The sequence below is a fragment of the Gasterosteus aculeatus genome, chromosome 4 (genome assembly GCF_964276395.1).
Source record: "Gasterosteus aculeatus chromosome 4, fGasAcu3.hap1.1, whole genome shotgun sequence".
Taxonomy (NCBI): Eukaryota; Metazoa; Chordata; class Actinopteri; order Perciformes; family Gasterosteidae; genus Gasterosteus; species Gasterosteus aculeatus.
In genome coordinates, this window is record NC_135691.1 from 11,243,636 (window position 1) to 11,315,724 (window position 72,089).

Sequence of the window (72,089 nt, forward strand, 5' to 3'; positions counted from 1 at the left end):
TTGGACACAAATAAAACAATTCCAATAATCAAACTCGATTATCTTTTTAAAAGCTGCATACCATTTATTCACATCTTTTTGTTGATATTTTTGTTATTTTCATCTATTGGTAAATATCCCAGATGTACATAATTATATGGAGAATTATGTTCATGATTGTCGGCACCAAATAGAAAAAGGTTGGGTTAATTTATTTCTTTTTGTGTCTAGTTCCCAATTTACATATCTAGCCGACTTGTAGCAACAACAACAGCATTTGATTGGATTTATGTTGTGGCCACGTTGCCACTGAAATTCACTCCCTTTTGGTCTCCACCAACTCCAGGTGGAAAAAATCCATCTCTTGAGTTTCTAAATGCTTCACTGTGTCCAGCAGCTAACAAACTGTTCATGTTTGGTCCTGGTCAGTTTGTGGATTTGTCAGAGGTTTTTTGTTTTACAAAGAATGGTAAAACTGTTTCACCCAGATTCCTTTTGGATCCTCACACTTCTGCCCTTAGGAAGAGTATGTTATCTTCTTCCTACTGTAGCTTAAAAAGAAACATCGCCTCCCTTCTGGTATTAAAGCTTGAAATGATAAATCAATGGGCCAAGCTGATGGCAACAAAGCCCTAACATGCACACACGTTTTGGAAGGGATTTATATATTTCAATCGGATGACAGCCAAAAACGTCCGGGAATTAAAATGGAACGTGTGTGTTAGATGTTTTAGCTCTTGTCTGCTCCGTTCTTTTTGCAGTTTTGCATTTTTGAAAAAAAGCAAAAGCTGAACGCTGTCTATTGTTGCTTGAATTGGCACTAATCTCTATGTTTTATCGCTTCTTCAACATGTCAATGGACAGTGCACACTGAAGGAGCTTGATGGCGGACATGAGAGATGAAGAGGTTGCAGTGTTGGACGATGAGGCGCTTTCAGAGGCAAAGTCACTTTGAAGTGCAGGTTGAAAGACTGTAGTACTTATCGTTGAAGATACCCTGATGACTACAACTTCAAGCCTGCACAACCCCTTCCTGCTGCGAAGTGCATGCGGTCCACCGATGGGTGCACTCATTTTCCTGGAGGCCGAAGACAAATTCAAGCACAGGGACCCTTTAATTACACCTGCAGCATGAACTCCCGCCCCTCCGACTCAATGAGACCGGATCAGAGCAGAGAGTGCAATGAACTTCTGTCATTATTATTTCGTCATTCTCCCATAGCGCCGTACATTAGTTTAATGGCTGCAATTAATTCTACTACAGCCGCCACTGGAGCTCTTTGGGATGATGATATATGCAAGCTGGAGATCTTTGACATGGGAAGTTTTTAGCCGATGCTTTAATTTCTGTTTCTCTATGCCAAGTAGGCAGTCCTGCTTTTGTAAATTGTATTGTTTTGAAGATAAAAATGGTTTGAGTATAAATTCTTTTTTGAAACTGTTTATTTTCTGTGTTCCTTTCTTCTTGTGACCCACCTGCACACAGTAAAGCCAGTCCATTTCCTGTGTTTAGAGTGTGAGTAGTATCCCAGGTCATGGAGGTGTTAATGGCCTGGCTACTATGACAAAATCCATGAGAGAGTCCAATAAATTCACCGAAAACTCACCTTTACCGACTATACGAGGTAGTACTTTATTAGCACTTACGGTGGCGCTCACTTACAGCACTTTTGTCATTTGACTTTCCTGAAGAAATTGTACTTGCCTTGTCGTTCTGGCTTCGTCGCCTCTTGGTTGAATGCATCATTTGTAAGTCGCTTTGAAAAAAAGTAGAAAAATGTAAAGATGAAAAAGTAAAAGTGATGGAAGGAAAAATAAAAACGAAAGTGAGGAGAGAAAAATCTTCCTCAGCGAAGGAACAGGGGGAGGTGCAGGACCAATAGCACCTTCCATCAGGCAAACGCATTACATACGGTTTCCTTAGAAAAATGAAGCAGCTATGATTTGTTCGGATTTAAATGTTGCCTGTGAATGTCCGCTAGAAACGAAAGAAGATGAAATCTCACACACACTGAGGAGGCACATTCACTATATGAATCAGAGTGTGTGGGGATGAATACAATTACTCCTACAAAAGAGAAACAACACAAGACAATGTTCACATATGTTCATCTCTACGGTACTTTACCATCTGTGTTCATCAAGCAGCCAACATTCGGGGGCACATCTCTCTTTGAATCACTGCTTTCGTCACTGGTTGTATATCAAATGCGGGAACGAGGCAGGCAACCGAACAAGATAAATATATAGATTAAGTATCCTCGCTGTGCTGTAAGGTACGCACTTCAAATGAGTCACATCAAAGGTTTTTTCATCAGTTAGAGCACATTAGGGAAAGCGTACTGTTTTATGTCTTTAAGCAAAGAAGCGTAATTTTCAACCCAAACAAGAGATTCTAGTTCAATTTGCGTGTTGGTCTACTTTTATGTTCGTTTTTGTCACTGTCAGTATTGGAAACAGCTCCAAAGGAAAACATTAAAACAAGCAATGCGAAAATGCTGAATTACAATGACGGTCTCTGGCTCTCAATCCCGTTTGTTAAAAAACAGCACATTAACAAAATAACACATTATTTCAGTATCCAAAAAACAGTTAATGGTCCTAACTTCCAAAACAGCTGGTTGTGTTACTCAAAGGTTTTAAGGTGTTGAATGTTTTTTTTAATTTACAACTTTTACCACATGTTTTTTACTGTTTTAAACTGCCACCATTCCAGAAAAAAAACATATAATTTTCCTCCAAATGTAATTTTTGTAACCTTCCTTGATAGCCGATACTTTTAGAAATAGCTCTTAAAATATGTAGGAATCTGGGAAATTGGTGTTTCTTCTATCGCCTTGCTTCATCCAGCCAGTATGGAGGTTACACATCTGCGTATGTGCACATGCAGAGCCGGTAATCTGACACTGTCATCTTTAGGTGAGCGCTGCAGTTTCATGATTTCCTTTGACACCTCAAGTCACATACTTGTGTTTAACGGGGCGATATGCGAGAACAGCCTGGAGGGAGCCAGCACCCCCCACCCCCCCTCGATTCCAAACCAGCTGATTTCCACTAAGGACAAAGTGTCTCTGCGGCTTCTCGGGACTGACGCCGCTCTTGGCCCTTCCCACCTCCAACCCTTATCTTGTTAGAGACAATTGAAAAAAAAGCAATTACCTGCAGATTTCCGCGTTGGGCCTGACAAACAACGTAATGCAGCAGAGGACAGCACGCCACTGCTCTGCACCGCTCTCTGTCTCGCGTCCTAAGATGCTGCACCCTTCTTGAAACATTTATAAGCACGTTTCCTCCGACTATTGTGACTCGAAATAGCCTCGCCCGCACAGACGACCCTAAAAAGCCCAAGCAGCCGGCTCTCACCGTCCACTCTCCCTCCGCTTCAAAGGGCTCCAATAAGGCTCTCCCTTCACAATCACACCCCAGGAAATGTTTTGCTTGTGTCCAGTTGGTCTGTTGCTCTCATTAGGCAGATTTGGGCGGGTTGAAGGTCGACTCGGCTCGGCTTCTATTCCTGAACTAGTCTCCAACTCTGTTTACGGTCTGTGATTTGAATAAAAGGCTCAGCAGGAGAGGCTGGCAAATCAGAGGACAAACAACACTCATTTTGTCTTAGAAACAGATGCAATTAGCGCAGCATTTTTCTCATGAATGGTGAAGGATTGTGAGGGACCTGTGAAAATTTGGGTTTTCTTCAGATACAATTGTTGACCAAAATATAACACACAATGACGCTGTGAATGTGGGTCTCTCGATTCGCACTCAAGAGATTACCCGTCATCTGACAGCTCATTAAAAGCACTGTGCTTCATTTGTGCTGTAACGTTGATTAGAAGGATCATTTAACTGGGAAGTAAGATTAAACAAGGGAGTTTCAAGCCTTGTTGGACAGTAATCGATTTTTCAATCAGAAAGAGAATCACATAGGCGTACTCATGGGTCAATAACTCTGTTGTTTATATTGAAATGAAGTTGTATACATACACGACAACATGAAGTTACACAATGCCCAACATCATTAACACCTTTCCCCCCGGTAGTTCTTCAAGTTGAAAAAAATCATTCTGTGAGTGGGACTAGGCCCATACATTTAATTATTTTTTAAGTGTTTTGCAGTCCCGTCGAGATAAAGACACATCGCTCTCCCCAGCTGCACTTGTCTCAGAATATTTAATACTGTTCATGAATAGAATCATGTGTCAAGAGTCAAAAAAGAAATATGCAACCACATTCACTCTGGTTTCCCTCGACAGTATTCCAACAACAGCCTCATCACAAGAAACACTTGGATACAACTATTAAAAAAACGACTCCTTTCAAGCATGACAGCCTTCAAACAGCGTGATTATCTTTGGCAAGGCGCCATAGAGCCGTAGAACTGCTTTGAAGACGAGCCTCAGAGGATACAAATATAGTATATTTCTCAGTCCCCCCCAATGAATAAAGTAGGCTGATAAGGAGCTATCTTTTTTTCTAACTATGTTTTTCCAAAGAAGAGCAGGAACTTCTAATGCAAGTTTCATCATATGTACAACATTTCACATCCACTTTACATCCCATATGAAACGTGATGCAAGCAAAGTTTGCGGGGGTCATGATTTGTAGGACTTTTAAAACCGCTTCATGAAGCAGAAGAGCCTGAGACTTGGCTAAATACTACAGTAAGGTCTCTTATTACACCAAGGAGATGGGCTGCTGGGTGGAGATCAAGCTCTTCCCACAATATCTCTAGAGATGTGTTTTAAGTTTCTCATGTGAGCAGCCTTACAATATGTAAATGTAACAGTCAGTCCAATCTACTGAAGGTTATTTTTCTCATCACAGCAGTCGCATTGTATTCATGAGACTGGAAAAGGGATTTTGAAGCACAATGAAAGTAGAATTTGCTGGACTACACAACCCAGAAATAAGTCTCTGTTGCCAAATTGCATGTTTCAAATATTTACCAACGAAATACCGAGGTATGGGGAGGTGTAAAAATGAAACTCACAGATCTGTCCAATAGGTTTTCCATATGCAGTTCAGCTTAGACATTGTTGTGGTGTGAGATGGTGCGAGATTAGATTCTTACATAAATTTAGAGGGTTCACCGGCAATAATGCCTGTCGTGCAAAATAATTGATTTGAAAAACCTGCCGTTGTGCCACGTTTTTCTACAATGCTGCATTCTAATGATAAGATGATAAATCTAAATAATGTGATATATTGTATTTCATTTCATTTTTGATCCACTGTGAGACACACTCACAGAACATACCTGCTCACCTCCTCGTCCCCATGCTTATTATTTATGGATGGTGGAGATTAATCTCCTTTTTTTCTTTACACAAAACACACACTGCGATGCAGCCGCCAGCAGTGGAATGCAGCTTCATCATGACTTCAGGTTTTTCCTTCGAGTAGCTTTTCTTCTTGCTTTTTGCAGCAGTAGTGATTTATGCAATACAGACATTTTAAGATCAAACGTGCATGTTTGCAGGACTTATTATACAATTACACATATTAAAACAAGTGTGGCATAAATGCAACAGATAACATTACTGACTAGCAACATTGATGTACTAATATTTTTGTTTTTTTTGCTTAATTTAGAACTACATTCATAGAATTTTTAGATGTGCACACAACACTGTCTTTTTAAACATGAAAATAGTTCAAAGTAAATTATTTCGGGGAGGAGGGGGGTTGCAGTCAGTCAAGATTAAGTGCCAACAACACCCAGCATAAAACAACCAATTTGTCCCAGGACTCTTTTTTGTATTTATGTGCGTTCAGAAGTTCTGCAAATGATTTTCGTGAAGGATTTCCTGAAATCCCTGTTAAAAATGGTGTAAATGATGGGGTTTACAGAACTGTTGCAGTAGCCAATCCAAAAGAAAAGGTTAAAAAGTGCACCAGGTATGTAGCAGCTGTCTCTGCAAATAGCGTGCAGGCTGTAAGTAAAGAAGAAGGGAAACCAGCAAAGCACAAACACTCCCATCACTACCGCCAACACGAAGGTGAAACGCTTCTCCCGCATCTGGCTCACTTTGGTCTTATTGGCCGCTGCCAGTTGTTGCTGTCGCCCAGCTGGGTTCCTCTGCTCCGGGTAGAGTTGTAACGCCCGCGATGAAGCCCAGGAGAGACGGCAGTTCTGAGGCGGGCAGCAGTCTGACCCTTCGACCTTTCTCCGTTTGGTGAAGCAATGATTGCGCAGCTTGGTATCCGACGGACAGCAGCTCTCCTCCAGGTCAATGTCATCCAGCTCCCCCTGCCTCTGGTGGCGGCTCCCCGAGCTCTGGCTACTGGGGCTCTCCGTCTCAAACCGGTCCTTCCCCACGAAGCACGTCTCGGACTGAGACGGCTGCCTCTCCTGGCCGTTCTTGGCCACAAACACGGTGGAGGAGCGCTGCTTGGCCACCTTATAGATCTTACAGTACACCAGAATCATGATGAGACCCGGGACGAAGAAGGACACCATGCAGGAGGAGAGGATGTACCAGGTCTCGTCGTTCAGCAGGCACTCCCGTTCATCATGTTTGGTCATGAGAAGAGGAGGAAAGGAGATGACCGCAGATATCACCCACACTATGGCGATCATGGACTTGATGCGTTTAGGTGTCCGCTTCAGGTTGTAGCTGACCGCCTTTGTCACTGACCAGTAGCGGTCCAGGCTGATTGCGCACAGGTGCACGATGGATGAGGTGCAGAACAACACGTCCAGAGCCAGATAGAAGGCGCACCAAGTACTTCCAAAGTACCAGTAGCCCATGATCTCATTGGCGAGAGAGAATGGGATGACCAGTGTGGCGACTAGGATGTCCGCTGATGCAAGAGAAACCAGGAAAAGATTTTGGGGCGCACGCAGAGCCCGGCTGGTCAGCACCGCTACAATCACCAACACGTTGCCGACAATGGTCACCGAGATGATCACCGTAACCACCAGGATGATGAGCACAGTGGTTGCCACGGTGTGCGGCAAGCCAAGCGATGTGTCCGTGGCGTTGGCATCGTTGGAAACGTTTTCCACCAATACATTTAACTGGGTTGTATCCATTCTGGCTCCGATTTGCGCATTCGTGTCATGTTGGTCGCTTCGCACCCTTTTCCTTTCCAAAACCAGCCGAGACTGGCTGCGCTCCTTTAACGCATGGAGATGTGTTGTGCGTAACGCTCAGGATTGTAGCCCGCAGAACGCGGAGATTCTGCAATAAGACATCGCCTCAAACAGCAAACCCTAGAGATCCTCCGAAATATTCCGACGGGCACATGGTGTTCCGCAAACATCACAATACACGCTGCACGAGTAAAGTCGCTCCTCTTTTATCACATCGCGCTGCGCAATGGGTTTTTTTTCTGCGTGTTGGTGAACAGCATCTTTGGAGACAAACTGCCGATGGAATGAATGCCCACACTGGAGTGAAGTGACATCACTCCAACCTCCTCCAAACTTAATGGAGAGAGAGAGAGAGAGAGAGAGAGAGAGAGAGAGAGAGAGAGAGAGAGAGAGAGAGAGAGAGACAGAGAGAGAGATAATAGAAAAGAGAGAGAGAGGGAGAGATAGCAAGAGCATTGTTCCAAAGATTTAAGATTTCTTGGGAAAATGCAGGCATCAAGCTTGTTTGATTTCATAGACTCACACAGTTCTTTTCTTAATTTTTATATGAACTTTTCTCAGTGTTACACACAGAGCTCAAACTACCATCTACAACTGTAAAGTTCCATTGAAATTCTTTTAGATTATTATCTTTAGAATATTTTCATGGCATTGCTCAGGGATGTTTAGGATGAAATGGCCTTTAATAGTGCCTGATGAATATGGATATGGAGGTGAACTTTATCAGCCCTGCGTGGCTGCTAATTAGGAAGTCACAGTGTTTCATGCAGCATTGATTGCTTGTTCTGTGTTATTGGCCTGTCTCGCATCTCCTGGGATATTATCCATTACTCTTTTCCATCAGTCATTCTAGAATTGTTCTACTGCAGCACATGTTGACCGTACCTGTTGCTGAGAAACTTGGATCCATCCGAGTTATTTAACATCTATGTTGTGGTAGGCAGCTAGTCTACAGCCAGGGGATATTTACCAGTCAGGAGTGATACAAAAAGACACACAAACACACATGCTGACTCACGCATGGTCAGTCAGGGGTCACTGTGAAATAAAACTCTAAAATAAAAATAAATGCTGAGCTGCTGTCATTCTGCAGCTTTGCTTACCAGATTCACTTTCCTAATTTTGGATTAAAAAAAAAATCTATTTGTAAATTAAATAGCATCTGCTGGATGTCTGTCATCAAAGGATTGCTCCAGCTAAAGCGGCGGATGCCAAAATGAATGTTTGTGTGTGCTCTGTGTTCATTCAATTCAATTCATTTTATTTTGTACAGCCCAAAATTGCAAATTATAAATTTGCCTCAGAGGCAGAGTTGGGAAAAATGCATCAAAATGAATTTCGATACAAAATAATATGTATTTTAATAATACAAATACGCTGTGCACATACAATGAACAGCGTAAGAGATCTAAGCAAAAGTTCAATTCCTACAAAATGATTGAAATGATGAGAGTAGCACGCCAGGTGTACGACAGGACCACTGCAGGAACAACCGCCATCCACAGAAACCTGTGGGGAGGGAAAGCCTTCGGGAAAGAGGAAAAGATGTTGGTTCATGATCAGTAATAGAAATGTGATTAATATTTATAATGATAGCAGCGGCAGATGTCAGCAGGGCCATGACAGGAGGCAGGAACAGGGTCCATGGAAAGCTGTGAGGCGAGAAAGCAGAAAAACTCCAGGAGAGAAGCTAAATGTGCATCAATGAGATTTGAATTCTTATAAAGGGAGAGAGAGAGCTAGGAGCTCGGTGTGCCCTAAGAAAATTCCCCGGCAGTCCAGGCCTATAGCAGCATAACTAAGGGCTGGTCAAGACCTGAGCCAGCCATAACTATAGGCATTAGGCTTTATCTTAAATGAGCTGACTGTGTCGGCCGCCCGGACTGAAAGTGGAATCAGAAAACATCAGACAACATTTATTGCCATAATATGTCTGACATACAAGGAATTTGACTTGGCAGTGGGTGCATAACAGCAGACAGTACGACAATGGATGACGAGTCAGCAGTGTGTTAGTAGTATAAGGCCATGGGTTATTTTAAAAATAAATTAATAAAAGCTCAGTTAAAAAGTTACACATATTTAAAAATGAAAAATAAAGTGCACCAGCGAACAGAAAGTGACAAGTGAAAGTGACGTGTGCAGTATGAAAGAAAGTGAGCTAAAGTGAGTGTCCTCATAATAAAGAATTGCAGTAATCTAGTCTAGAAGTAACAATTTTTAACAATTTTTAACAATTTTTTAACTGCCTGGTGTTCAAAATATTAGACAGATGATAATCATCTTTGAGCGTTGTCCGGATTCCTTAATGGCCGCAGAGACAAAAAAACACAGAAAAAAATTTGGAGTAGGATGTGGACGAGCCTCACTGCCCTCTCTCCCTTACTCACTCCCCTGGCTGAACATGAAAGTGAAGATCATCTAAAGGGTGACTGTCAACATATATCAGTGGTATGTAGACGTTTCCTTAAGGGTCTACCTGCTGCATGCAAACCAAGAAAGTCATTCACCTCGGTAACCACTGTCCCCAAAGACGAACGTGCTCTTCACCGGCAGAAAAAGGCAGCAGGGGAGTCCAAAAATAACATGCAATTGTCTTCATTTCAAATGAGCTTTCTTTTGCCATCCTGGATGGAAGATTAGATTTACTCTGTTTTTATTACTTTTTTTAATTGAACATTAGTTGTAAAGGAAATGTTAGAAAATGCATGGATTTGTTCCGAAGCACACAGATTGGACAAATGCCAAAATGTATAGATAGGTCAGACATGTAAACTTACAAATCCTTTCGATTAATATAAGTATACCTCAATCAATGACTTGCTTTTGTAACGTTCACCATTAGATTACTGTGTCACAAACAGGGATCCTGCTACAGTTCTGAATGTTCCTGCTTGCAGGCGTTAACAAAATCCAGTCAACTTTTTATGTCTTGTTAGTTGGTTAGCTACTAACTAGGTGCACTTTTGATGAAGACAATTGTTCAGGAGAGAAAGAAGCAAACTGTCTCTCCAGCCCTGTTGTCATCTCTGATCCAAAAATGCAGAATTTTGTAAATACATAACGCATGTTACTGAATATCTCTGGAGCTGAAAGCCACTGTAATATCCTTTGTGTTACAAGTTATGTAGAACAGAGAGACCCACGCTCATTCCTATATGTTATACACATAATATGTATGTGTAGAGATGTGCTGCACATGCACAAGAAAGAAAGAAAGAGAGGGAGACGTGTACAATGGACAAATACATATATTCATTATCAAGTGCCTCATATCTTGACAAGCTGTCAAAACCAAAATGAATTCATCCCAGAAAAATTATTTCTGAGCTGAGGAAAAAGAAATATGAAAAAATGACTGCATGGCCTTCCGTGCTCATAATCCCAAACAGCTCAACAATACCCAACATCCTGCCACTTTGGATTCAGCTTCCTGTTGATGCAGTCGAGTCCTAATGAGGGTCCTGCGGTCCACGCCTCTGTGTTGCCAAAGGTTTGAGCCACAAATTAAGAAATGACACACATTAAATCTCCCATCAACACTTCAACCAGACAATTACAGTTTCCGGTTGAGAGTAGAAGGCGTCAACAGGCAGAACCAATCAGCTGTCTCGTATGATATCTTTGCCTGACGCAGATGCCAGACTCATTTACTGTCACAAGCTCTCGGCAGCCAAAGAGGTGTTTGCTCGGTGGTTCATTAAGATCCCCTGCAGCTTTGTCATCACGGCAGTTATTCATCCACACAGTTCGTTCGTACGGTGGCAATCGGATGGGAGCAGCACGCACAGTCGACAGAATGGCTTTAATCTTGTCAACTCGTCGATTATTAGACATGCACGGTAATACTTTGAGTCACGTCATTTAACCTTAATAACACTGAAAACGCCAAACATCTTTTTCTCCTTGTGCTTTTTAGCTAAACTAAAAACTGAATGTGACGTGCAAATACCCAAGCTATTAAGGTGCCGAACAAGAAGAGTGTGCACCTCTGATCAAGCCATGGAAGTTGTGAAAAATATCAACATCTGCTGACATCCGATGATGCTGAAAAGAGTCACTCTTTTGTAAAATGTCATGTTGTCACAGACCATACAAGAGTGTGCCGACAACAAGACGAGACGCCCAAGACGACAGGCGTGGTTTAGAAGAGACTGATGACTGCGTCTCTCGCCCTGCTTCACTACGCTCCCCGTACGCTTTTTCTTCCTCGGCTCTGTCCAGGCGGGTTGCGAGCAGAACCCACTGCTGTATTATGTAACATTCCAGGAATAAATGGCTCGAGACGGAGTGTGAAAACCTCATCTCAGTTTGCAGGTGGTTTGTTAAAGTAGACATTTTCATCAGGAAATCCAGCCAGGAGCCCATGTGATTACAACATCTTTGCTCTTGCTGTTGTTGTGTGTGTGTGGGAGATGTGTGTACATTGAAGTGCGAGGGGAGTCTCTTTGCATGTGTGTGTGTGTGTGTGTGTGTGTGTGTGTGTGTGTGTGTGCGAGAGAGTGTTTGTCACATCAACACTGAGATTCACAAGTTTTTCTTTCGGAGATTTCACATTTTTACACATTTCCCACTTTCTTCGAGTGCTGTTGTTGATGGCTCGGCAGGTCTGGATAAATACAAGAATTCTGACCTTCACTGTGTCCCAAACAAACAAGATTTCCCTCAGATGTTTCCACAGCTTTGGACGTGGCTCCGCTAGCATTCAAAACCAGGACCGGTTTAACAAAGCTATGAAGGCCACGCATGTCAACACATTCCTTACCAGAAGCTTCAGTTTTAATTTCAGATGAAGTTTGGGGTGGTTTGCTACCAGGGAAGACTCAAAGGGCAATAAACATATCTGCAATTTTTTGTAAAGATTGGCTCTTTTTAATAATCTCAGAATGCCTTGCTGCCATCTCTGTATATCACGGCCCTGAATATGTTTAAACTGGAACTGGTTTCATCAGCTGCTTTCTGAATTTGAATAATGTATAAAGGGCTTCATCTTGGATGAAGAGCTGTAATGGTTGTGAACACATACAGCAGAGGAAGGAGCTTTTAAACCTCACTCGCTAAGAGCCCGAGAAGAGGCTTCCTGGAAAAACACTCCAGTGAATGAAACCCTCTTTTTAATTTTAAGGGAAAGAACACATCTGTAGCTTGGTAAATGTGCCCTGCTGGAGGGGTTTTGTTAAACTCCTTTTTAACTGGTGCACAATTAAGAACAATGAATGAGGAATGAGGGCTAATCAAACCTTTAGTTGGCAGGATCCCAGTCTGACCTCTTGTGTGTAAACCTCTGCTCACCTCAATCTCCTCTCCTCATGGGTCGCCTTGCCCTGTTTGTTTTGTTATGCCATGTGCTCGTTGTTTGGATTGGCGGTCCTGCCTCCAGACTCCTCCCACGGCCACACCCCTGATTGGGGCACAGCTGTTACCGCCAGCAGTATATCAACCCCTGGTCCTGCAGACCTGGGTTCGTCAGTCTGTGTCATCTTCGGCTCTGGTGGGCTTCGCCACCATGCAGCAGGTCGCTTGTTGCCTGCTCGTGGACTATTTCGCTCTTCTCTCTCGGCGTCCAGCACCTGACCGATTGACCGGCCCTCATGTGTCCGACCTCAGGCTCCACATTCCCGCCCTCTCAGGGGTTGAAATAAACGCTGTATACCTGATTCTGTCTCCCGTGGTCAAGCTTGTGGGTCCTAACTTTGAACTCCCGTGAGATTAGTAGAATGATCAATTCTGTAAGGTATGAAAAAGCTCCTCCATCTATCCATCTTTTTTATTCAGGTGAATCAATGACTCTCAAAACATTGGGATTTGGTAATTGGGCCACACTACTAAACACGAGATATCAGATGACTCAGAGGGAACATGACTCATGAATGCTTTTCTAAAGTGATTTAATTCATTTGATATTTTAGAGTTTATTCTGTGAATGAGGGCTGAAGGAAGTGTATATATGGAAAAGTTAAATGTATGAACTAATAAATACAAATTGGTTAGGCCTGATAATATTGCACAGCTATGGCCATCGTGTTGCCAAAATCATACCTGTACTTTACTTTACCAAGAATTTGCTCACTAATTAAGTTTTGTTATTAGCATACAAATTTGGGGATCACTAAATTGTATGTATCACTGATAGCGAAAGAACCACAACTATAAAAATACTTCAAATGTAATTCCATTTACAAGTCAAAATTGCTTCCAAAACACTCAATACTGGCTTGGCGACTACATTTCATAAAAAACATTACAGAACAAAGGAACCACAAAAAGATGTGTTATTGGCCAAGTTAGCAACATTTTATGCGAAATGGGGACGGTGGTGAATATTGTATTGCACTCTTTACATCAGCATGTCAGTGTTGTCAATATGAACATGTTAGCATGTTGATGTTGGCATGTAGACTGTAAGCTCATTCTAGTTACAAAATGCTGACGTTTTTACAATTGTCACTGTGTGTGACGCAAAGACATTTTGGCAATTGTTGCAATGCAGGGGATTTAAAACTCTGTTCTCCATTGTCAGCTGTGAAAACAAAGTAATGTAGCCTACCTCAAGGTAATTCTGGTAAACTCTTAATCCCCATGATTTGCCCCTCCTCTGACCCTGGTTAGTGCACTTCGCAGCTCAGGAAGCAAACTATTCATATCCAAGGTGTCCCTGTGCTTTCGAACTCCAGCCTGAATGGTCATTAGAGCTTTTGTTTCAAATCTGACTTTGGCCTCGTTTCCTGTTATTTGTGTGTCCAATGCATTAAGAAAATGCTCCTATTTATTTACAAAAACATTTGTGTTGGCACTCATTGCTGCTCTATTAATTGCATGGTTGGGTTTTAATAAGAAACAGGATTATATATGTTAATATTAAAAGACCATAAGAAGCATCTGCTAACTCTCATTTATGATTTTGACAGAAGTCATAAACTTTAAACAGCATGAAATAAAGCCTAGAATAAAATAATCGATTTTGCTGTGACGGGCACTGTGGCCGAATAACCTCTCACATCTCAAAAATCACGCGCTATTAGTGATTCTTTAGGTGTTAACCAAATATCCAAATACTAAAATACCCTTTCAGACAGTGTCCAGTAGTTCCCAACAACAGGAGCCCAGTGAAGGATCATGTTGTGACATCCATCAGCCTCTGGGGTCACAGATTGCAGGGTGAGTCATCCGGCTTTGGTCCGCCATCAGCCTCCTCGGTCTCTGCACCCGGTGCGCTCTGCCACTCAAATGAGCCTCGTTATGGGTCCTCTGGAGCTCCACCGCCAGATGGAAAAAAAAAAAAACAGGTGCACAGAGCATGACATGGACGTGCACGGGGAAACAGAAAAGTGCCGAGGTGGGTGTTGGATCCAGACCTCCCTTCCTTTCATCCATTTGCCGCAACGGATCTGACACCTGTTGGTTCTGTCATCAGTGTCACTTTCACCCTTCTAGCAGCCCTTTGTGGGATGCTCCGTTGTTTTCCCCTTATCGTGCAGCTCTGTGGCAGCAGACCTCCAGCTCGAGTGCTCGTGCCCCTTTTCTCCACCGGAAAGCACAACCCACCAGCAAACCTGTCCAAAGTCTTCTGCGAGCCTGGCAAAACAAAGGGCCGCTGACAGGATAAAGCCTGGCTGTTTTCATGAATACAGAATTCTTATAGAGCAGTGATGTCAAGTGACACTGTGACTCTCAGTGAAAGGAAGATTATTATCCACTAGATGTGTAAAGTACTTTTATCAACCCATTGTACTCAACACATCCATTTAAAATATGTGACACTTATGAAGAAAAAAAAAAAGTGACTTTACTACTCTATTCATTTGACAAATAGTTACTTGGTATCAGTCCGTTTTCAGGTAATGTATTTCATAAATGTATAAAAGGTAATACAATATTTTAAATGAAAAGGCTCCCTATCACTTAACAAAAGTTGGTATTTCTTTCTTTCACCTTGTCTGTTGTTTGTTTGTAAAATATTAGGCCACTTGTTGTATTGTGAATTAACCAGGATCCAGACACGCAGTGTGAGAATGTCACTCTGTTCCGAGGGTTTACAATGTCAGGTATTTTGTCACAGGTTTTTTAAAAATGTCAGATTTGTCAGGAACCTCGTCTCTGGGCGTTGGTTTAATTAAATGTGTGATCCACTGTGCATTTCTGTAACGTTTTTGAGCTCAAATTCTTCATTTAGCTTCAATGGTGTTTCAATGGATTTGTTTCTTTTTCTCGTTTTGTGCAGTATTAGTTTGCTGTAAAGAATTCCAATGCTTTTCACGGATCTGCTCAAACATGTCTTTCGAACGCCAGCTGGCCTCATATCAGACATCATGGGTTCTCAGAGAAAATGACTGATGAGGGCGGACGTGCTTTAGCTCACCTTTTAATAGAGGAAACCACGTGTTCTGCTGTTGATAAAGTATTTTATACTAAATCCGTATCCATGTACGGGCAGTAGAGTGGTGGAGGATCATTTGCGATATAAAATATAATTTATCTCTCCTTCTAGCTCTAATTGAACTTGGACCACCTTTTGGAGATGAAATATATTTGATGTGGTGGCGGTATTGGTTTTCCCACAACTAATAAGCCAAACACAATAATATGAACTGGCTCGAAATGATTCGGCATCAACCCCTGTTGCGTTGGACATTATTATTCTGATAACAACTTACTCAGAAATGTATGGCGCAGTCTGTTTTCCAGCTGGTTGAGCTCCGGAATTGATAGCATTCTAACAGGACAAAAGCTAAGGATAATTTCCAAGGCACAAAGGAAACATTTACTCCCACAGCACATATACATGCATTATTTCTTAATGTCCATTACATAAAGACTTCCCATTCTCAAAAGGTGTCCGAAAATTGTGTATGCCGGATTATGATGACTCATCCTGCCTATATTCCTCACAAGGTTTAATGATTTGGCGCATCTGGGGTTAATAACACCAATTATATTAAATGCACTATTGAAAAATTACATTTTTATAAAAAAACAAGCATGAGTTATAGAAGGAATATTCTTTCGTGGAATATCTGCTGTCTACAACACATGCATTTCAAAACAATAACAAAATATATTAATTTTTCATAGAAGAGAAATTATATTGATATAACGAGGTTGTAACGGTTTTCACATTTTCTACAGCTTAAACAATGTTCTTATCCCCATAGAGTGTATTTTCAAATCAACTCAACACACAGTGCCCCTTCTGTGTTTATCTGTCTCAGCTTCCCATTAAAAGGAAGTGGCATCATGCATCACAAAACACCGTGTTCTTAATTATGACACTGTGTTTACATGAGTAACTGTCCAGTGGATCCAGCAAGTATCAGAAGGGCCTTCCTGCAGGATCAGACAGGTGCAGAAGGAAATATATGCTCCTGACGGTGTACTGTGTACAATGACGTTAAATCCGGTAGGAGCGTGAGACATTTCTAAAAGGAATACCGAGCTGCTTGTATTGCTACAATCCGGCCTGTGGAGTCTATGTGTATTTGGCCTATTTCAAAAATAATTTGCAAAGCACCAGTGCACTCCAGTGGCGATGAGTGAGACTTACACAATGTCACAAAACTGCCTCTACATTATGGAATGCCGTTTTAGTCAAAATTAAATAAATGAATAAATACATGAAATATGTATTTGAAATACATCATGAAATAAATAAATGAGGCAATAAATACATACATATTAAATACATTTAATTATTTTATGGTACTTTTATTTCATAATGCCACTTTTCATTTCATGGTACCTTTATTTCATAATGCCACTTTTCATTCACACGTGAGTGTTGACATAATGGAAGATATCGGTGGGCATTATGAAATAAGTCTCTGGAAATGAAAAACGGCATTATGAAATAAAATACTCTGGAAATGAAAAGTAGCATTATGAAATAAATGTACCATGAGATGAAAAGTGGCATTATGAAATAAAATTACCATGAAATAATTAAATGTATTTAATATTTATGTATTTATTGCCTCATTTATTTATTTCATGATGTATTTCAAATGCATATTTCATGTATTTATGTATTTATTCATTTATTTAATTTGGACTAAAACAGCATTCCATACTAGATAAGAACATCTCATTATCTGCGTGTTTATTATGGCGCATATGAAATGCATGTGAACAGTAGATGAACAAGCATTTGTTCAAGCAAGAACATGAAGAGGGAAGAGGTGTGTAACTAAAAGCCACCGTTGGGGTTTTTATTAGAGGAAATGCCGACGGGCTGAATCTTCACACCCCAGTAGGTGGTGGTGTTTGCGGCGAGCAGATCGCGATCCACCGTCCTGTGGAAGGAAAGACACAAGAAAACAAAACAAAACAGGAAGCGTCGACGTCGGGGTTGTCAGTTGTCACACGCACAGTGGATTCACCCGTGCCAACGCAATGACATTGGATTATGCTTCTCTTCCCGGATGGAGCCTAGTTTTAAACTAACTTAATACAATGTTCAAATCAAATAAGGACTGGCGAGGGACGGACTACCAAGGAGAATGCCGGAGGACCTAAGGTCACAGAATGAGGAGTTCACACTAATGTCCGCGCTTCCTGCTTCGCGACTGCGGCGGCTGCGGCCACCATGGGTGCGCTCGCGCTGGTCATCCCCGGCGTAAGCACCTGACGTTTCGGCCTCTTTCTAACGCCTTTTTTTTCCTGGAACGAGTGAGGCGAGATGGACGACGTGATCACTCTCAGCTCCGACAGCGACGAGGAGGACTCCGACGTGGAAATCGTCGGCTCCTTCAGTGACGTCGTGCCCAAAGCGGAGCCGCTGCCCCTCACGTCCGTCCGGGTCGAAGTCGAGAGCCTCGACGTGCGAACGGTACGAGACGTTAGCTAGCTGACGCTAACGCTAACGTAACGGCACGTTACGTTACTTCGACTCGGGCGTTACCGGAGAAGCGTCGAGTGGATTAAAGAAAGTTAACTAACGTTAACTTCAAATGTCCTCAAGGTGTCGCTGTAGTTTTAGTAAACGCCTCGCAATTTAAAATTTCCCAAATATCGATAGTTTATCTGGCATTAGGTTCCGCGGTTTGGTCGTATAAAGCTAACCTTAAAGCTAACGTAAAAGCTAACGTCAACAAGACATATTGCTTCGGCTCAGCGTGTATCCGGACTGTTAATGGTTGAACTAAACAACGAATGTCAGTTAACAACATCGATGTTTTAGCGCCATGTTCATTGTGTTTGTGAAATACTTTTAAACCAGGATTTAATGTGCGTTTGAGGCACTTGTGCCCACAATAACAGTTCAATAACAATTTCAACAATTCACAGGACTAGCTATTGAGTACTACGGAAAAGTAAAAGTATTTATTACTAACTAGAATATAGGAAAATCGTAGAGAATACAGAAATCATCAACACAAGCCGCAAGTCCAGACAGAAGTCAAATAGGAATGTGGAGAAATGTGTTCATACTGCCATGATATTCATCACTGTAGTTACATTTTTTATTTTCCCCTTTTTTAGCTCTACATTGACCTCACAGATCCTCGATGGACTCTTCCAGAGCTGAAACCCAAGAGACCATATTCCTCTGCTTTGAGGTCGGTAGACTCGATTAAGCATGACGTAGCAAGTGGGACGAATTGGGAGACAAAGCATTTTCTGCTTGATGACGCTCAAACGAAAGAAATAGGTACACGAGTTGAAACTCCTAGAAAACCAGATAATAACTTCAAGGTGTCCTCATCAAGAGACCCAGCTGTTTTTGCCCTTCAGAAGGACTGTGGTACCTTAATGTCAAAGAAGAGACCGTTGGACTCTCAAACACAACACCAAGAGCAGGCCGATAAAACACATCATCACACAGCATTTGTAAAATTAAGACGATTGCCCTTCCATGAAACTGAAATTGCCAAACTGCAAACATCAAAGAGTTGTGTGTATTTAAAGGAAGACGGTGCGCGAATGTCCCTGCACCTCCAGGAAATGGACAATAACAGCCAAGCACCAGAATGGGTTCGTGATTTGAGGACAACTCCTGCATCAAATGGTCCTCACCTGGATCCCTCACTGGATGAGTCTCTTCCAAAGGTGTTTGAATCTCTCATCTGTCAAAAAAAACAGGAGAACAGTGATACATCTATAAACACAGAGTTTACTAGAAAAATGTCGCCGCCTCGACAGACCCCAGGTGACTCTGCCTGCTCAGACAAAGGGGACTTTGTTGAAACCCCAAAAGAGCCGAGCGCTCGTGAAGACGAGAGAGATGTCTTTTGCTCCTCTTCCTCATCCCAAGATGAAGCCCGGAATTTTTTACAAAACAAAGACTTCTGCTCCAAACCGGAACAACGGAACTTCGACAAAGCGGGATCTAAACAAAGCAATGCCTCCGATCCCTTACGCTCCAACTCTCCTACTGCAGGATATTTTGACCGAGACTCTCCGTCCCACACAAATCCCATATCTCCTCACCGTAATAGCCAAGTCGAGCCAACAGCCACCTCCGAGGATAAGCTAGCCGATCGTCTGTCTGAATGCCAGTCAGAGAAGTTCTATCCTAACGAGGCTTCGAACAGCTCTGACTCCTTCCACTGGAGCGTCCCTAATGAACCTCTTTTGTCCGTGTCCGACGAGGACAGGGATAACGGCTCTGGGGCCGGGACGTACAGAGGGAATCTGGGCTTTGACAGTCCAGATCTTTGGCAAGAGGGTAGTGACGTAGAGCATGTGAACGGCGACGGCAGATCGGATATGGAATTTAGGGTGGCCAGTCGAAAGGACAAGCAATTTGTGTGCCCAGTTACACTCAGGAAAATAATGTCCGGCTCGCTTCAGGTCCTGGTAAGAGACGTTTTCTCCAAATCTTTTTTTTTACTTCCGTTGCTTTCTTTACACGAGATGATACGCTAGTCTCAATGTACATCCTCTCTGTTTCTGTTCTCAGCTTGATGAAGAAGAAAAAGGTTTCGCAGCTCCAGAGGTGCTCTGCCGCCAGAGCCTGAGCCTGGTGTACAGTACCATCGACGAGAACTACCCAGAGGGCACTTTGCAGCTGTTGTCTGACCTACTGCAGCCCGGTCACTATCCCCCCAGAGACATCACATGCCACCTGCTGCGTGGCATTCTGCTCGACCTGCACTGTCCCTACCACCTGTGCGTGCAGGCCTTTAATCTGCTGATGAAGACACAGAGGTGAACAAATCTAGAAACAGGAGTTCATTTGTAGCCTTCACAATTTAAATTATTGACTTGTCCTTTTGCGTCCCCCTGTCCATCTTCTATTCCCAATTTCCATATTTTGGATTTAGAGATTAAAACTGCTCCCTTGATTGCAGACACCACATAGCTGATAGAATGGCAGTTCCATGGGACTGGGAGTTGCTGACCTCAGTCATGGTTGATCAGGTACTATCTTAGCTAGCAAAATGTGTGGGTGTACAATAAAGCTGGGTGATTTATCTAAGTAGGAAGCCACCAGTGTTGTTGAAAAAGACCCTGTTGAAAAGGATTTAGGTTGTAATATTAAGAAACAGGCTTTTTAAGCATGTTTTGTGGTCTGTCAATATATTTTGAAATGACAAAGTCATTGTCAAACTATTGTTGTATAGTATTTAGATATTTCTTTCATCATGTCGTAGCAGGCAGACATATTTACAGCTGAATAGTTTTTTGGTGAATTAAGTGTACTAAGATGTCCCTTTCTGTGCCCCTCCTGATTCCTTCTTCACCCACAAAGAAAAATTCATGTGAGGTTGTGCGGATGCTCCTGGACTATGTTGTGCAGACTTTGGAGGACGACTTCCTGGCCAAACGCTCCATCAATGCACTCCACGACTCCATTGCCAAGGCGACATTGTCATGTGACGAGCAGTTCCCTCGTGTCAGGTGCACATGTTTGTTTTTGTTTTTTGCAATGAAATCATTTCCCTATCTGTCCAAACAGCTGCATTTGAAACATACTGATGTTCTCTGTTAAGGTTGCGTAGTATTGGATGATAGCCAATGAACTCACCACTTTGCTGTAAACAAAACTCATAGCTTTCAACATTCAACATTTAAGCCCACTTTGTTGTTCAGGCTACCACTTGACGTATACAACTGAATATTGCATATCAATCTATAATAGGGTGATCATAATGTTTATAGATTAAAAATACTTTACATTTTTAATTTATACTATTTTTGTTTATAGTAATAATGTGGAGGTTTACTTGTTTTTCCAGGGAGGTTATCAAGTGGCTCTTTTCTGCCATTATGAAATCAACAGTGCAGAAAGAGACGAGAGAAGCAGCCAGAGAGAGGGATGAACTAATCAGGTGAGTCGCCTGAATTTTGAATTTAGAAATATACAACGCAAGTGGTTTGACACATTTACACATTGTTACGGCTGCTTCAATGCCTGTCCTTCCACATTCAAGTTTTTGTCCCGTTGACCCGTGCAGAATGGTGTCCATCTTCCAGAGGATGCTGTCCTTGGCTCTTGAGGTGGACCGTTCTCCAGCTTTGAACTCTGCCAAGCTGTCCCTGGAGCTTTTTCATATGCTTATCAGTGATATTCCTCTGCGAGCACACAGGTGAGGAGGAGAGCGAGGAGTCAAGTGAGCGAGGTAACATAAGCAGGATGTGCATTATTACGAATTGGAAAGTTGGAGCGAGTGGTTGAAACCTTTTCTTTAATATCCAAACATCATGTTACCCTGTGATATTGTGCCGCTGGAATATTAATCGACTTTTGAAGTTGTCAATTTACAATTTTGTTATTAAAGCAATATATGTCATTATTTATTGAGAGGAATAATACTTGTAAGGTATTTAGGTTTTAAAAAATGTAACTTCACAACATGAATTACTAATGTAATTTACGCTCTAATTCCGAGTTCAACAAGCCGTAACGGACCAATTTGTCTCACGCGCAGGACGTTGTTGCTGGAGAGCCTGCAGAGCAAGGTGCTGAGATGTAAGCTGTTGGAGCATCTGTTAGATTACGCATGCCCGCTGAAAACCCCTCTGCCCATGTCGCTCAGTCTTCTGCTCCACTTTCTGAAGTACTGCACTCTGGCACCAGACCCCTTGGTGAATATCACTCTCGCACCATGCTTTTACCTCCGCCTCGTCAGTCGGCTGTGCACAGGTGTTATGTTATGTAGTTAGTATACAAATGTGATTTCCAATCAAACACTTGTGAGTGAACCTCGTAAAACCGCCGCTCACGGGAACTGATGCATGACTGTTCTTCCCAGGATGGTACTGAACGGTGGCAGAGGTGGGAAGAGTTGCTTAATCTTCTCTGGATGTTGCTGCTCAGCTACAACAAAGCGATGGAAGGTGAAATGTTTGCAACATTATTTGACGCGGTAGTCAGGACATGGTTCCCCATACATTCTGTAACTTAAGTAGTATTACTAGTATTCCTACACCACACAAGTAAATCTTACCATAGTAAATACCTACATCTTGACTGACTAGAATAGCTTTCCAGTGTCTTACTGACGTGAAGCAGACAAGGTATAAAACAACATTTTCTTACTATGGTTAAAAGGATTTAACAAGAGTTGGACTTTTCTGATCAGGCAGTCAAATTTATTTCCCTTTCCTTTCTATCTACTTTTATTTCCTAAATTCTGTATTTGTGTAGTTGATTGATTTCTGGTGATCATTGCGTATATATTCTATTAAATAAATAAATCGTATGCTATTATGCCTCATTTAAATACAACAACATTTACCTTTACTCACATTTTCACCTGTGCTCTTTCCTGTTGCATCACCTGCATTGAAACACTGCATAATGTTTAAATACATTTCCATACAGATTTATCCCTCACAGTGCCTTTTAAAACATGGGTTACATTAACTTTTACTAACTGATACCATATCATATTCCTGAAATATAAAACGTTTCAACATTAGCAAGAAGCCCACTGTGGTTTAACGTTTTTTCATTTGTTATACCCAGGCTATCTGTGCAACTCGGTCTCTGAACAAAGAGGAAGTCTTGGCAACTCGGTTTACAAACCAGATGATATGATATCCAAGCCGGCCATTCGGGACGCTGTGGAGGCCTTCCTGTCCAGATCCAAGGCGGACCTCGGCCAAGCCTTACCTCTTCATGTGGAAGAGTCCCTCTCTTATCTACAGGATCACCTGCTAGATGTCTGTCAAGGTTGAATTAAAAAAACAACAAAAAAACATTTTTTTTGTTGTTGTTTTTTTAAATTTAGGGCATTCTACTAAATGAATATTTAAATTGTTGTACGAGTTGACTTTTTAAAATCTGAATAAAGGCTGTGCCTTGTGTTTATGAATTAAAAATATATTGATATACAACATGTTTTAATGAACTATTGTTTACAATCTTCCTCGGATCGCCATATAAACCTTTGCGTCATTACTTTGACTACATATTGTTCCACCATAGCCTCCTAATTATGCATAATCTACAAATAAGACACAGAAAATTGAACTGTGATACTTGAATAGTCTGTACCTCGGTCCGTACACAGCATTTAAGGATTGTATGTAGCTCAACAGCTGGTTGGACCGTCTGCACGCTGACCAATAGGAGCGGCCGCTGTTTCCGACGGAGAGAGAAAAAAAGAATCCCAACAGTCGCCATGATACAGCAGCGGAAGCGAGTGAGAAGTAGCTAGAAAACAAAAGAGAACACGCAGTCGTCCTCGCGATTTGGTATGCTCTTGCAGGTACAAGCAAATAAATCATTCTGATTTGACCGGAATAGTAGTCAGACATGCCACGGCGTTCTTATCTAGATGTTTGAAGCAATGTGGTCATTTTTAGAAGCAGGACTTATCTGGATAGGTAGTCTCTCAGCTTCGAGTAATTGAGCTATGTTAGCTAAAAGCTAACATGCTACCTCAATCTATGCTAAATAGCTCACAATTTCCTGCAAGCCCACCATTGTGTAGCGTAGGGAGCTCGTTCACTTAGTTTACAACATCCTAGCCAATTCTGGCTTTTGTGCTGCTAGCTAGCGGCAGCTAACTTAACTAATGTTAGTGCGCTGTTTCGTGGCCTTGTGTAAATGCGTAAGTCAGTGCTTTGCCATTATGTAAACATCAATTGTGTAGTACATTTTAATATAGCTGTGTTTCTTTTTAGCTAACCTACTCGCAAACGATGCTAGGGACAATTAACTAATCGCACTAACGTTATATCACGTAACGTTACTTCGCTTGTTCGTTTGCGATCTTGCTAGCTAGTTAGCAAGCTAACTTTAGCTATTTAGCGTTTGTTATGTATAGTTTGATCGCTAACGCTACCTATTGGGGTTAAGCTAGGCTAATGAGTTAGGGACAACGAAATGAAAAAGTCGTCTAGTTTTAGCGAGAGTTGGCTATTTTTACTCGTTTTCTAAATGCAGTTTAATATCCGATATTCACCGAACGTTAATTGAAGCTTTAGTCTATTCTAGTTTGCCAAGTTAAACGTGAAATTTATTGTTACCTTTTTGATTTTAATTCTGCTTGTTATGTAACGTAACTTGACTCTAATGCAATCTCAGCCTCTGTAAAAAGCAGTTGAAAGTTAGTTGTATTATAAACAATTGCAAGTAATGTCTCGCCTTAATTAAGTTAATAACCTGCTCCCTGAACGGTGGGGGTTAAAGGTTAATGTCTTCTGTTTTGTATGTGTACATTTGTTAACATTATTTAATGTGGTTACCTGTGTAGCTAATATGTACACGAAGTTAAGTTCCCTCTAACCTCACAATATTCCAGCTTTAGTATGTAGAGAAAATGACTTGAATGCCTTTCAACTGAAGTCATGTGGGACATCTTTTGACTCACTCCATGACCTGATATTGAAAATCAAACTGTCTCTGCAGTGTTATAGGAATGCCCAAGGAAAAATATGACCCGCCGGATCCCAGGCGGATGTACACAATAATGTCAACCGAGGAGGCAGCCAACGGGAAGAAGTCGTACTGGGCTGAGCTGGAAATCAGTGGTGAGTTTGTAGTTCCGTAGGTAAAGTAGTGTCTTTATGTATCAACGCTTCCTGGTCACATGTAACAAGCCTGTGCACAGCAGACATTTCAACCGGCCATATTACGAATAGAACATGGTTCTCTTCTATTAAACTCCCAAATGTAAGAAACCCTGCATGCGCGGTACCAGGAAGTTCAAGTCTGACGAATACATGCCTCATTTGATTAATCAAGTCAAATGGTCTTGCACAAAAATTGCCGTAATACTCAATTGTCACTATTCATATGAACTATGCACATGACTTTTTTTACACTATGCATTTGTTTGTTTATTACAGGCTTTGGTCACTGGCATAACAACCGTGTTGAATGTAAAATAGTTCCACAGAGGCAGCATCTTAAAATTTCTTATTTCGCTTGACCAATAGTCCAAACTCAATAGTACTTGTTTGTTCTAGATATTCCTCTCCCAAATCAATTCAAATATTTGGCTTATATTCCAGTGGTTTGCTAGCTGATTTTCTGTTAAATAACGTAATGCTAGGTTTGAACTAGGTCAGTGTAAAATTGTTGTCTTAACAGGATTTTGTTTGTCCATGTTTTCTTGGTTTTCTGTGAACACAATGCTTTCTTACACTCATGCCTAAACATCATCTTAATCATTCACACTAATAGAAAACCATTTATTTTCTACATTTCCCCCCTCATTGAAAGGGGAGTAAATAATTGGTTAGCTGGATTTAATTCTCCCGTCCGTGTTTCTTTTGCCGCAGGCCGAGTAAGGAGTCTCAGCCAAGCCCTCTTCTCTCTCACCCATCTGACTGCCCTGCATATTGCTGACAACTCCCTGTCACGCATCCCACCAGACATTGCCAAACTAAACAACCTGGTGTACCTGGATCTCTCCTCCAATAAGATCAGGAGCCTGCCGGCAGAGCTCGGCAACATGGTATCACTCAGGTGAGTGAGTTTGGTTTGTATTTAATCCGTAATTCTGGCCCAATGGCAACGAGTAGCTGTGACGGGTTGATCTTGAAACCAACTTTGGCACTCACACGTTGGCACTGCCCTTTTTGGCAACATGTGTTATTTTGATCAATCGTAGAACCGTCAGATATCTGCTGAGTTTCTTTCACATTAAGTTCCACATTAACAATAAATCTGCAGTAGCAAAGGAAAAGATTTTGAATTGCATTGAGGTGGATTGTTTCTGATATTGGTTTCCCTACGTCCTCCACAGGGAACTGCTTTTAAATAACAACCAGTTGCGAGTTCTGCCATTTGAATTGGGGAAACTGTTTCAGTTACAAACACTGGGGTTGAAAGGTGAGTGGCTTATTAATGTATTTTGTAGCCAGTTTTGAAATTCCATTGTTCTCTCTGCAATGATTCAGCCCACCTTGCTTTTTCATCACCAGGAAACCCACTTGCACAAGAAATCATGAGCCTCTACCAGGAACCAGATGGCACGCGAAGACTCCTCAACTACTTGTTAGACAATCTGGCAGGGGCTATAAAGCGCAGTGAGTCCCCCCCCCCCCAAAGGCAATTGCACATTGCCAGTTTATATTCACCCTCAAAACTTTCCCCAGTAGATACAGGTGGTGAAATTATGAACCCAACAGCGTATGGGCCTTTAACTTAATCTTTTGACTGGTGTTCATGTTGTCACCATATTAAACCACTTCTCTCTCCGCTCAGCACCAACGGAGCAGCCCCCAGCCCGGTCATGGATCTCACTCCAGGAACCAGACCGAACAAGGCCCTCAGGTAAGGACGACACACCTGAGGTTATTGCTCGAATAGATAACGGAACCTTTTCATGTGCTTTTTTCTCTGTCAAATTGTGCCTCGATGGAGGATTTTGGAAGAAACGAATACATGCATGCAACCTCTTTTACATAGCCACACAAAGTCTATTTGGATGTCTTGTCAAAACTCTCCTTTTACTAAACCGATCCCTAAGTGTTACAAAATTGACCATGTTTGCCAAATGCTGCATATAACAAGCATTTTTTCTATGTATAGACAGAAAAAAGAACACTGCACTGATCTAGGCTTTATTATAGTCATTTCATTTTAAGACCAGTAGTTAAACAAGTGGCGATATCCCTAGCCCAACTAAAACAAATAATAATCTGAGGCAATAAATCATCAGCTTCTCCAGCAATTCTGAGTTCTGTCCTGTTTGTCCATTTCTCCCGATAGCGCTGTTCTCTGTGATGTGCTACAATGTGCTGTGTGATAAGTACGCCACGCGTCAGCTATACGGCTACTGCCCCTCTTGGGCTCTAAACTGGGAGTACAGGAAGAAATCCATCATGCAGGAGATAATGGGCTGCAATGCAGACATCATCAGTTTGCAGGTGAGATCTAGACGTCAGAGCTTCAGGTTTCCACCGCAGAATGCAAACAAGTCAATCCGATAAAAGCAACACCTGTAAAAATGTAATGATCGCCAATAAATGCTGTATTTGTTGCATCCTAAAATGTTTAATTAGATTCATTTTGGAAGGATCAGTTTCTTTATAAATGTTTTGCTGTCATTCTCTCCTATTGTCCGTTCTTACGCGTTTCTTTCTGTTGAATACAGGAAGTTGAGACCGAGCAGTACTACAATTTCTTCTTGCCTGAGCTGAAGGAGCAGGGATACGAAGGGTTCTTCAGTCCAAAGTCACGAGCCAGGACGATGTCCGAGTCGGACCGTAAACACGTGGATGGTTGTGCGATTTTCTACAAAACCGATAAGTACGTACTCCCAATATTGTTGCCGAATTAGTTCATAAAATAATTTGATTTGATATTTTTAAGTTAAATGTAGTTATTCGATCTGATTTGTGTATTTCTTTCTGTGAATATCTCTGAATCCAGTTAACACGTCAATATCTGGTACTGCATGAGGATAGAATTAGGCTGCTTCCTGATGTTGTTGTGCCATCATAGTTTTCTAAGCTTGTACTTTTTTTTTCGTCTTGTTTTTGTTGAGCGGTGTAGCAAACACCACTGCCGACCTACCGAACCGGTTTGACTATTCAAAGGTCTGTTTGTTGCAGTGCTCAGACGGCGCTTTCACTGCTGTAAAACCGCCTGCAGTAATAGATTTTAGAAGCTGCGCTTTGTTAGACGGAATATTAGGGGTTGGATTGATCTTCGACACGATTACTTTTATACAGTAGCACGCCGTTATGATTACTGAGTCTGTTCAATACCAATTTACAGAGTCCCATGCGTCACGCTTCTGTTGTCTGGTATGCTAGTGGAGCTTTAATGAGTCAGCCGTAGCTACTTACGCTATCTGCCACACTTCTCAACATTGGTTGTGCGCAGGGTTGCAAAATTCCGTGAATATTCAAAGTTGGAAACTTTCCGCGGGAATAAACTGGACATTATGGGGTAATTTAACTGTATTTACCTTGTCATAAGCAGACATGCATGCAAACATTTATAATACAACTTTTAAAAACTGACATTTTGTACTTTTCTGACATTTTGTGAGTAGAACTTTATTCTTTCATCGAACAGCAAAAACATGAACGTTGAATAAAAAAAACACCCCCACCCCCAATTTTTTTATTTTAGTGTATTTCCCTGATTCTGATAGGATTTCTGTTCCCTGCTGGCACTCAAAATGCAGCCCGTACCATATTTTGCCGGTCTATATAGGCCTACTGCTTATAATAATCAGCTACCTCTATTTTTGTGATGGTGACATGACGTCATACAAAATTGCCCCACCAGAAATTTCAGCCTAAATTCGCCACTGGTTTACGTGTCTGTTTCTGGCAGACAATGTTCCCAACCAGCTGCATTCAGGGTCCAGCTAAGCTAGGCGTGCATAGTCTTGTTCTCAACTACATTTAAGTTCTCTGTTATATGCTTTTGCAAAAAAACATAGGCGCATTCTTTTTTTCAAAATTCCCGAGCCAATATTCCAGTGGAAACTTTCCGGGAATTTACCGGAAACTTTCCGCCCCTTTGCTACTTGTGCGTCATACCACAAAGCACTTTTGTAAGATCTGTCAGTTTTGTCAATGAACCTGAGCTTTTAATTTTAATTTGCATTAAAGGGGCACAACATGGATTTAGCACTTTAAAGTTTTTGAGGTTTTGGCAAATCCTTGGGAAAGGTTTGTACACAGCCCAATACCTCCACTGTTAATGCACATGTTGAATCGTGGGTACTGTAGTTGCATGGAAGACATGTGTGGAATGCCATTGCTGCTTTCAGCTGTCCAGCTAGAGTCAGACTTAAAATATGATGCTAAATTGGTTGGTTACTATTGCCAAGTAGATGAGTCCAGTTTTAATCTGTATATGGGACAAGTGATCATTAAATTATGACCATTTTTAATTTATTAATGCAGACTTTTTTGAATATGGCTCTTTGTGTGGGTGAGCTAAAAAAACAATACAGCTTGACTGTATTCATGTGACTGTTATTGGCCTGCTATTAATAAAAGCATGGTTGTAATGTCAATTAATAGCCAATAGAATAGTGCTGATGAAGCTGAGTTACAATATAAATGTCCCTCCATAAGAAATGTATTTAACTGCATGTCTTTGCTCTTATAGCTTGTTAGAAGAATTCTCACTTGACATCGGTGTGAAGTCATCAAAACTGGATATTTCATGTTTGCAAACAGGACACCGAGTTGACACACATATTAGTCATGCGCCAAGCCTAATCAAATGTCTTCATCTTCAGAGCAGGAATATATAGCTGGAAGATAAACATGCTAAAACCCTGTGTTGTGATGGTAGTCGACCTCGGACGTAGATGATCATATTTGTCACCACAAGATTATAAACGTCGACGCACAAACTTCTTGATTATCAGACGACCCAGAACACAATGTGCCTCTGAGTGAAGGAGTCGTACTAAGGTGGAACGTTATCGCAGTTTTTCCAACATAGCTTTACTTGTCATTTGAATTTTGATAGTGTCACCAATTAATAAAATATGAGTCTGTAGCTATCTCAGTGTTTTGTGAGAATACTGTTCCCTATTACGTGAATAAATATACAAAAAACAATATCCTACATGTCTAAAAGGGTTCTTCTGCCCGAGCGGTTGAAGGGCACAGCTGCAGAGCGGGGCTGGTTGTCACTTTCATTATATTCATAGATCTCGCCACCAGAAGGTGCTTCGACTCAAATGTTCGTATGGAAATGTCCGTAATTAGACTCCAAGCTTGCTTACGTAGTTTTCTCTGGAGAAGTTTATGGGAAAGGACTTTTTGTGTTCATTATAGATCATTTTCTGCACCGTTGACTTTTACACAATGGGTTTATAACCGCAGCAACAACAAAATCCCCTTTTTAAAAGGGTGAAGAGAAAGCTGTGGATTTGTTGCTAATTACTTGTTTGTAGGCCCGGGCGGTATGGGCAAAAAAATCATATCACGGTAATTTCTGAGATTCTGACAGTATCAGTTATAGTTCCACATAAACACATTTATTGACCATGAAAAGGAACAGCTGTTCACCGGCTAGTTTGTTAGCAGGTTAGCTGGCTGCTAGTGTTGGCAGTACCAGCGGCTCAACAAACTTTGCTACGAATTGTTTTCTGATCTGACTTGCGTCGGATTTTGCCGAAAGCCCTCCAAAGCTCCTGTTTGGGCACCAGCTGTGTTGGGCTCACTTTGTTCATCCTGCATCGCTTTGTTCTGTGTTTTCATGCAGACTTTCTTCCTCTTGTGATAGCGGGCGAGCTTAGCCAGCATGCATTTCGGTGGGGCAATTCTTAATAATATACAGTGTTACAACCTATTGAGTCGTGTTTTACCCTGTTGCAGAGCGTTTATTGTGGGTTATCAATTGTTGTATAAACTTATAACCACGACACGATCTCTACACACGTAACAAGTATCTCCGACCGCTCGACGATGAGGCGTGAAAATAAATGATCATAAACAGTGCTTCTTTTTATATCCATTTATTTACCTCCAACGCCTTCCCCCCTCCTGTCCATCTCCAGGTTCAGCGCAGTGCAGAAGCACACGGTGGAGTTCAACCAGCTGGCCATGGCTAACTCCGAGGGCTCGGAGGCCATGCTGAACAGGGTGATGACCAAGGACAACATCGGCGTAGCTACGCTGCTCGAGGTCCGCAAAGAGATGATGGAGGCCTCCTGTGAGTAGACGTGCCGTCCTGAACTTTGGCTCACAAAGATTTGGCTCGTCTCGCCTGTTGTGAATGGACTTGCTGGTGTTGAACTGTTCATTTCCTTATCTGTATGACATCTCCCTGCTTGCTTCTCTCCCCTTAGGTGGAAAGTCCCTCCATGGCATGGAGAAGCAGCTGCTCCTGGTGGCCAACGCCCACATGCACTGGGACCCCGAGTACTCCGACGTCAAGCTGGTCCAGACCATGATGTTCCTGTCAGAAGTGAAGAACATAGTGGACAAGGCCACGCGCAGCCTCAAGTTGTCCTCCGTCTCCGGGGAGATCAACGCCATTCCGCTGGTCCTGTGCGCTGACCTCAACTCTTTGCCCGACTCTGGTGAGTGTGTGAGGCTGACGGAGCTGTAGGGTTGTCACGATACCAAAATTATGACTTTGATACTATACCTGCCAAAATATTACGGTACCCGATACTTACGATACCACAAATAGGATAATGGAATATATTTATCTATGATAGTAATAAATAGGGGTGTAACGATTCATTTTAACAACATTACATTACATTACATTTCATTTAGCAGACGCTTTTATCCAAAGCGACTTACATTACACTTTAAACCCATGGGTATTTCACATTTTGCCCGGGGAGCAATTAGGGGTTAGGTGTCTTGCTCAGGGACACTTCGACATGGAACATGGGGCAGCCTGGAATCCTTCCCAACACACCTTCTCTAACCCCTGCGCCACGACGACCCACGAACACGAACAATGATTCGAATCGCGATTCATGGTTGCCGATTCGATTCATGGACGATCTGGGTTAATTTAGAATGATTCGATTCAGTGACTTGAAATCGATTCCGTAACTTTACTGGACAGTGCCTGTTGTTTCTTGTAAGGAAATCAGGTTTGAATTAATTATGGATATTATAAAGAAGCAAACAACAATTAATGGCAAATGTATTATCCAAGTGCCATTTTCAATGTAAACATTACACAATGTTTGGATCAATTCACAGAACCCCGGAATTTCAACCACATTGTAGGGACGCATGTCTTTACAGATAAACTTGGCAATTGTTACTGTGATGTTGAGTTTGGTGCTGGCGAGACCTGAGGCGTCTGCAGAGCTGGAGTTACCTGCTGCTGCTGCAGCGGTGACGCTGCTGGAGGTCCTGACTGTCGGCGTTGTTTAATCCCACGGCGCTTTAGTAGATGGCTGGAAAGATTCGTCGTGTTTCCGTGGTTTTTTATTTGGCTTCTACATATTCTACAAACAGCGACTGACTTATTTAGAACAGCTCCGTGTTTGCAAAAGCCAAAATGTTTCCACACGCTGGATCGATAAGTTAGTTTGTAAAAGTCTCGCTCTTAGTCGTCTCCTCTACGCTGTGTTTGTTGTTGTTCCGAGTCAAGCGCAGCTGCCGCTGCGTACTGATGACGTCACAGACGGGCAGACTGAATCGAGTAACGTTTAACATGTCTAAAGTGCTAAAAAAACAAACACACATCCATACCGTTTTTGTGCTTAAATCCAATGTGCAGTTTCCAAGTATCGATACAATCGTTTATGTAACATTTCAATAGATTTGTAATTGATATATGTCGTCCGGAATGCCGATTTACGGAACACAGATCGATTCAGTTGGATCGCAGGAATATAAATCGATTAATCGATTCAGTGAATGAATCGTTACACCCCTAGTAATAAATAAAAACATCTGTAAGGTTCCTTTTTTTTACCTGATATCTGTTTGACGGTCTGTGGGATGAACAATTCTTTATTTACTTGCATAGTTTGATATTCTCACATTCATGTTTCCTTAACTAAAAATAAAAAGGATTAGGTGAAGATCCAGCCTCAGGCTCCACTAGCATGTAGCCTATTGCATCACGTGTGTATTATTTGGTACAATTTTGTGTGCATTCTGACCTCATGATCATATAGGCCCACATGAGTGAAATTGTAGGTTATTTTGAATGTATATATTTCTGCTGGACTATTCAGGAACTTATTTGGGGTCTTTGTCTTGTGTTGCTTGATGTTTGACTGTGTTAGAAAAGTTGTTGTCAAGCTAGCCAACAAAGCTACAGGGCTGCCAACTCTCACGGTTTCCCCGTGTGACACGCGCGTTTCCATGTTTTCACACACACTCACGCCACACATCCAATTTATTACGCAAAAAAAAAAGTGTGCTGGTTCATCTAAACGGCGCATCTATAACCCGATTCGCTGCACGTAGCGTAACTTACACCCCCTGTCAGCCGTAGCTTCACCCCCAACGTCTCACTCCAAGGTTTAGTGAAAAGTATCCCTATAACATTACAAAAAAGCCGACTCGAGAGCACTTAATACTAGCATCAATATGCAAGCGTTTTCTACCAAGCTTGCTAACATTGCTAACGAGATCTGCTAGCGAGTTGGAGGTCTGCTAGCGGCTAAACTTACTTTGTTTACGACAAACTAGCAAGTCAACAATTTTCCAAACACAGTCAAACATCAAGCAAGTGCAACACAAGACAAAGCAGACGTCCTCTTATACCCGGACATTTCCTCTTTTCGAGACCTAAAAAATGCGTCCGGGTAGAAGAGGACGTCTGGTCACCCGAGCTAAGACCCCCCCCCCCCCGCTGTCCCTTGCACTTGTTTGTTAACAAAGGTGTATTTATTTACCTAGAGGGAGAAGTATCATATTATCCGGATCTATATGTTTAAATAGAATAGAAAAAGAAAAAATATATATTTTGCATGAAATGCCCATCTGTGCAAAGTGCTGCGTTAAGTCTGCTCCTGCGTTCCTTCCGTCTGCTCAGGCGTGGTGGAGTACCTCAGTAGCGGTGGGGTGGACTGCACCCACAAGGACTTCAAGGAGCTCCGCTACAGCGACAGCCTGACCAAATTCAACTGCAACGGCAAGAGCAGCTCGTCCAACGGCCGGATCACCCACGGCTTCAAGCTGAAGACCGCCTACGAGGACGGCTTGATGCCTTACACCAACTACACCTTCGACTTCAAGGTGATTGTACCGGCACTGCTTCGTGAGCGGGATATATTCTCAATGTATTGCTTTAAGGTGACCCCCCCCCCCCCCCTTTTGTCCTCTCTCCACAGGGTGTCATCGACTACATTTTCTACTCCAAGCCTCAGCTGAACGTGCTGGGTATCCTGGGCCCCCTGGACCCCCACTGGCTCGTAGAGAACAATGTCAGCGGCTGCCCACACCCCCACATCCCCTCTGACCACTTCTCCCTCTTCGGTCAGATGGAGCTTCTCCTGCCCAATCTGCCCCCCCAGGTCAATGGGCTCCATCTGCCTGCACGCAGGTAGTGAGTCCCTGCCACGTCACCAAGAGGGGAGCCTCTCCCATTCAGACCCTCCTCCCTCCCACTACCAGCCCCTCCCTCCACCATACCGGGGGAGGGAGACAAATACACAACCTGTAAAATATTCGTACAGTGAGGTCTGGCCGACAGGGATTTCGTATAATGTTAAAGATAATCTATATTTTTCTTTCTCAGTTTTTCTTTTTTGTTCTTTTTTTAACTGCTTGATTCAGTCCTGTTTGTCTATCATGTTTTGTGTTCTGGACCCCCCCACTCCCTCTCCCCCCTCAAATCTACCCACCCACTTTGCTTCTGTCCTTCCAACCAGAAGGCATGGTAACTCATTTAGATTTGTCACGTTGGGCCGCCGTTTGGTTTTTATAGCGTGGGGAAGCGGCGCGGTGGCCGAGGGGACGCCGCTCGCCTGAAAGTCCCCCCCCCCCCCCCCCCCTGGCTGTCTGCCTGTCTGTCCTGTATAAATTTGAAACCAGCAACGACAGCAGCCTTGTCAGTCTCCGACCTCCGTCATTGACTCGTGCCCCCCCCCTTTCTCGGTCTCCTTAGGACTCGCTCGTTAACTGCGTCGAATGTTGTCTGGTCGGATCCGCCTCTTTTTTTAGCCCCCTCCCCTCACGGGCGGATGTAGCGAGGCGAGATATCCTGCGGTCATTCTGTGGTGCTGAGGCCTCTCGTGTGATCCCGGCCTCCCACGGTGCTACCAGTCCCCCCCCCCCCCCACTCCCTCCCCCTCCCGGTGCATTAGCTACCAAACCCACAGAACTCCCGAGAACTCCGTTTTCCCGGTTCTCCTCAGGGCTCTACGTGGTGTCGCTTTGTAACGGAAGGATATGGTGAGAAACTGAGGGCAGCTACCATCTTGTTTGCAGGTTGTTTTAACCCCCAGCTTGTGTTGTTGTGAGGCCGGGCTTGTGCCGAGGCTCCCGCGTACCCCCCCCCCCATCTTCGGTCAAGGGATTTAGGCTGATGGGCAAAGCGATAAAGGGGCTTTGAAAAATCTTTTCTTTGTCTCTGTTGCTTTTAGGCAGAGGGAGCATGTAATGGCTCGTACACAGGAGTAAAAACCAGCATTCCTCTCACTGTGTGGAGCTGCTCTCCAACTCCACACATGCAAGCTTACAAACACACAACTCCACGTACAATACAGGTAATTTGCAGGCAGATCTGTAGCACTGTCTCTGAGGCCAGTAGTGACTTTCCCCAGCCATAAATTCCATACACAAAAGCTGTGGTTTTTCCACAAGTGTTTGTACAGAATAGAAATCTAGACTCGGTCTTTACATGATTGTATATGAACCACAAAAGACTTTTCTGGCGTTTTTTTTTGTACTAAAAGTAAATTATGATCAGATTTGAAAAAAAAGGATTGTATTGTAAACTATGGCTAAATTTTTATCCAGTTAATGTTGAGATGAATTGATATTACCAGCTTGTACAAAAGACGTAAGAAGAGGTTGTTCAAGGCGTTCACTGTCACAACTCTGCACTCCCTAGCTATTAACCCTTTCTCTTTCTTTACTTCTTCTCCCCCCCGTCCCCTTAATGTTGATTTGATACGCCGGCCTATTGCTGCAATTGTAAACAGACCGCAGAGTAGTCCGCCTGTTGCTTCTCGCCCATTAACAAAGCCATTGATCCACAACGCTGCCATCAGTTCAGACAAGGACACACGCGGATGAGCCGCCGCCAGCAGTGACTCCACAGCTGTTCATCGTCTCTCACACACACACACACACACACACACACACTCTCGCTAGTGGCGTGTGACCGATACAACTATTATTAATCCCTCATGTACAAGAAAAACATCGTGCCTCACTGTAGCAGTTGTCGTTGTCTTGCACTATATACATTTGACGAACGCCTGAACAACCTTTTCTCCTTTTTATTTTTAAATACTGTTGAGACACTTGTGAAGATTTTATGTCCTTTTATTATTTTTTTGTTAATGTTGATTTCCTTTTTTATGAGCTGTGACAATGTTATGATGATGTGTATATTCTTCCTATTCATTGAGCTCTATTAATCAGGTATGCTTTCTCCACCGACTCCTTTGCCCCCCTCACGGAACACGAGTGCGATGTGTGATCTGTAAGTCCACTCAGTGATTGTCGGCCCCCTATTTGTACCTCGGCACAGCTCCACGCCCGGAACCACCATAAATATCCAGCCCGTCGCTACTTCCACGGCCATGAATTCTAAATCTCCTAAGCCCTCTAATGCCCGACCTCAGACCCCCCCCCCACCCCCCCCCCCCCTCTTATTACTCAAGCTGTGTCTTTTTAAAAACTGTTGCTCGACCGGTCTGTAGCTCTTACCTTCGTCACTGAAGCTGTGGTGCCGTCTGTGGCCCCTCTGCATCGGCGGAGGTGGGAGGGCCTGTTTGCTCTGCTTTTGGATGAACCAGGGACGAGGGGCAGCGAGCTCAGCTTTTCCTCTCTGAAAGCCGGAGAGGCGGCACGTTGCGACGAATCATATTTGTGACGTCTCGGCAAATGAAATTAATTTAACAGACCTGTTTTTTACACCAAAACTTTACAAAAAAGTGCACGGACGACGAGCGCCTAATAGATGCGGACGTAGCTCCCCTCACTCCTCGGTCCATCTTATTGGCAGATAAAGATCTAATTTACTTTAATGTGTATGTTGACATTACATTTTTTAAAGCAAGAGGGAAGCAAATTAATAGGAAGTATACGTTTAGTCCTCTGATCAAGGTTTCTTGTCCCATTTGCCCCCCCCCCCCCCCCACATGTCTGTCTTTTAACCTATTTTTGTTTTTTTTTCTCCCAATGGAAACAAATGTGTCCAGTTTGATCTTTTTCTTTCTTTCCTGAATGGCATTAGTATTGTATTAGATTTAAAGGTTAGCTTTTTTGTAAAGTGTGAATAAAAGATGTATCTCATGTTTCCTTTCTAAAAAGAAAATGAATTGTGTTATGATGTGTAAATCATGAATTCTTAGACGGTGTTATGTTTGCTACATTGTTTTTACTTGTACTCAATATATTTCCACCTCACACCAAATCCCCTGTTGAAATGCCGCTGGGACGTCGCGTGGACGAGTTGGTGAGGTGAAGCGCGGAGGGCTCGCCAGTGACGTTCAGCACACGGTGTTCAACTTGATTCCTATTCGATTTTTTTTCTTTGTTAAATTAGCTTCTCGGCTTTATTTTTGGGTGTTGCATGGCACTGGCTGGAGAGTACTGGTGCCTTTAGCTTAGGACAGTCTCACTAGTGGCCGCAGATCGGTACCAGAACCGCGGTTCAGGCTGGCGTGAAATGTGTTTTTAGGGCGGAGCCTAGCGGCGCGTCGATGGTCCCGTGACGACTTTTGAGTACTTCTAGTCCATTTCGCTCTGTTCTCGTGCATCACCGTGTTTAAACCTGTTACACTAGCTAGCTACTATTGCCTTTTGTGGCTGAAGTCCCTTTGGTTGTTGACTCCCCGGCTCCCCACCCTTTTTTTTCTTTTCTTTTTTAAAACCCGGACTATTGACTTTTGAGTGAAAATGCGGCGACTGGCTGAGCCGAGTCCCCCTGTAAGCTCGCTGGAGCTGTCACTTTGTTAGCTTTGTAATCGCCACTGTCTCATTGTGTTTAATAGGTTGTTGTTGTTTTAGGTGTAGAGTCATTTTCCCAGGCTGCATCTCTTTGTAATGGTGCACACCAAAGCGGCTTGTAGTCCTCCTGTAGAGCAACTTCTTTTTCCAACCACTCGCGTTTATTTTGTTTAATCCCAATCGTAGTCTTCATCAACTGCAGGGCTGTGAGGAGATCAAGAACTTTGGGCCTTTTTTCCCCCCCTTGAATCACATGAACAAACTTGCATCCGTATTCATACACGCCGGGATTTGGTTTCTCAAAAGACATCCGATTCTGATCTTTTTACAACTTTGCAATAATCCCCAGTAAACATTCAGACCCATGCAACGTGGGTTTTTAAAATATCTTACCTGGAAGCCGTAGCTATTTTGTCATTTCGACTGGCTGCTGCTGCTTTCAATCATCTCCCATCTGCTCTCCCGTTTCTTTTCCCCATGCATCATCCATCTTGTATATTTGCTCACCCTCCCTCCCTGCTGATCTAGTAGTTGTTCAATGATCAGAATTGTCTATTTGTAGTCAGCTGAGTACATTGATCTGTGTCACTGTGTTTATGCACTGGACCAACTATTGTTTACCATTCATGAAATACCAGCAAAAATAAAAAAGAGAATAATGTCTAAACACTTGCACAATGTTGTAGAATGTCCATTGATCCAGATGAAAAATCAAGGCAGCTGTTTTCAAATCAACACATCCCGTTTAAAAAAAAAAAGAAACTGAATGGTAAACAATGCTTTCTGTTGTACACTTAGCCGTCCTCTTGATTCTCTTCGGACTAGTTCTGTTTTTTTTTTTGTTTTGTTTTTTCGCCGTTTGACTACAACAGGTTCTGCTTGTTTCCTTTACACCGACCTATGTATTTTCCTACTTCTGGTTGAAAATAAATTCTATATTACCTGTTTCAGGCCGTGTCACCTCTTATTTTTTTGCAATGGATATTGAAAATAAAATCCGTTCTCCTTGAACTGCCTCCTTTTTGCTTTTTTGATTCTACCCAGTCTTTTTCAGACTTTGACACAAAGTGTTTTTTACTCTTCATTTTGTCCTATTCCCGTTTGCTGACCTCAGCTCAACACCTCTCACATGTTACACAAACTAAACCGATTTAAATAGTTTTAGCTGATCGTGTTCCAAACAGCTGGTGGCAGAACGCGCATGTTTTCTTTCCTCAGACCATCTTCTGCAGCGAGTTCGTTAAACGTGAGTATCGGTGGGTGATGGATTGTAATATAAAACCTGCACGCTCACTGTGACCTTTTGGCCTCACTAGTGGGCCGGAGACCGTCATGGTTGAAGCCTCTGCGTCAGCAGGCGGGGGCTGTTTCTCTAGCCGAGCCTCAGCTTTTTCTTTTCCTTCTGGGACGGCAAATGAAAAGCGAATTTCCCGTCACGGGATCAATCAAGTTTAACGTTAGATGCCTAAAAATGGGCCGGGGGCTGACTGTTGTATCATTTGTAGACACACGATGGAGCCACAGGATCAGGATGTGTTTCGTCTACAGGAGGACGTCAGCGCTCAGCTGGTGCCTCATGACTTCAGCTGCAGGGAATTTAGACAGATGTTGCACAATACGATGGAGATAACATTGCGAATCCGATTGATGAGCCAATCACAGCTGCGGTTGATAACGGGAGTTAGTGTATGTGCCGTGTCTTTAGTACACAACGTTGTCATGTGTTTATTAACCACATATGATTCACGATTATTATAATAATGAATTGAATCATTTAATAAAACATCAACCACGAAGAGCATTCTTTTTTTGCCAGGCTTTTTGTGTTTTGGCTCAATAATGCAGGAAGCCTTCAGTCAACGTGGGACTCGCTGAGGACTGTTGGGTTTGCTTGCTTCTAACTCTTGGCGTAAACGACCACTAGCAGTGTTCTTTTATTTTGATGATCCCGTTTCCTACTTTGATTTTATGTGACTTTTATTTTGACATCAAACTATCTGCAAACGTGATTAATCGCTCGTGCTCGCGTTTGTTCAATAGAAGACACGAGAAGCCACGTTACAAGACAATGCAGGTTTAGAGCCAGAGATTTAAAAATATCACTGTAACCTTAACTAAAGTGTTCTTTGGAGAGCTATATCATTCAGTGTTTTGATTAGCTTTGGCAGTAAACGTTTGAGAAAGACTTATTAAGTTGGGCTGCTACATTGTGCAGAACTCGGTGCACTTCAACACTTGTGGTGGTGCAGTTGTGTCCGTGACATTATGACCAGTTAACCGGCCCGAGCCTCCATCTCTCCTTGATTCAGAAGGAACCTGAGAGACCAAGTGGAGGCGAAGCTTTACCAGATGCCCACAGAAAAGCGCCAAAATCGTATGTCGACGCAGAACAACACAATTATTGATGGGTTCCCAATCCGATTTTCTGCTAGGCGCACATCTCCATCCAGGGAGTGAATAAGGCCTGCTGACGGAGCCAAAGCGCTTCCTGTTATTGCCCCTGAAATGGACTGTGACAGTAACTACAGTGCCCACCTGATCGTGCTCACGTGGAAACCAGGCACTTTCTAAACGCGCTGCCTGGAAGTTTGAAAAGAATCTCCAAGGTGCTCAAAGAGGCAAATGTTACCTCTTATGGGTGTGAACTATTTTCTGTTTTTTTTTTGTTGGAATTTTCTAGCAGAAACAGCTGTCAAAATGTGTGCTCTTGTGATGTTAGAGAGGGAGCTTTTGGTTCGCGTGGGGAGAAAAAGAGGAGGGAGAGAAGAGTCAGATTGCTCTTTCCTTCGCCTCAATGTTTGCAGGCGATCTGTCTCGTGTTGACGTGGCGGCGTGATCGCGACGCCTATAAAGTCCTCTGCAGATGTAGACTCCCTCCTTCTCTACTGTCTTGTTTTCTCCCTTATTTCTCCTCCCCCACTCAACCACCCCATTCTTTAAATCCTTTTCCTCTGAAATTCTAACCAGTGTGTCTAAGCGTGTGTGCGACCGACTTCTAGGCCAGTTGCCTGTGTGATGTTCAGCCAAGTTCTCCCAACATGCTCTCAGAGTACTTGCCTGGATTCCATAGTTGTGGATTTAAGTTGTTAAACTCGAGAAAGGCGCACATGAAATACAGCCGCGTGTGTCTGAGAGAGGTGGACAAGCCAGACACACACACACACACACACACACACACACAGCCAACGCAGCAGGCCCGACCTGCGCTCCAGACCTGAAACATCCCCTGAATCTTCTGTGGAAATCCAGCAGACCAGACAAAATGACGACTGCTTGGAAATAGCTTTTAGTGTGGAGGGAAAGACACCTGAGCATTTACTGGTCTGTAAAACAGCACATGTGTGTGTGTGTGTGTGTGTGTTTTATCACTCTTGTTAAACCAAGGGGTGTGGTTTTGTTCTTTTACAAAGGAAGGTGATGACCTCAGAGTTACGTTCAGTTTTGGAAAGAAGACCTGAACTGCAAAACATCGTGAGTTGGTTCAACTCCAAGATGAGACTTTCCCTGCTGTCTTAAGGTCCTGATTATGGGCGGATTCATTGGTTCAGTCGTCTCATGTGTTATTGGGCCGAAGAAAAAAAAAAAAGGAGGAGGAAGTTTACGGCTCTGCTGGAAACCTTCAGACTTTCTAGACCAGTGAGTTCAATACTAGAGCTCCATATACCATATCCTTTGACAATTACTCAACAAATGCAGTGTATACTGCAGGTATTCGGGCTAGTAGAAACATAGCACTCTAGTAAGGCAGTGAGATTCCCTAAACAACAGTAAGACAAAAACTATTGTAAAATAAGCACAGAAACAAGGCAAACGTTGTGCTTTGTGGAAGAATCCACAGGTCATCATTTAATAATCCACGTTAAGTACAACACTATAATTAATCTGGGGAACAATGAATAAAATCAACACCAATAACTTTAAAAGTGTCAAATAGATTCGTAAGATAAAATGAATCCAACACATTAGCAGACAGCTTGCACAGTGGCTAAAACTACGTTAATCAATAAGCACGTAAAGAGATAATGCTAACGGGGATTATTTGATTATTTGGGACTATATATATATATATCTATATATATAAATTGGTTAAAATGTCAATTAAGCAGACACTGGTGCTGTGTTTCAGTAATGGTTGCCACTAGCAACAGAATATTGAGATGAAAAAACTGTGTTTTTGGTTGGTTCTTCTCAATCTGTCATACGATTTTTTTTTTTTTTTTTTACAGTGTGTGTGTGTGTGTGTGTGTTTGTGTGTGTTTTATGACTTTGAGGAAGAGCAGGGTGGCCGTGTGGCCAGATGTGACGCATCAACTGAGGTCGCCTGTCGGGGGGCACTGAGGGTAAATTCACCTCAGAGCCCAAACGCAGCGTGAGCTCGTATCGTTGTTGAACCCTGTTGAGTTTTCAAGTGAGAAGACCTTAAACCAAAGGGACGATTCTAAGAGGCCTTTTTCTTTTCGTGCCCCTTTGTCTATTGCTATGTGAATTATAATATGTACTAATAATCCTCCGGTTAGAAGTTATTATTGGAAAATAAGAAGGCATCTCCTTTTATGCCACACAAACAAAACCAATGTGATCACAGCAAAACATTTAACACGGCAAAAGGGATCCAGATTAATTGGGATTTCTGAGATTTATTTGAGGGTATTTTAGGATCAAGCCCATATGAGCAGTGGAATGTAAAGCCACCCGGACTTATACACCCCTGCTTGTGTAGGGGAAATGATCCACTGCATACAAATAAACAAATAAACAAATATGCATTTTCTTTTTGTTTTTGTTTTTCTTCTCTAAACATGTTCGACAGACATGAGAAGAGGTACAACAGACGTAACTGAGATGAGGGATACATCAAACAGTGAGCACACCTGCTTGTAAATGCACACATAAGGAATCCCTTCAGCAGCAGCACTCTGCCACCACCAACATATATTATTCTCAAAGAGCAGAGAAAATAAGGCCATGTGCCTGTGAAGTCAAGCCAGGAATTCACAACACGTATTTTTGGGAAAAAAAGGAAAAATAATGCATGCCCCGATTTCCCCAAAACAATGTGCCGTTTTTCCTGAGTTTATTTGTGGTCAAAGTGGGGGAGGTCAAACAATTTGCTTTGCTTGTTGCTATTATTCTCGATTGTGATTTGTGGTTCATTAAAATTCTTTCATATCTTTGTTTTTGGCAAATGCTTAAAGTGATAATGAGAGTGCACTACTTGGAGAAAAATGATACAACGTGAGAACCAGCGTGTGTCTAATGATCCAAAGTTATCACACCGATGAAGCTGAGTGAGAGAAGGCCAGAATCCTCTCCACGGATCGCCTGAAATCGCAGGAGAGAAATGGACTGTCTCCGCTCCGCTCTGCCTTTTGTCAATAAGACTTGTGGCGCGCGGCATCTGGCAGCCGAACGCGGCGCGTTGCGGCGGGGTCGCGACCCTCCGTCTCCCTCCGCCGAGCTGCCTCCACATGACTCTCTCTCTCTCCCTCTCACAGCGCCGGCTGTGCTAATTGTTCTCCCAGCGTTTGTCTGTCAACTGAGGCCTGTCCACTCGCATCTGTGGGTCACAGAGACCAGAGCACGACAGCTCCTCTTTGCGTGTGTGTGTGTCTGTGTAGGTGTGCGTTTGTGTTTCCAAAGACTAATGAGTGCGAGAGGAGGAAAAAACACAAATGAGTGAAGAATAACAGTCGTGGTTTGTTGGCAGAAACAGCGCATCAAATCTAGAAGGTGTGCTTTCACCAGAATGCTAGAAAAGTGACGGGTGGCAGGTATTGAGGCAATTGTGTTGTAAAGGAAGAGTTTCACATTAAAAGAGATCAAAATCACGTGAAATAAGTCCAGACAAGCTGTGTTAGAATGCATAATAAGAGGGAGTAGCCAGCAGGCTTCCACAATGTGACAATGCTACAATGCTAATGCTATCAGGCTGCAATGGGTGGATCGCTGCTGACCTTTGACATCCACTCGGGGCAACGAGCTGAGACAAAGCGTGGAGGGTTTTACAACAATCGAGGACGTCTTCGAGGTGCAGACTGAGGTTGAGGCAGCTCAGTGCACCTGGTTTGGGATTCCTGCTGCATCGGGGCTCTTGCTGCTACGGAGTGGGAGGTGTTTTATGCAGCGCGGAGTCTGTTTCGAGGACGTTTTAGACTGTTGATTCCATAACACCGTAATTCTTTCTGGTAATTTCTAATAGAATTGTGGTCAAAGACTGACAATGTTTTGAAAATATGAAAAAAGCACGTAGAAACGTTTCAGTTACCATTGAACATTTAAGGGTGGTCTTAATAATAATACAGACCAAAAGTTGTTTCACAAAGTTAAGAAAATGTTAACCCACCAAAATGTCATTAACTAAAACAATGATGGTTATCAAAATGATGAATCAATAGTTAAAAATATATTTGAGATTTGTTATAACATTCTCATATTTATTTTATGTTTATATACCAGTTTTTAACAGAGAAGCGACTCTCACTCTCCCCACATGATAAAAGAAGAGTGTCTCTATTACAATAATATATAAAGCGTCTCTCCGTAGCTGATGTAGTCTGACTCTCCGGATGTGGACTGACCGGTATGAGCTCGCCATTGGCCGCCCATATTTTATATTTCCACTATCCACTTTGCAAAGGCACCGATGCTGCATCCTGTGTATAGTGCTGCCCAAGATGATGATTATTTGCAGACAGAAGTACAAACAGGTTTTTTTTCCCCCACAGTTGGCAGAATGCTGAAATGTGGACAGACCTTTGTTAAGCGCTGACGCAGCGCGGTGCAGAGGGGTGTAATGCAATACTACTGCATTCATAAGAAATAAGTAGACCGAGAGGTTTAATTGTGAGCGTCCGATGACTGCTGCTGCTGTCGGAACCTGTGGTAAAGAAGCAAAGTGTAATGTGAGCGGTTGCCGGCCTGCGGTTGTCCCTTTGTTTACTGTTGTTTAGTCTCTGGTATTTATATGTACAGTGCTCACTGTAACAGCTCATTACGCTGCGGACGGCTTTGGGATGATCACTGTGATAACTGTTTTTTTTCTTGGTTCGTGTGACCCCGAATATGGAATCTGTGTCTAAATGTGGACGTTTTTTTGTGTACATACGTCCCTGCGCTGGCGATCACGTTGGCGTGTGGGTCATTGTGGTGTTTTTCATGACGAATGGCATATTTTATTCTCAGCTACGCAATTGGCCATCTAAAGGGGGCCAAGGTCTCCTGCAACCTGCAACTTAACATGCAGACGCAGACCCCGGGAATGCTCTTTAATCAACCTTAATTATAGTTTCCCAGTTTCTGCTGCTCCCGGGTCAGCTGGTAATCCAGGCTTCTGGTTCAGAAGTTCAGAGTGGTTTTTTTTTCAGACGGCAAGCGCCTCTGAATGCCTCCTGCTAACAGACTGAAACGCCGATGCAAATAACACGCTATGGTCCTTGTCTGGGAACCCACATGCCGATACTTTGCTAACAGGCTGCTGCTAATTATGAACAATGGGGAACTCTGAGACGCCCCCTGTGCGTTTTGGTCTTTTATCTGAGCGTCTTCGGATTCATGAGTCTGCGGCGTTATTGGTTTGCAGCTCCATCAGAGGGAATGCAGACTGTCAGGTGTTTTATAAAGCTTCCATGAAAACAACAAGGATTTCTGATCCAGTCCCACAAAGAGAAAAATGGAGAGCCCATTGAGTAACACCTGAGAAAGAATTCAATCCAGATCCAGCCAAACACACACACACACACACACACACACGTGCGTGTTGGGTTGAGAGTGTGCTGGATGGGTCACTGAGGTTTGACAGGAGAAAAACAGTCTGGTGTAAAGCTGAAGATACACATTTAATCTTGTCTGCCTGTCGACAAACTCTCAACCTTTAGGAGGCCTCATGTTTATACATGAACATCACTGTCTGAGACAACTTGGTAAAGGGAAGTAAAGGACTGCAGACTCTGTGGAAAACCCGCCATAAGCTGCTACTGAAGCAATATTTCCATTTCCAATATTTTTATTGAGTTTAACTAAATCATTTTTTGTGGTCTGATCAGAATACTTGTGCATGTGGTTGTGTGAATGTGTTTTCTTGCGTGTAGAAGAGCTGGACGGGATGTCTGAGGCCAACACAATAGAATAACATCTCTTTGAAAAATGTGTTGACAGATGTTGACAAAAACAATTCTTTTTGGTAGAATGCCCAAATCTGAAACAGGGCTTCCCCGACTCCACAAGTGACTCAGACAGCTCAGAGGATTCAGAAGTTTAACTGAAAATATACAGATTAAGTTTGTAGCTATAAAAAACATCTCTAGCTTACAATCTGTCACAGAAGTTAAATGATGTTCAGATGTATATTTCAATGGTTGGCTTCTCGTATTGCACTATCATTAGTATTCTGCAGTAGTACTACTCGTGGGATTAGATTGGTTGTGTAGGATCGATTTCTGCTCTTGTGGTCCAAAAGTCACATTCATTTAAAAAAGATTTCCACTACATATTTTTATCTAATGACATATTCCGCTTCAGTCCATGTTTTACTGTTGAGCCCTTTTCTGTTGTCACTATTCATCATGTGATATATTAACCTGTCTGAATTGCTTCTTGTGGTTTGTGATGCCACAGGTCACGAGCGTTCAGCCCAGCAGACTGTCCGCGTTGCACCGCGTTACTGCGGCTGCTGTTACGCTGTGGTTGATTATAACGCGTGAGGAACTGAGGCCGCCTGCCTCTTCCAGATAGGTTTCACGCTGAGGTTTGCACCTGAAAGAATACGGCTGAAACGCTTTCAAACACAATTTTCCCCGATGGGAACACATTCATTTAACGTAATATGCAAATTACATTACTTTCCGATCTACTCGTGCTCTAGATGGAGCAGTTGTGTCATGAATCTGTTCCTTTTCACATGCACACAGTTGTTTTCACATCCCATGTCCTTCCTGCCTTCAGCAGCGACAACTGTTACCCTCAGCTTCGGCGTGTGTCGTAGTTTTCTAAAACGACATAGATTTTTTCCTTCATAACTGAAATAGGCCGCTCTGAAGACGTTTGATCGGTCACATGCAGCCCTCACATGTGAACTCGGCCCCAGTGGAATTGAATTGAGTCGTAGAACTCGCCGCGTTGCACTGGCCTCCGGTCAGCTGTTGGGGGGGATGGTCACGAGCAGTTTGCTGTGGTCTTCATCACCTGCGGTAAAGGGAACAGGAATATCATCGTGTCAAAAAACAAACTATGTCAAGAAGGAATTGACAAATAACTCAAACTGTTGTGAGAGACAGACTGGAGGAGCTGAGGTGAGAAGCGATAATGATGTTGCCGGCGTGTGAGCCCCGGAGAATTCTGGGAAAAGTGGCTTTCTGTCCTGTGGCAGAGATCACATGACCTGCCCTTTTGTCATAAGACCGAGCAGGTGATGAGCTTCGACTGCACATCGCTGAATGACTTCACCTTCCTGATGTTTTTCATGTGTTTGTTGCGTTCGTGCAGTGTAACACATCTGTCTGTGCAGGTTGAAACCCTGCAGAGCCACAGATTGACACTTGTATGTGGTATTAACTGTGTCACACTGACCTCGGGAACGGAGACCAGACCTCTTACCTTTCCAATGGAGTCTCTTGTGTCAGATGTTGCTCCACCTGGTAACAAGCAGCGTTTCTTGTTTTGCTCTCTTTTGAATACGATTCAGCCCGGAACATGCCTTTCAGTTTAACCTGTCGTCATTGCAGATGGTAGAAGATGGCACACCTAATTAAAAAAATCCAAAAAATCTGCCTGACCTCACAGCGGCTGCGCTGCGGCACGCGTGGGCAGGCAGCAGAGAGGTGGTGAATGTCTGTTGTGTGAGCAGCGTGAGCCTTTGAACTGCCTCGGCGTTGCCCGCCATCTCTTCTCTTCTGCCTGTTGTCAGAAAGCCGTCTATTAGTTTGGCCCCCCGTACCTGCCTTTTTGGTTCCCCCCGTTGCCGCTCAGCTCCTCGGCTCCACCGCCTCAAGGAGAAACGGATCATTCTCACGCCCTGCTCTATATCCAAAATAAGTTCAAGGAGAGACGCCAGTCACAGCGGAGACGGATGGACGTCTCGGAGCAGTCCGACTAGCGCGGCCCTCACACGCATCTGACTGTTGTGCCCGGCTCCTGCTCCCGTGTGCCAGGTTCTCCCGCGTGGCTTCCTTGGGATGTGCTGTAGACGCAGAGCGAGGGAGAACCTCGTGGACAAATAGCGCGACCGAGCGGGACGGGGAGGCTTTTTTGGGTGAGGGTTGGTGTGACATTGGGAGGCAGAGAACAGAGCTCTGTCAGCCCGCTCGTCTTGTCACACAGAGACGCTCCCGACTCTTTCCTGGTCTAATGAGCAGCCCGCAGGCTTGACGTCTTCTTTGTGGTGACACATGATAGCAGGTGTAACAAACTCATGAATGTCACATTATTATGACACTGCTTTTCAGGCTCTGTAGCACAAACACATTGAGCGCAAACGCTGAACTGAACCGGAGTTTCATTACCATCGTCTCCACGCTACACTCTCTGAATCTATACGCAGGTCACAATCTTTGATCTATATTTTAGACGGTCGGAGTCCGTGTCCAGAATAGATGAAGGTATCACAGGCTTGGCACTCCGGTCTCGTAAAGCCCGGCCACTTTTTTCATAAATTATTGTACGCGGCGGCGAGCCGCGGCCCTGAGGCTTTTGCAGGGGACCTTTAGCTGAGCTGAGTCTGCTTTACACCTGTAATATGAATTAAGTGCAGGCATGAGAGAGGAAGAGATGGAGACCCGAACCTCCTCCACGGAGCAAACGATGCAGCCTCACTTTCCGCTCTCTCGTGATTTATAACCTCTGGGTGCAAGAGGCAAAGTTATTCGTCCTAAAATCGTATATGTATAGACACACACATTTGAACGAGCAAATTGTCCGTTTCATTGGCAAAGTAGGACCACGAAGTTCAGCCCGACCACTCGTCTGCACATCTGAACCGCAGTGCGCTCGCGGACTATCTTACATTGCTGTTAGAGATGGACTCTTTACAAAGCAGTAACAAATATCAAAAGAAGGCGATGAGGAGGATCTTAATGGATTATGTTTGAATATTCACTCCCATTGGCAACGACTCCCTCATTCTGTGTTGACAAAGACAGAGGTGAGTTTTTGCTGGTAATAATAATAATCGGCCCCATGTGGCCCCATTCCTAGCTGTTGTTCATTTTCATTCCAGGCCGAGTGAGAATCTATCAACAACACAAGCAGAGCACTTGATTTTGTTATGGGACGGGAACCAGAAGGGATTATTGTGAAAGTTACTTTCAGCTCAGAAGAACACTCGTGCTGGACACACAGACCGGCTTAGTGGAAGGAAGTTTACTCTCCCAGAACACACGTGGAAAGAATGTGTAGCTTTTGTAACACGTTTAATCTCATTTTATATTTTACAAAGTACAGCAATAGTGGTAGCTAGGTGTGTGTGTGTGTGTGTGTGTGTGTGTGTGTGTGTGTGTGTGTGTGTGTGTGTGTGTGTGTGAATTCAGGTGCAATGCAAAAATATATTTTAGGATTAACTAACAAATCGTAGCTGCTACGGCAGTTAGAGCTAAAGCTCTATGTTCTAATGTTTAATTAATTAGTCCAGTTTAATGTTAGAACTGGACGCAGAAGTAAAACGTCTAAGTTAAAAAATACACAAATCTCAAACTCCATATTGTATCTTTTTTTCCTTTGACTGAACTGAAATGTACAAATGTTTGTATACAGGTGAAATTATTTTGATTGGACATGTTTATTGGTGCGCTTTGGGGATGCTGATTGGTGTATTTTAGACTAACTGCTCCACCGCTCCATGTTTATAGGGAAATCGTTCCTCCACGAGCTCAGTCAGTTTCACCTTATGCAGATGTTATTACACTGAAGTTTCCTGTGTCCTCTAAGTTCAGTGTTGGAGCTGGACGAAACCGTTTTAATTGTGCGTGGAGAAGCTCTCCAGAATGTGTTTGACCGTGTGTCATCAAGTTACATACATAACAGCAGGATATTGGCTCCTTAAAATGTCTATTAAGAGTATGTGATGGATGACAATGGAAGAGTCTGAGTCATGCCCCCCCACCCGCTATGGATGTTTGCCTATTGTGGGAGAAACAATCAGCAATTCTGGAAGCTTCCACAGGCCACATTAAAAAATCATGAATCAATTTGAGCTCGTTCAAAATTTCAAACAGAGCTTTCATTAAAAATTCACTGGGACGTCTCTGTCTGTCGCTTGTAAATACATCATTGCTACGGCTGACGAGGGCGGCCTCAGAATAAGCCCAGTGCTTGTGTGCTTGATCTTTGACTTTGGTGTCAAGGGCAAAGTGGTTACATAAGGTTGGCGTACTGATGGCGAAACAGCAACTTTTCAGCCCTTGCAATAGCTTTATGGCTTTGTACCCGTTTTAGTTTGACTTCTGTCCAACGCTGCGGTTCCATTCACCTCAACGATCGTTACTCAAATTTCTAATGTGGAGAAGCAGGTGTCAGAAATCAAGTTTGTTCTGTAAGATGCAATCACTTTCTTACCTGAAAACTCTCTGTCCTGGCACATATAACACACACACACACACGCAACCTGCCTGCTTTCCCCCGGTTTCCATGGAAACCTGTGGCGAAGGAACAGAGAATTCAAGGACAGGTATTTTTGCAAATGAGAGTTCCTCGGATCACGTGCGTCCACCGAGCTGCTGTCACCGGCCCATCTCATCCCCCAGCACATACTTTGGTTCTATGATGCTATTTGCACGTTCGCCTGCTGCGAAGTTTGGTACATCTGCAGAACATGCTGTGTTTTCGTGTTTCCTCTGTGAGTGTGTGCGCACCACACGTACAGGAACAGAATAAACACAGACATACTCTAATATGGTCCCAGATTGACCAGACTGTCCCGACTTCGCTTTCACCACAAAGCATGAACAACTGTCTATAAATAACAAGAGTGGCACGAACAGTGTCTCCGCCGCATGGTGTTTGCAGGAAAACCCAGTGGAGAAGAACTATGGGGCATTAAAACGTTCTTAAAATGCGTCTTTATCACTTTATTAATAGGAAACACAATATCCAACTCTGTGACTGTGCTGATTTCATCGTGCAAAGCGCAGGGAGTATCACATCTCTCTATCTTCACTGCATGCCAATGCAAATACTACTATTTGTATGATATGCTGCATGTATAACACATTTGGCTGTGTTTGAGATAAAGCTCCATGTGAACCACAGAGCATTTCATTCGCTCAGCAGAGCTTCAACCGCCTCGTTCAGCTCATTGTGTTTCTTCATGGCCCACAGCTTTACTTCTATGACTCGGATAGCGTGGAAGTGAATCTGATCAGTGGTCTGTAGACGCCGAGTAATCCAGCAGTATGATTGTTCTTAAGCCAGTACTCTCATCAAGGCTGACTTGGATGGGGCAACCGCCTCGCAATACTTTGTGGAAGTTCTAAATTGGACTTACGCCGTTGAAGGACCTCTAGACTTTATAGTTAAGGACTTTGTAAATATTGGACTGTTGCCTATTAGCTAAAAACACGACTTTTAAACCACCAGAGTGATATCCATCCACTGTTAGTGATAGGTGGCAGTGTACATCTTATTGTGTGTACGTCCTGTATACTACAAGCTGTACTGAAAGGCATGCTGCCAGGGACACACACATGTACTAACAGGCTTTTCTGCCCCGCTATGGCTCAACATACCATATGTCACCCCTGGAGGAAAAGCTAAATTGGGCCGCTGCCACATAAAATGTGTATGCTTCGCTGAAGGCTCAAAATTTGACCGAGCCATAAAGAACACACTCACACTTTCTATTTACCTGTCGCTTTGTGTGATTGTGCACTCGTCGGACATGGATCTGCATTAGCAACTCTGTCATCACTTTAAACATCACTTTAAACTTGTTCAATATATTTGTGTTAAATGCAACATGGATGTTTTCTTGTCTCTCTTTCCGGTCTCATCGACCCAGCATGGCTGGTTTAAGTTGTAACATTAGCTGGCTGGATGTTGTCTGGGTGACGGCCTGGCTGGTGGCGGAGCGGCGTTCTCGCTGCCTCCACACATCTGCATGGCAACCAACTTGTTTGTCTCCTTCCGTCTCTCCTTCATTTGTCTTCCACTCCGGATCGGAGCCGGTGATTAAGGCTTTGTTAGAGAGAGAGTGTGCATGTGTGTCCATGTTGTAAAATCATCCCAGATACAAATTCAGGAACATCTATTAAGTTCATTTAAAGTATCAGAGGAAATCTTGTTATAGCCCCATTAACGTGTTTTCAACACAGAGCTTACTCAAATGTTTTCAGGAAACATTTATTGCCAAAATATGTCAGACACACAAGGAATTTGTCTTGGCGGTTGGTGCTAATTTACGATGATATGCCACATGAAAATAGTCGGACAATATGCTTATCACCCGATCTGATACTATCACGGTGCATGGGTGCCCTATTTGTTTTTCATTAGGTTGCCGGATGTTAGCCATTAAATATTATGATTCTTTTTTATTTATGAAAAAAAATAATGTTATGTAACACAAGACCGTGGTAAAAAGTTTTTTGTCCACAGGGGAAGCCAAAATCAATGTCAAATAAACAATCTTTGCAGTAATTTGAAGTTGATTCATCTGTGTTCCCCTTTGCAACGTAGTGGGGCCAGATATTTTTATTTAATTTAGTTAAATGACGCGTAAGCATCTAGTTGGCCACCATCATGAGATTGGGGTTGAATTCTCTAGGTTCTAAGGAAATGCATTTGATAGTCTGGACCATCCGATATCAAAGGAAATCACATGGAAGCACAGCCAGACATGCGGTTACGCGGTATGACTGCTTTTGTCTGGCAAAGTCAGCAGCCCAATAGGAAAAAAAGACGTACACGCGGTATGCATTTTTTTCCTCACACTCCCTGTATTTACTTTAATTTGTTGTTTTTCTCTCTCCGTCACTCCCTTTACTTCTCTGTTTACATCTTCGCCCTCTCCTTTTTTCTCTCTTTCCATCTTTCTCTCTTTCCGTATGTTTACCCTTATGTCTTTCCCCCAAATATTGTCCGTCCGTCCGTGTGTCCGTTCGTCCGTCTCCTCCCTCCCTCTCCCCTCGGAGACTCTGTGCATGGGTCAGGTCTTGGCATGGGTGGCATACTTCCATATGGAAGTGTTCAGAAGATGATATAGAACATATGTGACCCCAGCTCGCTGGCTGGAAACTCCGTGGAGATCACACCATGTCATTAGTGGCAGTGCGAACGCCAGCACTGCAGCGCAAGGGAGGAGAAGGAAGGATAAGGACAGATATAATTAGGTTAAGGAAGGAGAAAAGGGTGAAAAAGGAGGAAAAGAATGAGATGGTGCTGGGTACATTTTGTGCTTTTGTGGAGCTCTGTGCGTGTGTGGGTGTGTGCGTGTGCGCGCTTTCCCCTCACTGGTGCGCTCTCAGTACTGATGCAAGCTTGGCAGAAAGGCCAGGTAAACTCTGAGGCTGGACCTTCAATGTTTGCTTTGAGTTGACTCTATTGGAACAATCTTTAACCATTTGGTTTTGTCTGAACCTTCCATCCACCTTCTAGCCAGATGTGTCCAGATCCATTAACTCATTATTGTAAAGAAAACAAGTGCCTGGTTAAATACTGTGCTTTATAACATTTACACAAACGGCAGATCCAGCTTCTTACAAAGTGGTGAAGACATGCGCTGATGTCATGCTTCCACGGACCTCAAAATGAATTTCCACATTTTTCACAATACTCTTCAGTGGGACTGATTCTGCCTTCCTTGCCGCTGTCGTAGTCTGGCCCGAGTGGAATGATCGGGTCAACCCACAGCTATTTCGGTTCAGCTTGTGAAAGTCGGCAAGGCCAAAACATTGTTATTTCATTGCATTTTTTTATGATTTGGTTTTGACTGAGAGCCACGCAGGGAGGTCCGACCAGGACCGATGTCAGCTGGCCTTGCTGTAAACATACTGCACGCGGGTTCGTGCAGGCGTTCCTGCCAAATCTCCCATCCCACACTGACCCAATCTAACCTTTTGTGACAAGAGTCAGGAGATCAACTTTTGGTATTGCCATGTATAGTGAACTATTTATATAGATAATAAATCAAAGGAGAATATGTTTTGAATTAAGTTAAAGAGGAAAGTCCTAAAGCGAAGGTTGTATTGGTGAATCAGTCATTGTAATTGTTTTATGGCCGCTTAGAGCAGAAGCCTTTATTTAGAAGCATGAATTTCCTGCAATCCTTTTATTAGGCACTTAATACAAGATCATAGCCTATTTTCATCAGAAAGCTGCTACAGAGAGGTGGAAAAGAGAAGTGAGATGTTTACATTGTGAGTAGTCTTTTTTCAATGGTTCAGGACTCCAGGAGTGTAAAAAGAAGTGATGAAGAGAAGGGGAAATGAATCAGGAAGACAATAGCCTTTTGGTTGAGATTGAAAACTGAAAAAAAATGTAAACTGTTCAGTAAAAACTGGTGTTAACTAGTTGACCAATTGGATGTAAATAGTAGAAATGGAACTCAATGGGAAAGAAAGCGGGTCGGGAAAAGCGAGAGAAAACAGTGAGGCAGAAGTATTATCACACAGAGGCGAAGATGGCGGCTGAGAGAGGCAGAGCTTGTTTGCTCAGGCATTGATTCAGGGCCCCTCGAGGCTGCGTCTTCCCTTTACAAATTTGTGTCTTTCCTTCTCTCGTCCTCACCTCCGCCCATCTTTCCTCTCTCCGGCGGATCATTCGTAGGGAACAAACAACGCCGCTCGGGAACACTGGACCCTTGGTTGCCGGGCAACCACACACTGACTTGATGGAGCGGAGGCAACTTCAGAGGCCTCTGTGAGAACAGTATCAAGGTTGTTATTAGACCTGAGTCCCGATAACCTCCACAATGCACGCACACACAAAGTGCAGCACAAGTATAAACGCAGCACCGCACATGTGGAAACATGCCGGAGACATGCAACTATCGTTTTAAAAGATGTATAATCTGTGCTACTGTGCTCATAAAGGAACTGCACCAGATGCATGGACCCCCCTCATCATATGCATTAGTGACAGAAAAAGCTCGACTTGTAGGCTGGCGGCTGTTACAGTTCATACGTCCTGGTCTTTACACTCCGGTTGTGGATGTGAAACTTCTCTTTCACCGTCCTCTCTGGTTTTTTTATGAGGTACAGAGGGAGGGCTTCCCCTCTCCTCCTAGCTGAGGATAAACGTGTGGCTTTGATAATAACAGAGACAGTTATTAATTAAAGGGGAAATGGCCTCCGTGCTCCCCTCTTTAGCCCGCACCGTGCCACATGATGTATAGATGTGGAGGAGGAAAATGTGGTTGTACACATGTGTGTTTGTGTCAGCCATTGACCAAAGTTTGCGCATTGAGCACGGGCGTGTACACGGATCAGTTTACAGAAAAATATTAGCTGTTTTATTCATATCTCTATAATGTAAATTTATGTTTCAAAGGTAGTACAGTTTAGAGTCAAGTATTATTTAAAAGCCCACTCAAGTGGGATGTCAGATACTATACTTAATACTATATTATGCATCAGAACTATTTTGCTTCTTGAGGTGCAGCCTTTTGTGAATTTAGTCCATCCATCTGCAACCTGCTCATCCTGCACACAGGGTCGCGCGGGGGCTGGAGTGCATCCCAGCCAACTTCGGACAGACAGGGTAGACCCTGGACTGGTCGCCATGCCAATCGCAGGGCTACACAGACACATACAACCATTCACACACCTACGGGCAATCTTCTAGAGTTACCAATCAACCAGAGCATGTCTTTGGACTGTACAGAGTCGAACCCAGGACATTCTTGCTGTGAGGCGACAGCGTTAACCACCGTGCCGCCAGAGAATTTAGTGATTAGAATAAATCTCCACGTAGTAAATCTGAGGCAGCAAGGTTTTATTTAAATTCAAAGGCAGAGATGCGTTGGTAAATCCTGAACTGGCGGCGACTCTGTCACACGCTCACAAACTGTGAGCAGCGGCGGGGACGGCCGAGACAAAGACCTCATGTAACAGTCGGTCACAGCTAAGTTCCTCCGTGTCGCTGGGAATGCCCTTCACGCTCTCCTTTCTCTGCTCCAATGATCAATAATTGACCTTTATGACAGTTTCTGGATCCTCACGCAGGGTAACGCCAAAGTAAATACAGCTTTTATGTGCAAGTTAATGCATCAGCTTCAAGACAGAGAACATGCTTTATGAGGAATCTTTGCAATAAAACGGTGGGAGGCAGAGATCTTTAAGAGTTTAGGAGCACTGATTAAAGGAATAAGGGGCTATAACTCAATCATCTGTAAGAATATACGTAGGTGTGGGGAGAATCAATGTTTTCTATGAGAGATTTGGGGGTGGGGGGTGAGAGAGATCCGCCCCTCAGCTTAGATGCACCAGACAAAAACCGGCCTCTTCAACTGGCCTCCAATCATCAAATTGCAGTAAAAACCCTGCATGCAGCAAAATCTATACTAATTAGCTCATAACTCAACAAGGTGTACTGTAATACAGATCATTTTCTTTCTTCACAAGTACTGTGTAACTTTGATTTCTTTGTTATTGTGTTGACACATTTACATCTTTGTACGATTGTCCTTAATACACTGCGCGAAAAGCTTTCCACACAATTTTGAAACCTGTTGGGATTATCCTCGCATTCAGCTACAGGGGCATTCGTGAGGTTGGGCCCCGTTGTTGGGCAATAGGCCTGGCTCACAGCTGGCATTCCGGTCCACTTCTTTCACACGAAGACCAATTCTCCCAACACGTCCTCTTCAGCACAAGGACATTGGTCCTGGCAAACCAAGTCGTCCCGAACACTGTGGCCACAAAGTTGCAGATTGTCTAAAATAGTTGTGTGTGCTTTAGTGTTAAGATTCCACTTAATCTGCACTAACATGCCCCAAACCATGATAAACACACCAAACCCTTTTTTTTTTGTATTGGCACAACGTCATGCCATAAATTTGAGCTGATTTCAGTGGAGTTCACATAAGAGAAGGTATAGTATACATGCAGTAGTCTGTGCACAAGTTGCTGTGTGCGACCCCTTCACGGAGAGCCAGCTTTGGCTTATACAGGTCCGTCTTTATTCAGGCGAATAAGGACTTTACCTGTTCCAATGTGATCGGGGCTCCTCCTGTGAGCATGGTTTGTCTCTCTGCTCCACTCTAATGCCTCCCATCATCCTCTTAGTGGGCCTTAGGTCGATTAACCACAATGAAATGTTCCAAAGAGAGAAGCATGAGGTGTGTGTGTTTGCCTGTGTGTAGGTTTACGTTGTCTGGAGGGAAGCTGTGTTGCGTGTGAGTTAATCTACATACATGATTATGTGTGCTTTTGTCAGTTCGGGTCAATCGGGAGAAGCAGAGTTTGGTCATCGATAGGGACAGATTCAATACACCATGCTTGTTTTTTTAAATCGTATTTTCACTTTTCAAAAATGATTATGAAGACATGGAGATTGGTTTATAATAAACGTAAATTATATAGCACCATATGGAACAACATTGAAATATGTTTTTATTAAACATATTCAGGTTATACGAGATATCGTCGTCAAAATAACATGTCATCAAGTCATCATTGGTTAACATAAATACATATTACCACTGATCACCCTTCCAGAATAAAGAATGCTCAGTGCAATGTATTCAGATTAAATGACCTTAGGGAAACATAATGAGGTATTGATTGAGTGCTCAAAGCTTGTACTTTTGGACAAAATGTTTCATTCATTTGGTGCTCAGGGAGATATTCCTCTACTTTATTTAGGGTCCTCGCTACGACTAATTGTAGAGGAACCTATTGTATTTCAAGGAATTATTATTATTCTTTTCTCTAAGGAATTTTCACTCTTTGAGGCCTTTATCTTATTCATAAAGTTGTTAAATTCGGCATGCATATCAGAACTGGTGAAAATTTTGTGGTCTCGCATTTGGATATCAAGAAATGTCCCTATAGCGCCCCTTATAGTACCACACTCAGACAGTCCCCCCCCCCCCCGATGTCCGATCGATTTGAAATTTGCCCCACATGTACTCTTGGACATGCTCTACAAAAAAGTAAATCATGGTATGCAAATGCACCTAACCAGATTTTCCGCCATTTTGAATTTTGTGAAAAACACGTTTTGGACCATTTCTCCTAAACGCTAAGTCTGATTGTCACGAAATTCTCTGTGTATCATTATTGGGTCTATGCCACCCTGCTCCTTAGAAATCATCTTGACATCTTGGTGTGGCTCATTCTGGCAACTCCTGCCCTCACCAAACCTGTCACACAACATTGAACCCCTGAATACACCCTAGTTTTTGAGAATATTTTAAGAATTGGGGGTATTGCAATTAATTGCTCCTCAAAGGTTAATCTGATCCCTGTTGATCTAATATGATCCTCTTAGTAGAGAGTTAAGACCTTGACAATGCTTCACTGTGAATATTATAAGAATCCAATAATCTGTGGGGGTGCATTGGCAAAGTTGATCCTTCGCCAAGAACAACGAAAACCATCGTAACTCTACTCCACATCATCGGATTCTTTCCAATTTACACATGTTAAGGCTGTGGCATGAAGAGATGTAAAGTTGAATCAACTCATAGCGCCACCTACTGGTAACAGGAAGTCAAATTTTCTAGTATCCGGTAAAAAACGATGGTGGAATTTCGAGAGTCTTTAATTTCTAAAATGATACATGAGAATATCACAATGTTTTTGTCAACAACCTTTACCCCGTGGTTCTTTTGAATATTTCTTTAATATTTTAAAATATTAAAAAAAATATATTTTTTTTCACCAACCAATAAACCACTGGTTCACTATGAAGATCACTTATTTTGTTTAGCTGGCAATTTTGTAGAAGCCACGATATGTGGCAAACATGTTTTCTTCCTCCCCTTGTTACATATCATAATCTTTGTAATCAGTCATTCTTTTGAATATCTCTAATATTTTTTGAATAGTTTTGGGAATGTTCTATTTTTCACCAACGTTTAACCCACTGGTTCCCTATGAAGATCACTTCTTTTGTTTTGCTGGCAATTTTGTAGAAAACAAGACATGTGGAAAACACAAGGTTTCTTCCTCCCCTTGTTGCATATCATCCTGTTTGTTATCAATCATTCTTTTGAATATTTCCTGAATATTCCTTTGAATATTTTTTGGAATGTTGTTTTTCCTCGGAAAACTCGGAAAAGACCTAAGACCGTAATAATGTTAAAGATGAAGTTTGCAGAGCGGCATCCCTGTTGTCGCTCCTTATGGTTAACAGCAAACTGACTCTGGGACGTTTGGTCCGACGGCCGCAGGAGTTCTCCGGCCAGTGCCCCGACATTCGGAGTAGCGAGGACCCATCCAACGCTGCTTGCAGCTTTATTTTTACTTGTAGCTGATGTCGTTTGCTAAACCGAATCTCGTTTATTGGCCCTTTTGAACAAGTTCAAAGTCAAACCAGTGTTCACAGGCGTCAAGAAGTGCAACTGATCAAATGTGGCTAATGGGACATGTTCAACTACATCTGATAATTGACCAACATCAGCTACAAAAAGCACTCATCACACTGAGTAGCCTTAAAAACATCTGAAGGTTAAGACATCCTTGTTCTTCAGTCAATGAACTCCTCCATTCATTTAAATATTTGTTTGCATTCCATTTTGAACATCAAATGTATTCTTAAAATCATTCACAAAAGAAGGTGGGAAATAGTAGCCTGGTTTGGAAATATAGATGACATCATCCACGCTTCAGGATTTGAACTGGGGTCACAGTGGTGGTTTGAACCTGCCGAACCACAATTATCTGTTTTATGTCATTCCTTCCTTCTGCGTCTGTGCGTCAATCTCTCATCCCTCTTGTCTCTTTGTCTGTCGCTTTCGTTTCCCTCCTCCTTTTCCATGACCTAATCTCAGGGACAAGTCCTCTCAGGGTCATCAACAGTGTACTGAAATGTTACTGACTAAACACAATTTCAGGTGAGGAAGAACAGCGCTAGAGACAGTAAGAAAGTTCCTGAGTGGGACATATTGGACCTGCATCTCAGGGAGGCCTCACAGAGAGCAATGTCTTCTCACTGCTCCTGACAGCTTCAATCAAAAGGGTCATGTGGTTGTCAACAGTGGTTTGAAAAAGGGGTCAATGTGTGAATGGAGGTGCTAAAAAATGGAAACCGTTCTACTTGTTATGTTATTTCATGGTGACGGGCATGAAACTAATCCCAGCATGGTAGGCTGTTTATTGCCTTTTTTTGACTCTGCATGGATCGAACCAAGTCTGCCGCCAGGATGCCTGCGGCAGATCGGCCTGTTTGACCACGGGGGCCGAGTTCACTGGCTGCGGAGCTCAGGGGAGCGAGGTCGAGCGGAATTGCAAATCTGATCACCTTCCAAAAACAGCAAAATGACCTTCCAGCAACCCTGAGATCCTACAGCTTAGGCCCACCTTTGATAATAGCCTGGAGCCTGTTTGTGTGTGCTTTCATTTAATATGTTTTTTTAATGTGTATGTGTGTACATGCATGTGTAGGCTTTACGTCTTGGGCATATTACCACTGATCACCGTTCCGTTCCAGTATCATGCAATGGAAATGCTCAAGAAAAATACAATTACCTTAAAATTGTTCTTAAGTACAGTACTTGAGGGGATGGCAGAAAGGGGGGGTGAAGTGCGTGCTGTTTGTGGGTTGTCGGCTGGATGCTTTCTGAAATGCATTTTGCCGAGAAAGAGAGATTAATGATGTTTGATGCTTTTATAAACATCTATGATCCACCACACACACTCTGCACATTCTCTGCTTTTCCATCCTACACTTTGTGTGTGTGTGTGTGTGTGTGTATGTGTGTGCGTGTGTGTGTGGTGATTCAGCACGTCCGGCTGGCTCCGGAAGCCTCTGAAGGTTCCAGGTAGTTACAGGTTGAGTTTAGTTCCACCTCATGCTTGAAGGTTGATTTGATTAATATCTCTAAGTGTCTGTGTGTGTGTTTTTTTATCCCCATCCTCTCAGAAATGAGTTACAGAATGTCTTTATTATTGCTCTCCCAAAAACATTCAGTTGAGACACAATGTTTAATGTCCCATCAAAGTGTCCCTGAGCGAAACAACCAAACCCTAACTGCTCATTTTTGTTTGGGATGTAACCCATCCCACAGAGGGGGAGCAGTGTGCTGCCGTAAAGAAAGAATACACTACATTACATTACATTACATGTCATTTAGCTGACGCTTTTATCCAAGCGACAATTTCAACCATCACGATACAGACACAAAAGAACAAGAAAGAAGAAAGTGCAATTTTCATTTACAACTGATCTACAACTTGTTATAGATAAGTGCCATTGTAAGTACAGTTTAAGTGCTTCAATTTGTTAGTGTTTTTAGTCGAGGTAGAGTCTGAAGAGGTTTGTCTTTAGACGGAAGATGTGAAGGCTCTCTGCGGTCCTGAAGTCATCAGGGAGCTCGTTCCACCATTTAGGAGCAAGGACAACAAAGACTCGTGATTTAGTCCCGTGTTTAGGTCTCAGTGAGGGAGGAACAGTTTGGCTGAGGTAGGATTTGACCTTGTACCGGGGATATTTTCCTTCTTCTTCTTCTTCTTCATCATAGAAATGATGAATGAGGCAAAGAAGAAACGTCTCTCACAATTAGTCGGAATAAGCGTAATACGTTGGACATCTTCTGCTTCATAGTTTCCTCAGCACAGACCTATAATTGTGTAATCATTGCATTCCTCTGTCTGACTGTAAGCATCATTTTCCACAGACTAGGTCAGCGTTCTGGTTGTCACTTCTGGTTGTGGATGGCGGCAATTTTCCAGCACGGCAAAGGCAGCAACAACCCGCCCCCACCAGCCCCCCCCCCCCCCTTTAAAGTTTTGTGTGCTTCTTTAATGAAAATCATTAAATGGCTCCTCTTTAAGTGTCAGCTCAAATGTTTGCAAATGCTTTTCGGATTTGATCATTTGCAACATCAGAGTAAATTACCCCCCAATATTGGCCGAATGGAAGGCAATAATCTCATTCAAGATGAGCTGCGTACCACCTGGAACGTGGGCGAGAGCAGCACACAGCAGCAGGGGTCCGTGGAAAAAAGTTGCTTAAAAAAAGCTGCTTTTTTTAAAGAATAAACAGCAAGTCAAAAAATAGTTGCATCCTGGTATATCTAACTATAGACTACTTGTAATTTGCAGATCTTGTACGAATTTATTCATATGTGTTAAAATATATATTTATGTGTAAAGGTGAGTGCATCTGACATTGTACGCTATGCTTCGTTCCTTTTATGTCCGCTTTGTCTCACAACGCCTGGGTTCCCTTCAAGTGGAGTTAGTGCGGAACATCCACACCGTGGACTACATTCTACTTTGGTCATTTGGTGGAACCTCCTGGAACACGCGCTAGGAGGAGGAGGTTTCCCATTTTGAAGCAAATTTAGTGACGTCGCTGATCAAAGTGGTGTGGGAACTTTGTACACATTGTGCAGTAGTGACAATCGAGCTGGATTGACAAGCACGCCTGTTTAAATCCACTGCATCCCGGCTCATTTACTTCCTAAATCATTGGGAGTGTCCGGAGAGGAGACGGGGTTCCCCAGGCAGGGACAGCGTTACATTACACAAACTTCAGCCGGGGTGAGTGGCTTCTGCTGTATGTTTACGCTGCTCAATCGCTGAATGTTGCATAACTTTTGGTCGGGCGCTTGCCCAACCGCCCCTTTTCCCCTCCCTTCTCCGATGTGCTGCCTCTTCACCTGTGACGAAAGCTGACCAATCACGTAGCCCGGAGAGCTCTGACCTCGCCACGCTGCTCGGACACGTGGTTCACTCTGGTGTCTGATTATCGGCTGATTTTGGCAAATTTAGGTCTCAGGTATTGTCTGTTTTATATTTTTGGTGAGACGTTTGCTGTTCATGAACCATTGTGGTGCATCCAGTGAATTTTACCGGGGTTCCAAGCTGCAAACATTACATTACATTACATGTCATTTAGCAGACTTACATTACACTTTAAACCCATGGCTTTTTTCACATTTTTGCCCGGGGAGCAATTAGGGGATAGGTGGCAGAATCTAATAAACCAAGCAGCGTCCTGTAATGCTTGAGCTGCATTTAAAATGTGAAACAGCCCATATGGTTATTCAAATATATTTCACCATATTTTGGTTCTGTTTTACGCTTTATATATCATGCACATCGTATAGCGTACTTATGTTAACGGCTCTGAACAAACCTCTGCTATCCATGAAAGAATATATGAATGAGCCACGTAACACACAGATAAACGTTTCAGTAAAAAATGTACCTTTGATAAATGATCACCCACTGGACTTCTTTTGAAAAGAAATGCAGCTCCTGTGTGAGCTGAGATGTAGGAGTTGTAAGTGATGTTCAAGTGTCCCTGTGTCACCCTCTGGCAAAAAGGAACCATTTACCCCATATCAGTTGCCGTCAAGCCGTTTTTAACTGGAAGCGAACCCTGTATTTACCCGCCTGATCCTTCCCCTGCCTCATTCCTGCTAAGGTCTGCTTCTGTTTGGACATGCTAGTAAGCACATCACGTTTTACTGACAAACTGACATTACGCACAAAGCCCAAATATTCAAACTGACGCACAAAGAGCAAAATCAAAACAACCACATCCTCTGCCTCACTCTTTCCTGCATGAGACACAGAAATCTCATATGATGTCACTTCTGCACCATTTCAAGGCACTGCCTTTCTCAAAATACTCCCGTATACCAATTGATGAAACACAGCCGTCAGTTGTACAGACACTTAATTGTAAACCCTATATGACTACTACTACTATAAAAATGGTTTCCTTCATGCCTCCACCAATAGTTTTGATATACTATATTCTACGTAGAATGTCTTCTGTTCTGACATAAGTGCAAAATGCAACCTTGAGAAGTGCTCATATGTGATAGGAAAATGTGTTCAATGTGGAAATAAATGAATATATTAAAAGCATCAAGATATGCATGCATTTTAAAATACAGTCGCTATGCATCTCTTTGTTTGGGGATTTCCAAAGATAGCTTATGTTTTTGGTTTAGGAAACTATGAAGTATAAAGTGTGTCCGTCTGTGTCATTGTCAATTAAAGCGTGTGTCGTGTAGACATAATATAGAATTTCGCTGAGCCCAGCTGGTCTTCTCCAGGGACATTTTGAGGCGTTTTCACCTTTTAAGGAGATGCCAGACACAGTGAGGTCGGTAAATACGGGAGGTGTGCAGCTGAATACATTACTGGACAGCCAGAACACACAGGCAGGGATTTCATCCGCTGTGTGTGACCGACTCTACAAGGCAAGAGAGGGTGTGCAAGCAAAATGCTCTGTATAGTGTTTGTGTACACTGTTACTGAGCATGTGTGTGGATGATTCATCCCCGGTTATTATATGCATTTGTATAATGATCAATACAGCGAATGTTCTTTGTGTTGATTTTTCTGGCCGTATGTAAACATGAGGTTTGCTTTGGGTTTATTGATGTCAGACTGACTGAATCTCCGCCCAATATACGTGTATGTTTGTGTGTGTACGTCCGTGTAATTGTTACCTATCCCCTGCTTGCAAAGAAGAGCTTTAAGGATTTTAATTGAATGCCGCCTGCAGATGCCAAGTATATTCCTCCAGAGAGTCAAAATCCCTTTAATGTTTCCTGTATTCTATTAAAAGGTGCAGGATCTCAAAGAATCAAAACCACCTCGGCTCTGCAGTTTGATGGTAGGTGTTAAAATACACAAACTGACTCTAGATAAATACTAAATCCACTTCATTAATGTTGCATACTGTGGAAAGGCCTGTTTACTTCAACGATGTTTGTAGACACGCCACTAGAGCTGGGCTTTGGCTTTCATATGTGCTTCCTTTGATTGTTAATTTGACAGTTATTCAACATAGCTTAATACCAGATTATGGAATTAATCCTCCAGTCCCTCTGAAAGAATCGAGTTAGCTGTAGGAGATCATTTGAGCTGGCAGCTAACATCATAATAGACTGGATTAGTCTGCCTAAGCATGAAGAATGAGGCACAGGTCTCTCATTTTAAATTTAGACATTAAAACTCCTCATCCCAGAAAAATAGAACAGCTGCTTTTTGAAATCCCTCAATTCCAAGGAGCCAAATTTATCCGGAGGATCTGACAAACCTACGCCGACTTTTATTTTTTTGTGTGTTTGGACCCCACCCACGCATCTTGACTATCTCATACTTGGATGACCTAAATTACAATCACTTGTATGTTTGTTCTGAAACTGTGTGAGAAATGTGTACGAGTGCACGCTAACCCCCTGAATGTAGCTGCCGGTTGAACCCGGCCGTGTGAGTGCACTGTGTGTTTTGGGGCTGCACTCTGTGTTTCTAGGCAGCGGTTGGACCACAATAAATGAGCATCGGGTTTGATCCAGTGTTTTTACAGCTGGGCTGTAATGCATTTAGGAGTGAGGAGTTCTATTGTGCAAACAGATACTGCTGATTCCATCGACAGTAAGTCGGTGTCAACTTACACAAGCTCGCGCACCAATGCATTCACACATCCTCACTCGTAACAACTTGTAACCGAGCTATTACCCCCCCCCCGGAGACGGCCCTTTTCAATTGGGTTTGAATATTTGTGTATTTTCCTCCCTGTTCCCTTGCAGTTGATGTGCTCATGCACGTGTGTGTTCTGTGCTGAAAGGGCCAGAGGTAATTTGGCAGTGGAGTCAGGTGTGTCTGGCAGACGGCCTGCTCCTCACTGGGACGAACCCTCTCTCCAAATCAGGCCTGTTATTGCTATATGGATATGAGCCAATAACTGTGATGTAATACGTAAGGACGCCTCACGCCGAGGATGCTGCAGCAGCTGATTCTACATTATCAGTTCTGATCTGGTTTATTACCCATTTTTCACGATGCAGAGTAATGCATGTCATTTAGTGAAGGGAGGGGCCGATGTGGGAACAGCGTTAGAAGTGTGTGGTCTGCTGCTTCGCCACGCCGCAGAAAAATCCGCTTAACATTTGTGTGTGGAAATGTGTTTTTTCTGGTCAGCAAAATGAGCTTACGTAAACGGCAACGTGGTTTACATCTTGTTTGCATACAAATAGACAGAGGCACAGCTCTCTCAATCCCGCTCAACCGCCCCCCTGCCGCTGAATGAAGTAGTCGAGCTATTCAGTTCTGTTTCCTAACGCTTAAATTATTGGCCATAGTTGCAGTTTTAAGTGACACTAAATACTTTGGTTAATTTCACACATTTTAGCATAAACTTATGTATAAAAAGGCCTCATTGTCAGAAGCAGCAAGAGGTGTTGTTAAGCAGGTGGATGATGTACATATGTACAGATATACATAGATATAGTTACTTAAAACATTTGTATAAAGACAGTCATTTCAAGTTAAAGATCTTGTAGGAAATTTAGACAATTAAACTACATGTTTAAAATATATAAATGTATTGGACATTAAGTCATAATGTCTTATAATTTAGAATTCTATTGTGTAACTGGCTTTCACTCTCGCATATTATTTTCAAATGAATTGTGCAGCATGAACTGCTTATTATAAGAGCTCTGCTTCGTATTTTGTCCATGAATGTAAAACAAGAAATGATGTGTCTCTGGTTTATCTCATTCCCCTACGTGTCTACATGATCACATCACTAAAAAGGTGAGTAGAAGGCTTTATCACAATGTGCTGCCTGCTTGTTTCTTTGGCACCAATCAAATCATGAGTTTAATATCAGATGATGAAGTTGCTATTGGACCAGTGTTGCTGCAACACAGATTCTCTTGCCTTTGCATGACAGTCAATGATCATGCTTCTGTAATCTGGGCACAGTTTATTGCTTCAGCAGATAATAAAGGAGGCAACAAGTAAAATCGTGACTTGAGCATTCGGCAATTTTGTGTATAAATGAATCATTGGTTTAGTCACAATTATCCACTTTCAATTCAATTCAACTTTTAGGTTCTGGATCAACGGAGGCGAAAGGTCTGTCTGTGATTCTCACAGATTGAAAGGAACATTCTTGCTTTGTGGTGGACGAATGGAAGGAGCATTGAATAGATGGAGGTGTGACTTTATGGAATCTTTTTTTTCCTTTTAAGAGAAACATTTACACAAACGTTTCTGAGGTTTCTGCGGCCGTCTACAATGTGTGCGGGAAGACAGATGTTCCAGCATACAGTAGGCCAGTAGCATGTGTTGTGTTTGTGGAATTTTCCTTGTCGCTTCCTGCTGCCAAGTACTCCAGTGCCAGAAGACTGCAGCGATCTTTATCTACAGACAGTGTTTGCATGTGTGAGATCTTTGTGAAAGGGTCAGTCAGTGAACTAATACGAACTCTGGATCTGACAATGCTTTTATGGATATGGAAACTAAATGGCAAAAATTCTGGAGGACGTGAGGTCCGTTTCTAACTCAGCAGTCCCTCCCCCCGTCTCCCCCACGTTCGCCCCATTTCACCTCCTCTACACATGATGGCGAGAAGTCTGGGGTGGCTTAAGGCGTCTCACCTGGAAAGTGTCTGGTTTAAGAGGAGTGATAACGACAAGTTACAATGACGCAGGAAGAACGAGCGAACGAGAAACAGAGAGGCTAGACAGGGACGATATGCATGATGTACGCAGATCTGTTTTTAAGACGGGAGTGAATGACCTCTGACTAAACTCATCGTGTGCGTGTGTGTGTGTGTGTGTGTGTGTTCTGTCTGTCCGTCACCACTGTTTTGCTTGCGGCCTCATTTCTTTTCAGCAACATTCTGCCCAAACTTGTCATATGGCAGACTAACTTGACTCATTAGCCTTTTTAATCCAGTGCTTGTGCCAGGGCGTGCTGCTGCTTATAACTCACTGGGATTCGCCTCCAGCTGACACGCTTCTGTGACAGGAATTTGGGCTTATTTCTGCCCCACGCGATACCACTGTCCTCCCCTCAAGGGGACAAGATAATCATAGCACATCACACGCGGGGACAGAGGTGAGAAGTGCTGATTTCAGAGTGGTTTGAGAGCTCAACTCCACAATGCCTGCTTAGTCAAACTATCACACGTGTCATATTCACCTGGCTGGGGAGGACTGGCTGCAACACCGAGAGGAAGATTGATGACGGCAAACATAACGGAGGTTGTGTTATTTTCCAGCTCCTGTCTCTTATTTTGATTTCACAATAGAGAACTCAACACGCAGCGAGTTCATCTCAGAACTTTAGCAAGCTTTTCCTTTCTTCTTAATCTTAAATCTTTCTTGTTATGCCATGTGACTTTGTGGAATTCATTTTTTGATGAGAAACACAAGGTGATGAAGCGGTTAGGTTGACTTGGAATGACTTTCTGATGTGATTTAGAAGGGTTCATCTTAACCAGCTGTTGTCAAAGTGCACACACACACACACACACACACATCCTAAAAGCGTGCAAAATAGACGACACACTCACAAACACGCTTGAAGCTCGGCCCTGGCAACTATTTTTCTTTCTTTTTTTAATTAGAGCAAAAGATCAGAGAAATACCAAGTGTCAACACCGCCAAGAATGAGAATATGGCAACGGCGACCTTTTAGAGCGCCCTGATCTTTTATAATGTCAGCGATGGAGCATCTTGTTCGTCTGTGTCCTGAGTCTATTCACCCCGCCACGCCTCCACATGGATATATAGAGAACTGCAGACTAACAAGGGCTATATTTAGTGTTCCTCACTGGTGGAAATAACCGGTTGGCATCAGACGTGTTGCTAATCTCAACAGGCCTTGAAAGCCTTTCATAACAAAATGTCAACAGACTTTTTAGTGGTTTTCAGGTGTAGTCATGACAGCAAGGAGATAGGAAATGAAACTGATAGTTCACATTACCTATGAAATACAGGTGTAAACGCTAGTAGGATTCCATGGCTGTGTAAAATTGACACCAAGTTATTTTCTAGACATGAGCAGAGCGAATCTGTTCACACAATGCGAAGATGCAGCTGTAAAAAGGCTTATTCTCTTCTTTCTCTGTTCTTTTACTGGATCCAGTTTGATGCCACGAGGCGCTATTGCCTCACGCTCCCGCATTCCCAGAGCAGCACACAGAGGATGAGATAAATCACACGGCCTAGAGGCCCACTGGCCGGGATCATGTCTCCCCGCGCCGCCCCCTCCCTCTCCCGCCCGTTGGATGAAGGTGTCGGCATCAAGCATTAAGCATCAGCCTCAGGCTGCGGGACGAAGGCGGCTTTCTGTGCGGTGCTGGTGCCCTGGTCAAGTGGAAAGCAGCTTTATCTCCTAATCCTGTTAAACAAATGGCACGCATTTGTGTTGTCAGTAGGCTGGAATAACCAGGACAGAGGAGAAAAATCCCTACATACAATGGCCCGTGAGATAAACGTGCTCTTTGCCCTTCTCCGTGGATCATTTCGGAGGTGGTGAAATGATATCCAGGGAACCGTACGACCCTCCACCAGTGTGTTTGCCATCTATGTGAGCCGCTCATGACTGAAAGCAATACGTTCACGCCATAAAAAGGACTTTATCTCCTTAGGCTTGAGAGATACTTCATATTGTCTCGCTAACCTCATAAGTGCGGCAACTGGAGAAAAGCCAGTTGAAGAGATAATAGCAGAAAGGCCAAATATATCAAAGGCTGCATCAGAAACATTGAGAGTGAAATAAAAAAAACCTTTCTTCAGTAAATAGGCGCCACAGCAAAGAGTGGAAGTAATGTGCGTCAGCGTGTAACTGTGTAAACGTGTGCATGCACTGCTTTGTAAAGCTCATACAGTACATGTGTATGACCATGCACACGTGTGTGCGTGTGTGATCTCGTGTTCACGCGCGGCTGCAGGCGAAGTGGGCTTGGCCCAGCCGTTGTCCTACGTTAGTTCAGCTGTGAATTCCTCCTCTTGATCCGTTGACTCACAGCCTGAGGCCCAGGCAGGAGTTTGTGCTCGCCAAGAAAAACGCTGATCCGGAGCTCACGGACCCGAGACCACGGCGTCCATGTCGCTTCCAGCGGACGCTCAGTTACCGAGAGCGCAAACGGGAGTCACAGAAAGGGACAGCTTCATCTGGGGAGGGTTGACTCTGGTTCTAGCCGAACGCCCCTGAGCACTGGGCTTATTTGTTCATTTGGAACAGTTGTGCCGTAAGTAATTAGCTTTAGCTGACTATTACTTTCTGCGCTGGGTTTTATTATGGAAAGGTATTGCTCTGTTTAACTGTGTTTCATTTGTAGAGCGAAAGCAAAATAGCTGTGTGATTTCATGAAAATCTCCAAATGTGAATTTGTCAGAAATTGTGGAAACCCAAACAGCTTTTCATTCAGTTCTAGGAACAACTACTACACTACCTAATGCATTACTGACCAGATTCTAGTCAAATCATTTGAAACTCCAGTTTCCTAGAACCTGTGTGTTGCCTTATCAGGACCTGCAGTCCTCTCTGTGATAATAACAGTGACTGACTTTGTACCCCAATTTCTGCCCGGAGACACAGCACTATTAAAATATTATTTATTAGAAAAAGTATAATTATTTGGGAATTTTGTGATAGTCTTGGCAGTGGCTATTGAGAAAGACAGAGACTGGGAGAAAGCAAGACAAGTAAATGTATTAATAGTATGGCCGTGTGAGAAACAGACTTTGTAAGGCCAAAGGGACATTAAGGGGGTGTGAGGAGCAGTACTGGCAGTACACTCCGTTAGTGTGTGTGTTTATGTCTGCGTGTGTGTGTGTGTGTGTGTGTGTGTGTGTGTGTGTGGGACCCAGATGGACTGCACTAAGGTTACTTGGAGAGAAGAAAGGAGTCGTGTTGCTTGGGAAATGGACTTGCCTAAAAAAAAAAAACATTTTTAATTCGATACATCCTTCCGCAAAAACACTTCGGCACACGATGTTGTTGTTCTGCTTTGTAAGCGATCAGATTGCATCTGTGCTGAAGTTTGGGTTGGACTAAGGCAGAACAAAAATGAGAGTTAACACGGAGCGATAGGAGCGATGGAATGATAGCTATGTGTGCGTACATGTACGATACCCCTGCATGGACTCGGGTAGAATAACTTCCTCCACGCGGCTTCCTTTTGTGCTCCTCGTACGGAGGCTTTGACCACACACGTGAACACTCCGCAGGATTGTTATGCAAGTGGCCAGGTGGGTGGAAATCAATCAGGTGAACTAGGCCAGGGGAGGAGAGGCGAGGGAGATGCGGGAGGTCTCAGAGCAGCCGGCCTTTGTTCCACATGGGAGGTGGATTCAGAGAGATGCATCAACAAAATGCCTCTGGCCTTTTCCTCAGACGCCAGCTACATGGCTGCATGTAATGCACCAACGCATGTAGACATACCGTATCATTGTTTGGCAGTGTCCTTGGGTGCAACACATGTGCGTCCGTGGGTTACACAACATCTGATCGAGGCTCAGTTGACTCCCCCCACACACCCACCCTACCCCCCTGTCTCCAAGGCGATGCCAGTATTGCTGAGGCATTACTGGCCTGACCCCTCCTTTTCCATGGAAACTCCAATAAGAAGTGAACGCGCTAAGCCCCATCCAGATAGACGGATGACCATGTTATATCCTCGGTAACCTAATAAAAGCACCACGTACCGCTCAGCAGCTACGAACACACAGGGGCACATTGGATAAAATCTATTCGGAGCCAATTTCTATGTATCATTCCTAATAACTGGTGTTATTGCCGCCATACTGTTTGCTCGTATACAGAGAGATGTAATGAAGCGCAGAATCAAATCAATGAAATCCACATCCCCACATTCATGTAATACAATATATGCTCCATAAGTTTACATGGTTATTTATGCCGTAGTTTCAATTATGCACGGCCATGTTCTCAGGATTGATCAATATTTATTTGTAGTCGTTGAATTTTAAATCAAAAGTTATATAATAATTTCATTATGCATTGACACAAATTATTTTGCATCCTCAGTCTTTGTATGAGTGTGTGTGTGTGAGTGAGACAATCGGCTTCTCCGCATGAGCTGCAGGCCAGCTCCATGAAGTTTAATTATATGTCGCATTCCCAGCGGAGAGACTGAGATTAAATTAAATTGTGTTGGGGTGCATGAAGTGTTTCTGTGCTGCGGAGGATATGCACACGCTCAC

The 72,089-nt window shown here is 43.1% G+C and overlaps 3 protein-coding genes across 4 annotated transcripts; 2 read left to right on the forward strand and 1 right to left on the reverse strand.

The window, feature by feature from the left end:
* Positions 1-3,913: 3,913 nt before the first annotated feature.
* On the reverse strand, positions 3,914-7,389 carry adra2db (adrenergic, alpha-2D-, receptor b). The gene has a single exon (XM_040174889.2). It carries the CDS (start codon positions 7,013-7,015, stop codon positions 5,741-5,743), a length of 1,275 nt encoding a protein of 424 aa, XP_040030823.2. The 5' UTR covers positions 7,016-7,389; the 3' UTR covers positions 3,914-5,740.
* Positions 7,390-17,199: 9,810 nt separating this feature from the next.
* simc1 (SUMO interacting motifs containing 1) lies at positions 17,200-23,353 on the forward strand. The gene is made up of 10 exons (XM_040173575.2): positions 17,200-17,897; positions 18,551-19,867; positions 19,971-20,218; positions 20,362-20,431; positions 20,763-20,911; positions 21,250-21,342; positions 21,469-21,600; positions 21,943-22,099; positions 22,267-22,351; positions 22,983-23,353. The coding sequence occupies exons 1-10, from the start codon at positions 17,748-17,750 to the stop codon at positions 23,192-23,194; spliced, it is 2,613 nt and encodes an 870-aa protein (XP_040029509.2). The 5' UTR covers positions 17,200-17,747; the 3' UTR covers positions 23,195-23,353.
* Positions 23,354-23,571: 218 nt separating this feature from the next.
* LOC120817393 (CCR4-NOT transcription complex subunit 6-like) lies at positions 23,572-37,370 on the forward strand. Of its 2 annotated transcripts, none has more exons than XM_078102218.1 (12): positions 23,572-23,727; positions 24,873-24,994; positions 25,748-25,934; positions 26,215-26,300; positions 26,393-26,497; positions 26,676-26,744; positions 27,183-27,340; positions 27,568-27,722; positions 30,952-31,106; positions 31,243-31,476; positions 33,915-34,117; positions 34,213-37,370. In XM_078102218.1, the coding sequence occupies exons 2-12, from the start codon at positions 24,883-24,885 to the stop codon at positions 34,426-34,428; spliced, it is 1,680 nt and encodes a 559-aa protein (XP_077958344.1). In that variant the 5' UTR covers positions 23,572-23,727; positions 24,873-24,882; the 3' UTR covers positions 34,429-37,370. The 2 variants fall into 2 exon arrangements, with proteins under 2 accessions (XP_077958344.1, XP_040029510.2); XM_040173576.2 differs by having other exon boundaries at positions 23,609-23,713.
* Positions 37,371-72,089: the final 34,719 nt, after the last annotated feature.

Bases quoted from the DNA above. Each gene is read 5' to 3' on its own strand.
- adra2db (XM_040174889.2), bottom strand. From the start codon at position 7,015: ATGGATACAACCCAGTTAAATGTATTGGTGGAAAACGTTTCCAACGAT.
- simc1 (XM_040173575.2), top strand. From the start codon at position 17,748: ATGGACGACGTGATCACTCTCAGCTCCGACAGCGACGAGGAGGACTCC. The intron at 19,868-19,970 runs GTAAGAGACGTT...TTCTGTTCTCAG, and splicing joins CCGGCTCGCTTCAGGTCCTG to CTTGATGAAGAAGAAAAAGG. The intron at 20,432-20,762 runs GTACTATCTTAG...TCACCCACAAAG, and splicing joins CCTCAGTCATGGTTGATCAG to AAAAATTCATGTGAGGTTGT.
- LOC120817393 (XM_078102218.1), top strand. From the start codon at position 24,883: ATGCCCAAGGAAAAATATGACCCGCCGGATCCCAGGCGGATGTACACA. The intron at 26,745-27,182 runs GTAAGGACGACA...TTCTCCCGATAG, and splicing joins AGACCGAACAAGGCCCTCAG to CGCTGTTCTCTGTGATGTGC. The intron at 34,118-34,212 runs GTGATTGTACCG...CTCTCTCCACAG, and splicing joins ACTACACCTTCGACTTCAAG to GGTGTCATCGACTACATTTT.